The 64,308-nt window shown below is 37.4% G+C and overlaps 3 protein-coding genes across 5 annotated transcripts; 1 reads left to right on the forward strand and 2 right to left on the reverse strand.

Annotated features, from left to right (window-relative positions):
• Window positions 1-18,579: 18,579 nt before the first annotated feature.
• Window positions 18,580-19,323, reverse strand: LOC115222070 (store-operated calcium entry-associated regulatory factor-like). Its single transcript, XM_029792170.1, has one exon. It carries the CDS (start codon window positions 19,321-19,323, stop codon window positions 18,580-18,582), a length of 744 nt encoding a protein of 247 aa, XP_029648030.1.
• Window positions 19,324-22,683: 3,360 nt separating this feature from the next.
• Window positions 22,684-47,483, forward strand: LOC115222251 (parkin coregulated gene protein homolog). Of its 2 annotated transcripts, none has more exons than XM_029792409.2 (5): window positions 22,684-22,979; window positions 42,256-42,390; window positions 44,408-44,579; window positions 45,798-45,947; window positions 46,604-47,483. In XM_029792409.2, the coding sequence occupies exons 1-5, from the start codon at window positions 22,878-22,880 to the stop codon at window positions 46,762-46,764; spliced, it is 720 nt and encodes a 239-aa protein (XP_029648269.1). In that variant the 5' UTR covers window positions 22,684-22,877; the 3' UTR covers window positions 46,765-47,483. The 2 variants fall into 2 exon arrangements, with proteins under 2 accessions (XP_029648269.1, XP_036367360.1); XM_036511467.1 differs by lacking the exon at window positions 22,684-22,979 and adding an exon at window positions 25,507-25,591.
• On the reverse strand, window positions 47,046-60,325 carry LOC115222312 (U6 snRNA phosphodiesterase-like). 2 transcript variants are annotated; one of them, XM_029792493.2, is made up of 7 exons: window positions 60,146-60,323; window positions 57,795-57,940; window positions 56,225-56,405; window positions 54,627-54,680; window positions 50,773-50,878; window positions 49,362-49,445; window positions 47,046-47,648 (listed from the first exon to the last, which is right to left on the reverse strand). In XM_029792493.2, exons 1-7 carry the CDS (start codon window positions 60,289-60,291, stop codon window positions 47,526-47,528), a joined length of 840 nt encoding a protein of 279 aa, XP_029648353.1. In that variant the 5' UTR covers window positions 60,292-60,323; the 3' UTR covers window positions 47,046-47,525. The 2 variants fall into 2 exon arrangements, with proteins under 2 accessions (XP_029648353.1, XP_036367359.1); XM_036511466.1 differs by lacking the exon at window positions 54,627-54,680 and having other exon boundaries at window positions 60,146-60,325.
• Window positions 60,326-64,308: the final 3,983 nt, after the last annotated feature.

A 64,308-nucleotide genomic window follows, 5' to 3' on the forward strand; every position in this document is an offset into this window, starting at 1 on the left:
CATGAAAATACCTTAAGCTAAGCCAGAAAGCAATGAAGTCATAAAAGAATCATTCATAACTTGCAGTAAGCAACTTTATTAAACGTTATTACTGTTATTTCTTTATTTTCTGCAAACAAAATGCACAAAAAAGCTACACATTTGCATTATGTTATTACAATAATAATAAAGGACATTACCGTATACATTTTTACAAACCAAGGACGTTATATAGACCTCCTTGACTGAAGTTAGAGAAGGGGTGAATATTATACACAAGGTTTAGGATTTTCAGAGGTACAGCCCCCTAAAAATCCCCTGCATATTATACTCAAGGGCAGACTATACTCGAGGATTTACGGTAAATAAAAATAGGACAATTTTCAACAATCCATCATTAATAACCTCCTATTAAAAACACACACACACACACACACACAGATGCTTCATGTCTATCATAAACCAAAATGTTATGGATCTTATAAAAAGCTCAGCTGATGTATTACTTAAAATAAATCACTATGAGATTCTTTATAGTGTTCTCTATGAAAATGTCTAAAATGCATTATCTTTTAGAAAAATTATTTTTATGTCAGAGATCCACAAACAGCCAGAGACCCAAAGGTTTCCTCAGGGGATGCAATGTGTGTCTAAAGAGCTTATTAAAAAAATAGTTCATTGAAAGAACACACATTTAACAGAAAATGATGTTTTAAAGCTTCTCATTTTTAGATACACCATATTACAATGTTTGATTGTATATGATTTATCAAATAAATACTGGTGATTCTATTCATATATCACCATTCATACTGCTTGACAATATAAAATATTGGTGAATATTTAGGAATATTTAAGTATCATTAAGATAGTTTAGCATTCATGAGTGTCGGAGTTTTAGTTACTAAAAGTTCTGTGAAATTTACGCAAAATAATTTTGAAAAGTGGGAGAATCCACAACAATAGCAAAACGGTGTTCCCTTCCAAGACCTTGCAGAACACCAATGTATGTAATCTACTATAGGGACGATCTACATGTTGTAGTGTGGATTTTCATGTATTTTACAAATAAAAGATATATAGTCTTCCTTTTTAGAAGTATTTCATAAATCAACACTTATAACAAGGAACTATAGAAATATAATTTATTTGATTTTTGCCTGTCCTGTGAAGCTCATATAAAACAAAGAAACATGTCCCTGTATATCACATGAGATACAAAGAAACATGTTTCTTTAGTGTCCATACATCATAAATGATATGCATTCCTGATTTTTTTTTTTTTTTTTTTTTTTATCAATTATGAGAGTATCTTGAGACTTATGAAAGGAAAGCTTTATTATTACTCAGAACATATGAAACGAGGGCTAATTATAAGTCTAAAAAACAAATGTGGACGTTTAGGACAAACTTATGAAAATGCTTTGGGACTGGCAAAGGTTTTAAATAGGTTAACTGGAACTAAAGGCAAATAATTCAACAAATTTTCTCTTGATATTGTAAGGTTGCCTGGGGGCAGCAAGCTGGCAGAATCCTCAGTGTGCCAGGAAAAATGCTTAGCAGCATTTCGTCCATCTGTACATTCTGTGTTCAAATTCTGCCAGTGTTGGCTTTGCCTCTCATCCTTTTGGTGGGGTCAATAAAATAAGTACCAGTTGAGCACTGGGGTCAATATAATCGACTAGTCCCCACCCCAACAAAAAAAAAATTCAGGCTTTGTGCCTATAGTAGAAAGGATATTATATGATTGTCTAAGGCGGTGAACTGGCAGAATCATTAGCACACTGGGCAAAATGCTTAACAGCATATTATCTGTCTTAACGTTCTGAGTTCAAATTCTGCCAACGTCGACTTTGCCTTTCATCCTTTTCGGAGTTGATAAAACAAATACAACATGAAAACCGGGGTCGATGTAATCGTCTTAGCCCCTTCCCTGAAATTACTGACCTTTTACTAAAATATGAACCTGATTTTACAAGATTGTCTTACAGAGATTCTAAGCTAAAAGTAAAAAAAAACGGAAACTGAAAGAAGCCCGTCGTATATATGTATATATATGCGTGTGTGCGTTTGTGTGTCTGTGTTTGTCCCCCTAGCATTGCTTGACAACCGATGCTGGTGTGTTCATGACCCCGTTACTTAGCGGTTCGGCAAAAGAGACCGATAGATTAAGTACTAGGCTTACAAAAAAGAATAAGTCCCGGGGTCGAGTTGCTCGATTAAAGGCGGTGCTCCAGCATGGCCACAGTCAAATGACTGAAACAAGTAAAAGAGTAAAGAGTTATAGCTTATATGTTAGTGATACGTAAGAATAAAAGCAACTTGAGTTTAAATACTTGCCATTATCATAAAACAAAATTAAAAGCAATTGCCGTGATTTTTACTTTGCTCATTAGATTTTATGTTTTAATGAATTGTTTATTTTTTTTTTTCCTTCTCCTAATTGAAGTCAAAGCACAAATGGTATTTTGGTCAAAAATTATAAACAGAAAAAAAAAAAAAAACCCCACACAAAACATACAAAATATCATTATTTATGATAAATATTGTCTGTGTATATATCCCATAATGTATACCATCATCATACAAAAGAGTGTATCATATATGTATTCATATTATATATATATATAAAAACTATATAGATTAGCCACAAACATATATATATACACAGAAATATAAATACATACATACATATATATATGTGTGTATGTGCGCGTGTGTATGTGTGTATTAAATATAAAATTTACACACATACACACACACATATATATATATATATTATATAAATATATATATATATTATCTATATATATATATATCTATATATATGTATATATATTAATATATATATATATATATTATATTATTATATTATATATTATATAATATTATATATTATATATAATATAATATATATATATAATATTATATATATATATATAGATATTTATATTATATATATATATTATATATATATTATATATATATATATATATATATTATATATATATATATATATATATATTTAATATATATATAATATATATATATATTATATAATGTATATATTATATATATATATACATATATACATATAACAATATATATATATACATATATATATATATATATAATATATATATATATTATATATATATATATATATATATATTATATATATATATATATATATAATATATATAAAATATTATATATATAGATATATATTATATAATGTATTATATATATATATTATATATATATATATATAATACATATATATATAATATATACATATAATATATATATATATATACATATATATATAGATATATCTATATATTATTATATATATATATATATATATATATATATATATATATATATTATATATATATATATATAGTCTCTGTATATAATTCCCTGCATACCACTATATATTGTATTTGTAAATAAGAGTTATCAAAAGAACTAAAACTTTACAGATTTATCTCCCTTTCCCTTTGCACTGTGGTCTGATCATTGATAGTGTTCTTTTTGTTTTATTTATTGATTTTTTTTTTTAAACTTGACATAAACATTCTCCCTTGAATTTCAGACAGGACCAAATAAAATGCTTAACTCTGAAGCCAATACAAATACTGCTAGAGGGAATGAGAGAGAGAGAGAGAGAGAGAGAGAGAGAGAGAGGAGAGAGAGAGAGAGAGAGAGAGAGAGAGAGGGAGTGAGTGAGAGACAGACAGACAGACAGACAGAAAGACAGATGGACAGAGAGAAAATATCATATATGTATATACGTATAGGTGGATGTATATGTTAGTTTGTACATGAGCGTGCATGCAAATCTGGATAATTATGTATGGATAGGTAGGTGGGTGGATGGTTTGATGGATCGGTGGTTGGATGGATGGATGAATGGGTGGGTAGATGGATGGATGGATGGATCGGTGAGTGAATTGATGGATCGATGGTTGGACGGATGGATGAATGGGTGGGTGGATGGATGGATGGGTGGCTGGATGGGTGAATGGATGGATGGATAGACGAATGAGTGGGTGAATGGATTGGTGGATGGATAGATCGGTGGGTGTATGAATGGATCAGTGGGTGGATGGATGATGGGTGGATGGGTGGATGATTGGTTGGATGGATGGATGTGTTTGTATCTATGCATGACTGTATAAATGCATGTCGGTATGTGTGAATGTATGTGTGTGTATGTATGTGTGCATGTGTGTCTGTGTCTGTATGTATATATGTGTGTGTGTATATATACAATATATATATATTGTATATGCTTGTATGAAAGAATCTACATGTATATGTGTGTGTGTGTGTGTGTGTGTGTGTGGTGTGTGTGTGCGTGTATAACAAGTCTTTCTGTTAAGACAACCTTTTCCCTGCAAATTCCACACTTCTGTAACGCACAATTAATTCAGTCATTATTGATTCAAAGATTTTGAATTTCAATACCTGCCCCACCTCTTGAACCCACATTATTTACGGTTGAAGCCAAAAGCAGTTCCTTTCACAACAACAACAACAACAACAACAACAACAAAAAAACCTTGGCTGTAGACAGACGCGTTTGAATTATGTACTTTATATAGGACAGAACAAATATTTTCAAACTGGTATATATACATATATGCATGTGTATGTAACTCTGTGTGTGTGTGTGTGTGTGTGTGTGTGTAACACATACAGGAAAACAGAGGAGTCAATGATTGATACTGAATGTAAGGTGGCAAGCTGGCAGAAACGTTAGCACGCTGGGTGAAATGCTTTGTGGCATTTCGTCTGTCTTTATGTCCTGAGTTCAAATTCTGCCGAGGTCAACTTTGCCTTTCATCCTTTCAGGGTTGATAAATTAAGTTCCAGTTGCATACTGGTGTCGATCTAATCGACTGGTCCCACCTCACCAAAAATTTCGGGCCTTGTGCCTAGAGTAAAAAAGAATATTCTTTTAAAGGGCCGCAAACTGGCAGAAATGTTGGCACGCCAGGTGAAATGCTTAGTGGTATTTCATATGTCTTTACATTCTGAGTTCAAATTCTGCCGAGGTCAACTTTGCCTTTCATCCTTTCGGGGGTTGATAAATTAAGTACCAGTTGTGTGCTGGAGTCGATCTAATCGACTGGCCTCCCCTCCCGAAAAACTTTGGGCCTTGTGTGTAGAGTAGAAAAGAATAATTTATACTGAGTGTTTATTGAAGAAAACAAAGAACGCATGCATATAGACATCACACACATGATTATATGTGTGTGTGTGTGTGTGTGTGTGTGTGTGTGTGTTTTTGTATCTCTTTTACCATCTGTCATTAAATATATGCATATACATACATGCATATAAATATTTACACACACACACACATACATATACATGTGTTATATACATAATACACATGTATATACATATATATATATATATATATGTAAGTAAAAGAGAGATATAAAGAAGAGAGTGGTGTGTAGGTATCTAAGTCTATATATTTGTTTATATACATGTATGCAAATGCATACATACATATATATACATATACGTATGTATATACATATATATATATGTACATATACATATATATATATATATATGTGTGTGTGTGTACATATACATATATATATGTGTGTGTGTATATACATATATATATATATATACACACACACACATATGTATGTATGCAAATGCATATACCTGCCTTCAACATATACATGAACAAACACCAAGATAAGAATCTATTAACATATATATATTATATATAAATAGATCCATAGATATAGATTATTATATATATATATATATATATATATATAATATATATATATATATATATATATATATAATATATATATATATACATAATATATATATATACACATACATATATATATATATCTTAATACATCCTATGTGTATAACCATTATATTTCAAAATATATTGCAGGACCTATTAATTTGTGAAGGAAGAATAAAAAGGAATTGCTCTTTGGTACAGTTTAATTAATTAATTAACAAACTAATTGATTTGATTAAATTACCGATGATGTAACTATAATGAAGAGGAAAACCGGGCATAAAATATTTTTAAAAAATGGAGAAAAAAAAAATTGAAAAATATAAAAAAAAATTTCAAAAAACAAGCAAACAAACAAACAAATATTTCAAGATGACACGTTATGCTAAGCACCTATATAACATGAATGATGGTGGTTCTGTGGTAAAAGTGCTATAAATCTGGTATGAAAATGGTTTTGAGCTGAATTTTCAGCCAATGCACGAGACTCCCTTGGATGGCTTCTACCTTCATCCTTTCTCATGCAAAACTATTTACTATGAAAAAAAAAAAATAATAATAATAATAATAATAATAAAAAAATTTAAAAAAAACAAAAACAAAACTATGTTCAGAAATCCCAGAATTAAAAAAGATATTATAATTAACTTTTAAGCAAAACCAAAGAAAGATTGGGAAAAAAAAAAAAAAAAAAAAAAACGCCAACAAAAATTCTGAAATATAAAAAAAAAGAACAAATAAACAAGTAAAAGAAATACAATGCAACAATAACAACAACAACAACAATTGCTTGAATATTGATTATATTTCTTTGTATTTGCTCATTTAAAAACAAACAAAAAAAAATATTCTTCAACCTGCAAATTGTGATGCAGTGAGATAAAAGATGGGTCTGTTTTTTTGTTGTTCTGGTTGTTGTCTTTTTGTCTTTTATCCATTTTTTTTCTTCTTCCTCTATTCTTTTTTAAAAACTTATTTATTTGTCTATTTATTTATTTATTTATTTATTTCCTCATGTTGCATTTATTAATTGAATAAAGATGTACAGCCTGAAATGAGGAAGAAAGGAAAACAGAAGAAAAGAAAAGATCTACTGTCATTCACGTCACACAACGTGAAAGGAAGCAACAACAATAATTCCTTTATTATTTTTCCTACAAGAACTATAAAAAGGCAAGAATATAATACAATAGGCGCAGGAGTGGCTGTGTGGTAAGTAGCTTGTTTACCAACCACATGGTTCCGGGTTCAGTCCCACTGCGTGGCACCTTGGGCAAGTGTCTTCTACTATAGCCTCGGGCCGACCAAAGCCTTGTGAGTGGATTTGGTAGACGGAAACTGAAAGAAGCCAGTTGTATATATGTATATATATGCGTGTGTGTGTTTGTGTGTCTGTGTTTGTCCCCCTAGCATTGCTTGACAACCGATGCTGGTGTGTTTATGTCCCCCGTTACTTAGCGGTTCGGCAAAAGAGACCGATAGAATAAGTACTGGGCTTACAAAAAAGAATAAGTCCCGGGGTCGAGTTGCTCAATTAAAGGCGGTGCTCCAGCATGGCCACAGTCAAATGACTGAAACAAGTAAAAGAGTAAAAGAGTAATATAATTCAGAGCAATACAAAAGCATTTAATAATAACAACAGAGATCATTCATCATATATTGGAATGTACCATAAATCCTCGAGTATAATCCACATTTTTTCCCAAAATTTAAAGGTCAAAATCTCTAGTGTGTTCTATACACGAGATTAAAAATGAAAATTATTTTCTAAGCAATGTCCGAGTCTCTATTTGCTGTCCAGCAATGTTTATTCAGACGCATTTTGTGATGTCGGGCACAAAAATACCTTAAGCTAAGCCTGAAAGCAATGAAGTCATAAAATAATCATCCATAACTTGCAGTTAGCAACATTTATTAAACATTATTACTGTTATTTCTTTATTTTCTGCAAACAAAATGCACAAAAAAGCTACATGTTTGCATTATGTTATATATACAATAATAATAAAGGACGTTACAGTATACATTTTTACAAACCAAGGATGTTATATAGACCTCCTTGACTCAAGTTAGAGAAGGGGTGCGTATTATACACAAGGTTTAGGTTTTTCAGAGGTACAGCCACCTAAAAATCCCCTGCTTATCATATTCAAGGGCAGACTATACTCAAGGATTTACGGTACTCATCTAAGTAGAATTATAGTTTAGAGGGAATACATACGCAGGGGTTGGACAAAATAATGGAAACACCTAAAATTTCAAACAAATTTATTTCAATATGGGGTAGGACCACCTTTGGCAGTAATTACAGTTTCATCTTTTCGGGTTCGGTAAAAATAAGCACCAGTGGAGCACTGAGGTCGTTGTAATCGATTTACCCAGCCCCTAAAATGACTGGCTTTGCGCTAAAATTTGAAACCGATGTTTAAGTCCTACCGAGTTATCTTCCTTGCTCAAAAGGCTCCCTCGCATTTTTTTTTTAACTGGTATATAATTTTCGCAACATAAATACAAATAATCAATGATGCGATATAATAGACTATATATATATATATATGGAAGCACTCCGTCGGTTACGACGATGAGGGTTCCGGTTGATCCGAATCAACGGAACAGCCTGCTCGTGAAATTAACGTGTAAGTGGCTGAGCACTCCACAGACACGTGCACCCTTAACGTAGTTCTCGGGGATATTCAGCGTGACACAGAGAGTGACAAGGCCGGCCCCTTGAAATGCAGGTACAACAGAAACAGGAAGTAAGAGTGAGAGAAAGTTGTGGTGAAAGAGTACAGCAGGGATCACCACCATCCCCTGCCGGAGCCTCGTGGAGCTTTAGGTGTTTTCGCTCAATAAACACTCACAACGCCCGGTCTGGGAATCGAAACCGCGATCTTATGACCGCGAGTCCGCTGCCCTAACCACTGGGCCATTGCGCCTCCACATAATAGACTAAAACTAGTATAAACAGAGCCCCAACATGCCCAGAGTCAGAGGATAGGAATTGAAATAATAGTCTAAAAGAATACAATGTTGTCTCCCTTTATCTCTATTACCCAATGATTTTTCTTAAAGAATTGTTTTCTGCGTTACCGTAAAAAAAAATATTCCATGGCAGACTTTCTTATAAGCTATCCTTACTTCATAGGGAACGAAACTAGCAAAGAATAAGATGATTCCCACCCCCCTCACTTGGAGTATTCCTCTGTTTCATACAACTAGAATTATCGTTCTGAAAGAATTTTTTTCCTTTATTTATTTGAAAATATTTCAATCTTTTTAAAACAATTTTTTCCAGCTATCTTCTGACACTTTCCCTTGCCAGTGGGTCAGTGATAGCTACTCCGAAATGTGGCTGATTCTCCAAGAATCAATATTTCCTTAGTCATTGCACGGTGACCGCCATAAGCTTTAAGCTTATATAAATATACCATTATTATCATTTAGAGGATTGTAAAAACGGCACCATATAAAAAGCCATTCGCACCGAAGCAAACATACATATATATATATATATATATATATATATATATATAGAGAGAGAGAGAGAGAGAGAGAGAGAGAGAGAGATGTACTTGCATAAGATGTATTTGCATAGCGAGTGACTTGATCTGAGATCATGATCTGGAACGAAAACAATTGCAGCGTGGAAGGTGTTTATAAGCCATTTAAGAAACACACAAAACCGTTAGATTCACTTCATTTATATTTGATTTGTCAAAATATTTTCGTCGCTTTGAGACCGCGATCTGTTCACTGACAAAGCTTTGTGCTGCGTATGTATGTGTGTGTGTGTGTGTGTGTGTGTGTGTGTGTGTGTGTGTGTGTGTGTGTGTGTGCATGCATGTAATGTATGTATGTATACATATATACAGAAGATAAGAAAATAGATAATTGATAAATAATTATTTATTAATTAAAAACATTGACAACATCTCTGATAGCTGTTTCAATTCCAGACTTTTAGAAATTAACAAAACTGAAACCATTTAAAAGTCGAAGCTCATCAGAGTTAGCTAAATATATACAAATTAGGTGTTCAATTCCTGTATGTTGTGTATACAGCTACAAACTGTTAACTCTTGGTTTCAATTTGGTAAATCAATTTCTAAAAGCCTGGAATTGAAACAGCTGTCAGAGATGTTGTAAAATTTTTTAATTAATAAATAATAATTTATTAATTATCTCTCTATTTTTTTGTCTTCTTTAAATATATATAAGCCACGGTTTATCTAGTTACCTTGCAGTTGAATATTAATTATAATATTCAACACATTTTGAATAAGTACTAAACAGTATTTCCATTGGATTTTATTTTCCCTTAATGAGGTTTGTGACTTTTATTTGAACTTTTATTTGAGCAGACGTTTTAAGCTTTGTTTGGTAGCGAGGACAAGGATCCTAAAAAGAACCTCGCTTGAACCTTTTTAAACTCAAGGAAAGAAGTTTTTAGCCAGTGTCCTCCTAGAAGCTTGGAACATACCAGGTGTTGAATAAAACAACTACATCATCTTCTTAGAACACCACCACAGACGGAACCAGAATGTTGAAGAAATCAACAATAGTAGCATTTTAGAACATCACCACAGCCGAAGCCGTTCCTGCAAGCTTCGAACTCCACAGATGTCGAATAAAGCAGCAACAACAGCATCTTAGAACACCACCGCAGTCGGATCCGAGATGTTGGGTTTTTAAGATATAACACACGTAGCTTAGAATATAATCACAAGCGAAGGTGATGTAGGGGAGATAACCCCGTACCTCCTATGGCAACCAAGCTCGAACATATTGTTTATATGTACTTAGTAACCTTGGCGTTTTCTACATTTAAAGAAAGACGTTATGTGTCATCGGCCATTTTGAGTCTGTAGAGTTGCCTATACAGCTTAGCGCTTTATAGGTGCGAAACGAATGGCTACTCTTTGACCATCCATAATAAACTTAATATATACTCTCTCTCCTCTCCCTTCTTTTTCTCTCTTCCTCTCTCCCTCTTCTGAAAGGAATCGGTTGTGTTCACAACTGGAGAAGAACGGGTTCCGTCTGGCCTTAAAATGCCTACGGCTCGCAGTATGTCGTAACGGCGTCCCTACGACTAGGCAAGGCAAAATATAAAGTACCAAGTGCTTCAGTCGAATAATAATTCTTATAACGTATCCTAGATGATGCGAATCGAATCATAACTGAAGACAATACGATTAGAAAATGTTACACCCCTTTTTGGATCTTTTCCATTTGAACGGCAGTTTTTAACATAATTTCTAGGTAACTAAAAAATTTTTAACTTCGTATACTGGTAGAATGTGTTTATAAAACATCTTTTCCTCTTGGCTTATTGAGCAAATTCTATAGTTTGTAAGATATTTGTTGTTGTTTTTTCTTCAATCTCTGCAATTTCAACCAATCACTGACGTCTATTGAGTTAAAAAGCATTCTGTGCCGTATGAATATGTCCCTCGTTTAAGAAACAAATTGGGTTTATTTACATTTGTGAAGAAAAAAAATACCCTTCCCCCACCCCTAACCCTAACCCTAAAACAGATTGAAATGCAATAGATCGATTCTAGGGTCATAATTATGGGTGACAATTTCATATGACACCGCTAGAAAAAAACTGCCGTTCAAACCGAAAAGATCCCCCTCCTTTTCCTCAACCAGCAACATTTATATAATTCAAATCCAGAAAGATAGCGAACCACTTTTAATACAAGATGTAATAATGTATTCCTTACATATTCGTTACATAAACTTATTAATGGATTTCACTTAAATTTTAACGCTATTAATAATATTATGAAGTGAAATCATAGCCGACTTTCACATATTCATGCCACTGACAGGAAACAATTACACAACCCAACGGCTATCGTGTTGTCAGGAAGTTTTTATCGGATTTGAAGTGGGGGGGGGTTGATTTGCAGAATCCAGAAATAGAATCTTTTGTTTACCATCACGTCTAGAATTCAAGATAACCCCAGCACCAATCATTAGTAGGCAACCTCATCTCCGGTCTCAGGTCGGTGAGATATTTTATCTTCCACCTTAGAAGGAAGGTGAGGCTGGAGAGAAGATGCCTGTCAAAGAAAATGTTCAAAGAAAGATGGTTGCATGTTGCGAGGGTGCTGGGAATGAAAGATTCCTCGTGAACATGTCATAAGTCTGAATACAAAAGTTTCGGTAGGAGAATGGGGCTCGTGGGGTCGGAGCGTAAGCCATCTCTCTGCTTCATCTCATGTTTGTATTTCGTCCTTGTATCTCATTCGATTTCATTATATTTTGTAAAATTTTAAAAGTCATACAATCTGTTTCTTTATTGCCCACAAGGGGCTAAACATAGAGGGGACAAACAAGGACAGACAAACGGATTAAGTCGATCACATCGACCCCAGTGCGTAACTGGTACTTAATTTATCGACCCCGAAAGGATAAAAGGCAAAGTAGACCTCGGCGGAATTTGAACTCAGAACGTGACGGCAGACGAAATACGGCTACGCATTTCGCCCGGCGTGCTAACGCTTCTGCCAGCTCGCCGCCTTAAAAGTCAGGCTGTATTGTCCCCCTCTATGTTTGGGCCTTGTGGCTAATAAAGAAATTGGATGATATGCGTGGACTTTAAGATGGGCAATTTTCTCCCGAGGCAACAAAGTGGATACACCAAATATCCATGCTTTTTATGTATGTGGGGACAGCAGAGCCAAGGGAAAACATTGGGTGGTCAAAGAATGGTCGTAGCAAATATTGGTTCCAGGTCTTTTTATGTGGTTGAAGAACCTTTAGTTCAACCAGGAAAAAATCATCCTACCTTTTTGATTGGTTGAAATTGCCGAAATGCAAGAAATTAAAGACCAAATATCTTACAAACTATAGAATTTTCTCAATAAAGCCAAGAGAAAAAGATGTTTTATAAACACATTCTACCAGTATACGAAGTTTTAAATGTTTTAGTTACCTAGAAATTATGTTAAAAACTGCCGTTCAAACCGAAAAGATCCCCCATCTCTCATCAATTTTCTGATTTGAGGCCCATCAAATACTCTAACTTTTATGATTTCACTGCTAAGACCTGGAAATGTCTTGATCCAGAACTTTAACAAACTGCTTCATAATGCCAAGTTTTGTATGAAGAAAAGGTAGGATGATTTTTTCCTGGTTGAACTAAAGGTTCTTCAACCACATAAAAAGACCTGGAACCAATGTTTGCTACGACCATTCTTGAGGTGAAAACATTCTGTGCCGTATGAATATATCCCTCGTTTAAGAAACAGATTGGGTTTATTTACATTTCTGAAGAAAAAAAGATACCCTTCCCCCCACCCCTAACCCTAAAATAGATTGAAATGCAATAGATCGATACTAGGGTCATAATTATGGGTGACAATTTCATATGACACCGCTAGAAAAAACTGCCGTTCAAACCGAAAAGATCCGAGATGAGAACTTTGTAAATTCAATGAATTGCATTGAAATATAGAATTCATTTGTTATAATTATAAATTACTTGCTACACAACAAGAACGCAGCCAGCTATCCCCAAAGGTTGGGATCAAATATGAGCATAATGCTGCACTATTTTCGAAGTGTCTACCGTGTTAAATTCCTTGGAAATCTCGGTGACACAAGTGTCAAGCAATAAGAACGTTTCCATCAGAACATGAAATTATATGAACATATGAAGGCAGATACGACTTGCAAATGATGGCGGATCACTGCAGGAACGTGGCTCGTGATCTTCCTGAGGTCCAGCACTCAAGAAAATCATCCACACGCAAATTCGTATTGCATAAACAATAATGTAATTTGTCTGCAGAAATTTTAAGAGTTTTACTAGTTTTTCAGTAGAATTTTAAGAAAACATTCTGGGTTTGAAGAAAAACCAATTTCTGTGTATGTTCGTATGTTATGCCTTGTTCCTCACAAGCTGTTTTATTTAAGAAAAATAAATAAAGAAAGAAAAAACAATGAAATTCTACGGATCCAGCATTATAAAACCCTGACGTGGTGGTAATAAACGGATATCATTTTCGGATTTGTGTGTCAAAATAGTTTTAGTTTAAGCTCAAATATTTTGACAACAGAAAACTTTTTCCTTTTTTTTTCTTTTTGTTGGCCTATGTTATTGATGAAATAAAAAACAATGAACTGCAACGGGTTGCAAGATTAATATTTATTCTTCTCAGTGACTTAAAAAAAGTACATCTGATTCCTTTCGGTGTAAGTAGAATATGCGACGTATATGGCAATAAACAAAAACAGCCATATAACTGCATAATCAAAACAGACCAAGAAGTTTTTGAAATGCAACTGCCGATTATTACTATATTTAATGGCGTAAACTTTGTTCATATTGTTGTCAGCGCGTTCTGAATTATCGGGAGTCTCTTTGTTATTCTGATTTTCATCTGATATAGCATTTACAACCATATGTTGCTGGTTCTTGTTTTGTTCATGTTGATGTTGCTTAATAAACTTAGGTGTCTGAGTAACGAAAGCGTTACTGCCAGCCGAATCTGGGAAACGATTTGCGCATGTATTTCTCGACGATTTATTTACAACAGCCTCATGTTTATAATTCAACGAACTATCTACCTCCGAAAAAATTCTCTCCCCATCATTTTTATGTAGAGGAGCCAAAACTAGGAAACAAATGAAATAGATAGTACTCATTGGAGACATTTCAAGTCCCCTAAACGTAAACTTCGAAAATTAGTGTATTGATTTAGCGTTGCTAACGTTATCAAGGGACATAACGTGAGAGGAACTGCTGACTATATAGTGATGTAATAAATCAGCGAAATGAGATCAAGTGAAGTGGCAGAAACGTCAGAGCGTCGGACAAATTGCAACGAGGTATTTATTTGTTCCCACTCCTTACGTTCCAAGTTCGAATACATCCGAAGTTAACTTTCTCTTTCACTCTCCTAGGATGCTGTGATCAAATTTAAGGCATAATTTGATAAATGACAAGAGAATGTTAACAAGTAAATTCTTTATCGACTTTCGAAACGGCAGTTTTTTCTAGCGGTGTCATATGAAATTGTCACCCATAATTATGACCCTAGTATCGATCTATTGCATTTCAATCTATTTTAGGGTTAGGGGTGGGGGGTAGGGTATCTTTTTTTTCTTCAGAAATTTAAATAAACCCAATCTGTTTCTTAAACGAGGGATATATTCATACGGCACAGAATGTTTTCACCTCAATAGACGGTCATTGATTGGTTGAAATTGCCGAAATGCAAGAAATTAAAGACCTAATATCTTACAAACTATAGAATTTTCTCAATAAAGCCAAGAGAAAAAGATGTTTTATAAACACATTCTACCAGTATACGAAGTTTTAAATTTTTTAGCTACCTAGAAATTATGTTAAAAACTGCCGTTCAAACCGAAAAGATTCGAGGATTGTTTTGGTTGAGGCTAAGTCGATAAAGTGAAAAAGAAAGAGTCGTTGGAATAGTCAGGACCCTCGCGAGCCTATATATTGGTTTGAGTGAAGTGCAAAGTATTATCTACCTTTCACGAATATATATATATATATATATATATATATATATATATATATATATATATAGACACACACACATATATTAGGGAGTATAACTCCAAACTTACAGGGAAAAATTCAATTTAGTATTAAATCAAATTTCACAATATATATATATATATAGAATATCAATTAGAGAAAAAAAACAACTATTATGCAATTCAAGCAATATACTTATATATTGATTATTCATTTTTATACTTTTTGTGATCAAGTTATATGTTTTACAAAAATATATTTATTTTTTATTTATGATTTGGTTTATGTCTATCATTGTTTGAATTGCATAATAATGGGTTTTTTTCTCTAATTTATATCATATATATATATATATATATATATATGGAAAAAAGTCAAGGTAGAAAATGCTAAAATAATTTTATAAAAAACATTTCAGTACCGGTTTCAGTCATTGAGACTTTTTTAACTGTAAGTATGGAAAACAATTAAATTTTGGAAAAATTTGCAATTATTTGAAGAATATTTGCATAGTATTTAAATACAGGGGGGTATTTCCCTAGTTTCTGCCTGTCTCTATCTCTCGTTTACTCTTGTGGGTTCGAGGACGTTGTGAATTCTTGGCAGAGAAGAAGAAGAAGAAGAAGAAGAAGAAGAATGCGGGAGTGCCATGATAGTAGTAGTAGTAGTAGTAGTAGTAGTAGTAGTAGTAGTAGTAATAGTAGTAGTAGTAGTAGTAGTAGCTATCACTGCCTCATAGACAGAAAAGGACCCAGATTAAGAGAGGAAATGTTTAAAAATTGAAATTGCTTTGGAAAAATAATTCATTCAGAATCATAATTTTCATTGTATGATATACAGAAAAACTAACAGAAATGAAGGGGGCAAAAACTATAATCCATTGCCATTTTTCTTTCCCATGAAGTGGTAAAAGCTATTCCAGAATTCCGCCCCAGTGCTTGACTGGCGCTTTGTTTATCGACCCATAATGCATCATAGGTAAAGTTGACCGTAGCACGATTTGAACTCGCGAGTGGCTAAATGAATGCCGCAAAACATTCTAGTCGACGCTCTTACCGACTGTCGACTTCCTACGTCTAAGATTCCTAAAGACACGCGTGATATATCATGACGGCGCCCCTACGACCCTGCTAAGAGTTGAGGACCCTCAACTCTTAGCAGGGTCGTAGGGGCGCCGTCATGATATATCACGCGTGTCTTTAGGAATCTTAGCTTGCTTGGTGAGGAGGTTGTTTATTGGACACCCTGCGGGATGAAAAACAAAACCCGTCAAAGGGCGGAGGAACTCTTGAGAGTCAACGGCCGTCCAATAAATGTCTTAAGGCTGTATCATGCGCGGGGACATAGAAATAATCGGACTGAATACCTGATCGCGCGGTTAAACCATTGGAGTGAAGGACTCCTAACCTTTTGTTAGGGCATCTTTCTAGGAGAAGGTAACTCAGGTAACTGGGATAACTCCGACATAAAAGCTGCGGCTCAGTGGTTACCGATGATGTTGACTTGTTCTTCTTTTCGGATTATGGCTGCTGTTGCTTAGAATTGACTCAGTGCACAGCCTATCCTCACTTAAAAAAAATCTTCTTGCACAGGCATTGCACGATAACAACATTGATTAAGCTTCGCGCAATGGCCATACTTGATAACGAGGGGGCAGCCACCATGTATGTATGTATGTATGTATGTATCTATGTATGTATCATGGGTAACATGTATGTATGTATGTATGTATGTATGTATGTATCATGGGTAACATGCGGCCCGCCTCGCGAAGAACCATATCTCATGCGGGTCGCTTCTCGAAAAAAGTTGCGCGCGCGTAATTATACCCGTCGCTAGCAATCCAGGATAATTTGGAAACAGAAACTACCATTGTTTCCTTTTATCCTATTATATGTACAAAGTTCGAAAGATTCATCCCTTAAATTTATCCACTTTCAACAAGATTTATATTCATAGTCGTTCATCCAAAGTTACAAACAATGACCTGCCCTTCTGCACGAAATAAACCAGCGTATCTATTAATTAATCCATAATAGGCGAATGAGTGGCTGTGTGGTAAGTAGCTTGCTTACCAACCACATGGTTCCGGGTTCAGTCCCACTGCATAGCACCTTGGGCAAGTGTCTTCTAATATAGCCTCGGGTCGACCAAAGCCTTGTGAGTGAATTTGGTAGACGGAAACCGAAAGAAGCCCATCGTATATATGTGTGTGTGTCTGTTTGTCCCCCCGATGCTGGTGTGTTTACGTCCCCGTAACCTAGCGGTTCGGCAATAAGTACTAGGCTTACAAAGAATAAGTCCGGGGTCGATTTGCTCGACTAAAGGCGGTGCTCCAGCAAGGTCACAGTCAAATGACTGAAACAGGTAAAAGAGTAAAAGTATAATACAATAAAGGGCAATCCTTCGGTATTGGTACACGACATTATTCACCCACACAACTTTCTAGGCTGAAAAGAGAGAGTGAATGACGTCGTCCCGTCCCCTCATACTGACCCTCTGTAGGCCAATATTGAAGGATCGCCCAATAAGGGCTTACCAATAGGGGTTTGTTCTGTCACATCATCGCTGAACTTTCGATTGAAATTAAAATGAACGAGGCGTCCATATCAAAATAATAAGCAAACTAAAGTTATTTTTCAATGAATAAAGACTATATTACATCGGAATAAAAGAAAATAACTAAACTATTTGGATCTTTTCGGTTTGAACGGCAGTTTTTTCTAGCGATGTCATATGAAATTGTCACCCATAATTATGACCCTAGTATCGATCTATTGCATTTCAATCTGTTTTAGGGTTAGTTAGGTTTAGGGTTAGGGTTAGGGGTGGGGGGAAGGGTATCTTTTTTCTTCAGAAATGTAAATAAACCCAATCTGTTTATTAAACGAGGGGACATATTCATACGGCACAGAATGTTTTCACCTCAATAGACGTCATTGATTGGTTAAAATTGCAGAAATTGAAGAAAAAAAACAACAAATATCATACAAACTGTAGAATTTTCTCAATAAAGCCAAGAGAAAAAGATGTTTTATAAACACATTATACCAGTATACGAAGTTTGAAAGTGTTTAGTTACGTGGAAATTATTTTAAAAAACTGCCGTTCAAAAGGAAAAGATGCCAGAAAATAACAAAACTATTTTGTTCGAAAATTCGATACGAGATAAACGAGAAAATAGAGCAAAAAATAAATAAATCTATTGGAAAAACAGTAAAGTTTCATAGTTAAACGAAAGCATTTTTTATTTTCTCGCAGTTCGATTGTTTATCTATTGTTTTGGTTACGCATCAGGTCTGGGATTTCGATTCATGCCGTGTTTGGCGGGTCTGATCACACACGATAAAATTTGATGGGGGCGAATTCTAAAATTACGAAAATGTTGCAGAGGTGGTTGAACTTTATTCGTTGCTGAAGCTGTTGCGATGAGCGGTGGTTTTGGAGTATTTGTATGTTTATCTAAATTCGAACTATTCTTATTATTTTTGGACGTGGAAAAGATATTCGGATACCAACTGTAAACCATTTTAGCTAATAACACAAACAAAACGATACATAAAAAATCGAATGCCGGATCTGATCGGGAATCTTCATATTCCCGATTATTATTCTCAACGCTGTTATTTATAGTGTATTCCAGACCACAAGAGTTGGCCAATACATAAGGATCATCAGAATAATCGAAGCCTTCGCAGGATATAGCGAGGTGTCCGAAACGGTATTTTTTATCCATGTTTGTTTTACAATCCCATAGGACATTGTTGCCATCCAAGCCTTTGTTGTAGCAATGGACTTGTTTTGGCACAAAAGCATAACAGCCAGCCGACCCTCCAATACATTTCAATTGAGGAACTGGTGTCAATCTTCTGGCAGTAGTCATTTGGTTTTGATACAAAGAAATAACCGTCACATCCTTCAGTAATATTCTTTCTCCTTCAGTTTTATGTAGAGATGTTAGTGATACGAAAGCAAACGCGAAAAAATATATAAATTCTGATCTTCTGGATGTTGAGAAGGATGTCATCATTTTGACTACAATATTTTCTGAAAGTCGCGTCGAAGACCAGGAGCAGATAACTACGTTGCTTAACAGTAGTAAAACTTCTTACAACTCAAATAATTCAATAATTGACGAGAGAAAGGAACTTCTATATGGTCGCTTCATCTGCTAGAAATAGAAGCTAAATCTCCTCCAAAATACACCCCACGTTTTCATTCTGTTTTTAAAGAAATATAACATTGAATAATGAAATGGGATCTTTTCGCTTTGACCGGCAGATTTTTAAAATAATTTCTTTGTAACTAAACACTTTTTAAACTTCGTATACTGGTAGAATGTGTTTATAAAACATCTTTTTCATAAAAGTTTAATAACGATAATCTTTTATTCATACGAACGTAACTGATATGAAATATGTCATAAATAACAGTGGCAAATTCATATAACACCGCAAATAATTGTTGTTGACACACTACGGCAGAAATTGAATTCACCTCAATAGACGTCATTGATTGGTTGAAATTGCCGAAATGCAAGAAATTAAACAACAAATAGCTTACAAACTACGGAATTTTCTCAAGAAAGCCAAGAGAAAAAGATGTTTTATAAACACATTCTACCAGTATACGAAGTTTAAAAGTGTTTAGTTACAAAGAAATTATTTTTAAAATCTGCCGGTCAAAGTGAAAAGATCCATGAAACGCTTAGATGTATGGGGGAAAAAACGGGACAGTCACCGCTGGAATGTCTGTGATCATAGGTATAATCAATCAGAGCTGATCTGAGGCTAAGACTAAACACCAGTTGATGGCGCATGATTAAATTTTTTAAAATTCGCCTTGTAATCACAAGAGCACGGGTTTGGGATCTTGAGCAAGTGTTTTCTACCCAACAACTTCAGGATAGTGGCTGAAATTGAATAGATTGAAACGGCGGAAGGTCTGAATTATAGGTGAAAATGAGTTCACAATGATAGTATCATTCAATAAGTAGGTACAGTGATTTTCTTGATCGAATTACTGAAGTACTTATCGAAGAAAGCGACCGTTGATCTGTTTCTATTTTAGGCACAAGGATTGGTTCTTTGAACATTTAAATCTTGAGAGATCAATGTGTCAAATAAGACGGAGCTTTCTTTTTTTGTTTACCGATTTCTTATCTAAGAAAGAAAAGATATGCATGTGTTAATCATCTACTCAAGTGTAGTACTGGCAGAATCCGTACAGCGCTTCGCATTCTAATCCCCTTGCTGGTGAATTTACCATGCATCCTTCTGGGGCCGTGATTTCCGGTATGACTCCGGAGGAATGCAAGTAACCCGTTGATATATATATAAAGAATACAAAATGGGACAAGAACGCAAAACATCCGAACAGTTAGGTGATACAAAAATGGGACAACAAAACATCCAGATAGACGATACAAAGAAAACAAGAACGGGTCATTCGAAGTTTTCTTTCTTCAGTCAAGTACCAGATTATCTTCGCAATTTCGGCTGATTATACTTGAAATTGCTCCAATATGGCCAGCCCCAAGGAAAATCTAAGCTAAGAGTATTAGATTCCTTGGAAGAAAGCAGCGAATGTATACAAAAACAAGGACGGGAAAAAAACGGACAATGTTACACAAATACAATAAAAATAATAACAGAACACACTAATATCACCATGTCGCGCACATATGGTTGTGATGCATGTGCCTGGTGTACCCTTATCAGACGGGTAGTCATGATGGGTATACTGGGCTTCGTATATTTTACCCCAGTGTCACTTTGATGGTATGCACTGCTTTCTCACTCAATGATAATAATAAATTCGTTTATTGGCCACAAGAGTTTACAAAAAATTACATTAAAACACATACAACATAAAGGGCTTCGGCAAAAGAGACCGATAGAATAAGTACGAGGCTTACAAAGAGTAAGTCCTGGGATTGATTTGCTCGACTAAAGGCGGTGCTCCAACATGGCCGCAGTCAATTGACTGAAACAAGTAAAAGAGTATTATTATTATTATTATTATTATTATTATTATTACACGTTGTAAAACCCATTGTACCGACTTATTCTATCGGTCTGTTTTGCCGAACCGCTAAGTTACGGGGACATAAACACACCAGCATCGGTTGGCAAGCGATGTTGGGGGAACAAACACAGACATAAACATACACACACACACACACACACCAACACACACACACACACACACACACACACACACATATATATATATATATATACGATAGGCTTCTTTCAGTTTCCATCTACCAAATCCACTCACAAGGCTTTGGTCGGCCCAGGCTATAGTAGAAGACACTTGCCCAAGGTGCCACGCAGTGGGATTGAACCAGGAACCATGTAAGCTACTTACTCCTGCGCCTATAATAATAATAATAATAATAATAATAACTAATCGTTTCTAATGTGTAGGTTCAAGGCCAGGTATTTAGCGGGGGGTGGGGTTAGTCGTTTAAATCCATTCCAGTTCTTCACTGGAACTTTATTGTGTCAACCCCAGTGGGGGCGAAAACTAAGTCGGATCCTTTTGGATTCGAACTCACAAAGTAAAAGATCGCAACTAAATACCACGAAGTTTATTCTCTGACACTTTAACATTTCCCTCACCCACCACACCAGAGTAAGTAATAACAATAATCAATGTAAACAAACCAAAGTGAAAACAAATAAAACGAAAATATAAAAAAACAACAATAATAATAAACAGCATCCGGGTCTTTGGTCGCTATGACGACACTTCGCTTTGTTTCTCGGATTCCCTCCCTCTCTCTCTCTCTCTCTCTCTCTTTTCAACTCTATCATTTATTTAATCCCTCTTCGTTGTTCTATTTCTCTCCCACCACTACTCTTTATCTATCTATCTATCTATCTATCTATCTATCTATCTATCTATCTATCTATCTCTCTGTCTGTCTATATCTCTTTTTCTTATTGTATCTCTTTCTATCTTCTTTTCTAGTCTTGTTACCTTCAATCACATTGTCAGCCTCATTCATTCACACTTGGCAACCTTTCCTCTCTCTCTTTTTGTTTTCAGTTCACTCTATCATCTCTTCTCTCTCTCTCTCTCTCTCTCTCTCTCTCTCTCCTTTTCCTCGCTATCTTTCTACTAAAGACAAAGGACGAGAAAGTAAAGAAGAGAATAAGTGGCACAATGAAAGTAAGAGAGAGAAAGTAAGCTTATAAAAACGTAACTAAGAAAGAAAGAAATCGAAAAGAGAAAGGGAAGAGGGGAAAAATAGTTATAAAAATAGAGACAGGTGAATAGTAAGAGAGAGAGAGAAAGAGAGGGGTCGATAGTGTGGGAGAGGAGAGAAAGAAAGAACAGAATAAGAGAGAAAGGAGAGAAAGAGTATACGTCTAGTGAAAAGTGAGAGAGAAGAGCGAGAGAAGGAGAGAATAGAAAGAATAAGAGAGAAAAAGAGAGTGTGTGTGCGTGTCTGCATTCGAATTTGATCTGACGATAAATCGAGTACGTGGATATTTTCTCCTGACATTCCACAGAAGACCAACAAAGTGGTGTTGCTTGGACCAAAGTACATCGTGTCAACTGAAACAAAAACGGATGACGATGAAAAAAAAAGCATTCGTAAGTGAATCTGGTCTCTCAAAGAAATTATTAGTTGAAGGAGCATTTACCAACCAAGCACTACAGAATCGCTTCAAGGTAAAGAGAAAAAAAGTTCGTTTGTGGTTTAATCCCAGGTCAGTCCTGACCGAACTGGTCCTATGTATTATCAAAGGCGTCCCAGCTGTGACCATTACGTTTTTTTCTTTTTTTCTCACCCATCTCATCTCTTTCAAGCACAGTATATCTTCCGTAAGACGCAGTTTTTCCCCAAAATAATTTCTCCAAAAAATCACCCTGGGTCTCCTATAAGTTGTTTCAAATATTTAGGACACTAAAACTTTTCTCCCTGGATATGCACTGCTGAAATTCGGGTGCCTCCTTGCACGCTCGTATATCTTCTATACCATCAAATACAATAGTTATTAGCAGTGGTCCTCAGGCTGGGAAATAACAACCACCCCATCACAGAGATACACGATACCCTTTTCAAAAATATTAGATATCTGTCTCCATTAATTTTGGACGGAAGGAACATTGCCAATGGCAAATTACATTGACCTTAACTTGTACTTTACCTTAAGTACTTGTTGACCTCGGCGGAATTTGAACCCAGAACGTAAAGAACTGAATTCTGTCAATCTCCTATCAATGAGAAAACGGAATATCATTTTCGTTTTGTCGCCATAATGTTGGATAAATTCAAAAGCTTTAAAAGCATCTTAATTCTTTTTATCAACGCAATTTTCCGCTCCTTATTCAATGCTCAGAGGATAAACTCCTGGTGAGTGGAGAGCATGGCCATGGCCCGCTCCTATGAGAAACTCTGGTCTGACCCCCAGGTTCCAGATTCGATCCAGGAGACTTATATTTGATCAACGGTGTCCCAGCCGTAACCATTTATTTCTTGCTTTCCTTTTTTCTTTTAGAGACCAAATATATATCGGGCTACACATCCAGTATAACATTTTATTTATATATCTATCTATCTATCTGAGATGGTAGGCTTGTTGTCTAGTGACAGATTACCTCCTGTTCGAGCACGCCTTATGAATCGAGGACACCCCAGTCATGACCGTCCCGTTATTTTAGGGATGTGCAGAACTACGCTATCTATCCTTATTTAAGACAATATAGTGGGACTACAGGTAGATTTACCTGTTATTTCTAGCAGGATCAGTGACCACTTAAAGGCTTTGTGATAAACTTAGACGCTCAAGGTTTGACATATTTTAGAATCTCAATTGTTTTCGTTGTAATATTTTCAACGATATTTTTGTTTTATTTTATTTTATTTTATTTTATTCCCCCCATATTAAGTTGAGTATCGATTGTAGTTTAACCCTTGTATAAACCCTATGATCAAGGACATTCCAGCTATGACCGTCCTGCTATTTTTTTCTGGACATAATATATATTTCTTTATTGCCCACAAGGGGCTAAACATAGAGAGGACAAACAAGGACAGACAAAGGGATTAAGTCGATTACATCGACCCCAGTGCGAAACTGGTACTTTTATTTATCGACCCCCGAAAGGATGAAAGGCAAAGTCGACCTCGGCGGAATTTGAACTCAGAACGTAACGTGGACATAATATAATATGCCCAACTACATTGTCAAACAAGATGTATCTTTCCTTCTTTTAAAAACCGTAGAATGTAATATGAAGGTAGTATCATTGGCTGTTGTTTCTAGCGGGGTTAACTTGTTATAGGGGCACCCTCGTTGGCTTGAATAGTTGTTGACGGTTCTGACGATCAAGACAACGACCATGACCAACACGTCGACGACGATGATGATAACGATTATTGGTAAAGGTGTTTATAATAGCGATGGTGTCGACGATGTTGATGGGGAAACTTAAGTTGCTAATGGTGATAGTGATGATGATGATAATGATGATGGTGACGGAAGTTGTGTTTATAATGATGTAAGCTGTGATGATAAGTGTTGATGTTTGTTTTTGTTGTTCTTTTTTTATTTTGAATATAACTTTATACGCATATTGCGTCTGTGTGTATGTGTAAGATTAATCACTTATGTATGTGTACGCATATACACAAATATTGCCGGCGAATATATGGCTATTGTGATTTCATTATTGTTTGCGCCACTATCTAATCAATCTATGTGTGTTTCTTTCTCTCTCTTCCTCTCTGTCTCTCTAGATGTATATATATATATATATATATATATAATATATATATATATATATATTATATAATATATATATATATATATATATATATATGACAGACATATAGATAGGTAGACAGATAGATAGATAGACAGACAGACAGATTGACAGGCAGATAGATAGATAGATAGATAGATAGATAGATAGATAGATAGATAGATAGATAGATAGATAGATAGATAGATAGATGGACATATATAGATAGATAGACAGACAAACAGACAGACAGATAGATAGATAAACAGATAGATAAATAGATAGACAGATAGATAAATAGATATATAGACAGATAAATAGATAGATAGATAGACAGATAGATAAATAGACAGACAGACAGACAGACAGACAGATAGACAGATAGATAGATAGATAGATAGATAGATAGATAGATAAACAGACAGACAGATAGATAGATTTGGGACGTTTTGTTGAAGTTTCTATGACTCCATCTATACCTGTTTTCAAGAGTTAGTAACGAAATATCAGAGCTGAGCCACGACTTTGACAAAATGGTAACTAAGATAATAACAACAAACTCTTAAACGTAAACACACACACATATACATAGATTCGTAGACAAAGATAAAACAAATGGCTGTTCACAATAGCATGAAAGGCAAGCTTTATCACACATACACAAAAAAAAGCCACTTATAGGTCCCTCCTGTGTTTAAAGTTATATATGTGTATGTGTGCGTATGTATATATGTATGTTATGTATGTATATATGTTTATGTATGTATATGTATATGAGTATACGAATATATATGAGTACAAGGAAATGTATGTCTGTGTGTATATTTGTGAGTGTGTGTGTATAAATATGTATATGTATTATGTATATATATCATTCATAAACATTTATATACCGTAGTTCTAGCCCCAGGAGGACACCTCCTCCAGCTTGCTATAGACACACTTTCTGTGCCCTATCAGTATTTGCAAAGGGAAGCCAGAAATACTGATAGGGCACAGAAAGTGTGTCTATAGCCAGCTGGAGGAGGTGTCCTCCTGGGGCTACAAACTACAGTAGCATCCACCCTTAGGGGTTTAGCCATATTTAAATGGCAAATATACGTCGCGATGTGTTGTAGCTACTGTTTATAACTCTCTCTGAGATTTATTATTGCTCATTTATATACCAATATACATCAAAGTTTTCGATTTTCACTGAACACTGGTAAATACCGGAGAACTAGGATGCAAACATCCCTTAAAGGGTTAGGGTTAGGGTTGGCATGATTATATATGCGTGTGTGTGTGTGTGTGTGTACATGTCTATGTATGTATATATAAATATATATATATATATACATCATGACGTATATTTGCCATTTGAATATGGCTAAACCCCTAAAGGTGGATGCTACTGTGGTTTGTAGCCCCAGGAGGACACCTCCCCCAGCTGGCTTTAGACACACTTTCTGTACTCTACCAGTGTTTGCAAAGGGAAGCCATCCTTCCCGTCGCTCTAAGATTTATTATATATATAATAAGAGATATACACATATATATCTAGATGCGTATATATTCATATACAAATGTGTGTGCCTGTGTGTGTTTTACTAATATTCAGTAGAAGTAACAGAGTGACTCAAGATCTGAGAGTTTCGCTTTATTCATTTCTTTTAATCATGAGTTACAAACGCATTTCAAGGACTGAGAATTTCACTTGTGAAACATATTATCCTTCATCATCCTCATTTTCAACATCCTCTTTTCTATGCTACAGACGGGGTCTGATTAGGCAGATTTTTATGCAGCCGGACGCCCTTCATGTTCCTAACCCATTCTTGTTTCCAAGCAAAGTATTATTTCCTCATGACCGAACATGATTTTGCGGTATACCGAAAATGAATGCAGCAAGAGGGAAATTAACTCATGTCTCGCTACATGAAAGACTTTGCTTGGAGACACACACGTATACATCTATTTATTATTTCTTTACTACCCACAAGGGGCTAAACATAGAGAGGACAAACAAGGACAGACAAACGGATTAAGTCGATTACTTCGACATCAGTGCGTAACTGGTACTAAATTTATCGACCCCGAAAGGATGAAAGGCAAAGTCGACCTCGGCGGAATTTGAACTCAGAACGTAGCGGCAGACGAAATAGTGCTAAGCATTTCGCCCAGCGTGCTAACATTTCTGCCAGCTCGCCGTTATAACCATCTCGCGCATATATAACAGGCTTCCGTCTACCAAATTCATTTACAAGACTTTGGTTGGTCCAGGGCTATTGTAGAAGACACTTACTTGTCCAAGATGCCAGGCAGTGGGACTGAACTCGGAACTATGTGCAGATATGAGTTAAACACTCATATCTGCATCTATGTATATGCCTATATATCTATTTCTTTACTACCCACAAGAGGCTAAACAAAGAGAGGACAAACAAGGACAGACAAACGGATTAAGTCGATACTTATTTAATCGACCCCGAAAGGATGAAAGGCAAAGTCCACCTCGACGGAATTTGAACTCACAACGTAACGGCAGACGAAATACGGCTACTCATTTCGCCCGGCGTGCTAACGTTTCTGCCACCTCGCCGCCCTATATATATGCCTATATATCCTTATATGTATGTGCCTGTGCGTGCGTTTCAACTGAAACGTAAATATGTATATATAAATCGATATGTATATATCGTCACCGAAAGATATGCACATAAAAAAACCCAGAGAAGTAGAGAAAACAGCAGAGTAAATTAGATAATGATAGTTATGGCCATAACTATCTTTATCGCATACATATATATATATATAGGTTTCCCGTCCAAAAAGGTTTTAGCTTTATGGCGTATCGTCAGATTCCCAAAACCTGTTGGCCCACGACCTCTTGTCATGGGTCAACAGGTTTTGGGAATCTGACGATACGCCATAAAGCTAAACCCTTTCTGGACGGGAAACCTAAGGTAATCCCATAAACCGGCCCTCGCCATTTTTGATATATACTGCTCTACATCTTACAGTGTGCTTCTTTCGGATTTATGTTTTTTTACAAACGAAGTGTGAGTGTGTGTGTGGTGTGTGCACGCGTGTGCGTATGTATGTATGTATATATGTATGTATGTATAGTATATTGTCAATGTATCATATATCTGAATAAGGAAATATGATACATTAAGGCTCTTAATCATCCGTGCCCTCTTATTTGATTAAACTTTGTGTATTTCTTGAAAGTTCTTAGATTTTTGGAGTGATACACAAATAGGGGCTTTAATTTCATTTTACCAGCAGCATTTTCTCCCATAAGAAGTGTCAGGCGATTTTTGGAAGCTTTAAATCCTGGTGTTAACTTCTCAAGAAATAAAAGTTCTAGCAGGCAGGTGTTTCCAGAAAAGTGCAGTTTCATCAACATAGTATGCTTGCTCTGGCCCCCTTTAGTAATCATTTTCTTCAACTGCTCAGGGTAATTGGTAGCAGCCTCTGTATCATAGCACACAGTTTCACTAGTATTGTGCAAATTCATGCATTTCTTAAACCTTTCATCCCAGCCTTTTCTAACCAGACAGGATTTTTGGATATTTCGGTTTGAACGGCAGTTTTTTAACATATTATCTAGGTAACTAAACACTTTTAAACTTCGTATACTGGTAGAATGTGTTTATAAAACATCTTTTTTCTCTTGGCTTTATTGAGAAAATTCTATAGTTTGTAAGATATTTGTTGTTTTTTTTTCTTCAATTTCTGCAATTTCAACCAATCAGTGATGTCTACTGAGTTACAAAACATTCTGTGCCGTATGAATATGTCCCTCGTTTAAGAAACATTCGGTTTATTTACATTTGTGAAGAAAAAAAAGATACCCTTCCCCCACCCCTAACCCTAACTAACCCTAACCCTAAAAGAGATTGACATGCAATAGATCGATTCTAAAGTCATAATTATGGGTGACAATTTCATATGACACCGCTAGAAAAAACTGCCATTCAAACCAAAAAGATCTGGATTTTTTATTAAATGTTTCACCTTCCATTTTTGGCAAATTGTCATATAAACTTTTGGCTTGGATTTTGAATTACCATGTTATGCCAATTCTGATCCTCAATCCATACACTCAAGAGGCATTCCATTTTGAGCATTACATTAGATCTATGAAAAAAATAAGGTCAGGTCAATTAACAGAGTGGCTTCTTAAGCACTCAGCATAATTTTCTCTCTGTATTCATGTATTGGTCCCACTGTAGATGCTGCAAGATTTAATGTTTTGGCAAACTTTTGGCAAAATTTCTGCAGTCAGTATTTTTAAAACATCAAATTTAATACCCTGTGTAATCCCTTTATAATTCCTTTCCACATTAGTTCCTTCAGGTTTACTTGACAGCTTCTTTCTAGACGCCTTAAGCTGAAGGTAAATCCAACAGCAAAATAAAATCGGCCCAAGAAATATTTGCTTTGTGAGAACAGAAGATTTTCTTATTTCTATGCAATAATGAAAATGAGATGAAAAGGTAAAGGACTGAGAAAGAGAAAGTAATATATGATTTCTGTTGGCTGAAGGGTCACCAGATTTTAAAGACAATTTTCCCTTGCACTTTTGACTTAAGCCATAAACACACACGTGCACACACACACACACACTGTGTCAGCTTTTCATCAGCATCTGTTTGTTTTCATTCCTTCTTCCTTCTTGGTCGTCATAATCCTCAGCCCACAGACGGTCTTATTCCAGTCCCATCTTCATTCATTGATTTTCCTTTCTTCAGGAAAGTCTTCTTTGCCATCTCTTGGAATATCATTCCAAGCTTTCTTTTTTATTCCCCATGTCACAAGAGGACATGCTCAGCTTCTAGATGTCTATTTTTTATCTTCTACTCATTTCATTTCAGTCATTAGATTGTGGCCATGCTGGGGCACTGCATCAAAGAATTTTTAGTCAAATGAATTGTTGTTTTTTTTAAGCCTGGTACTTATTCTATCAGTCTCTTTTGCAGAACTACTAGGTTACGTAAACTCATCAACACTGGTTGTCAAACAGTGGTAAGGAACAAACACAGACACAAAGGCACCAACTCACACAGATACAAAAGCACACACACACACACATATACACAACAGGCTTCTTTCAGTTTCCATCTACCAAATCCATTCACAAGGCTCTTGTCAGCCTGAGGCCATGTAGAAGACACTTGCCCAAGGTGCTATGCAGTGGGACTGAACCTAGAACCATGTGGTTGGGAAGCAAACTTCTTACCTGAAGACATCCAGTTATTCCAGATCTGATATGTGGGCCTTTTAGCACAGCTGTCTTGGCGCCGCTTATTTGGCATCGCTGATTCGATGCTGACTTATTTGACATCAGACATTTCGCTCTCTCTCTCTCTCTCTCTCTCTCTCTCTCTCTCTCTCTCTCTCTCTCTCTCTCTCTCTCCTCTCTCTCTCTCTCTCTCTCTCTCTCCCTCGCTCCCTCTCTATCTCCCTCCTCTCTCTCCCTCCCTCTCCCCCTTTCTCTCTCTTTGTATGTATGTGTGTCTGTGTTTACCTCCAGCACCAAAATGTGCCGTTTGCCAAAGCAGGTTGCATTTCCAGTCAGTCATGCCAAACTGTCAGCATCCAAACAGATGCACACTGTCATCTCATTCTGCTAACACATCATATCTTTTGATGTCTTATTGAACACCACATCTATTGTGCATTGGATAAAAAACAAATGTCTTGCAGTATTTGTTCTGGCTTTCTCTATGTTCTGAGTTCAAATCCTGCTAAGGTCAGCTTTGCCTTTCTTTCTTTCAAGGCTGATTAAGTTAAAACACCACTTCCTGGAGTAGATTGGTACAATCATTAGTGTTACAGACATGATGTCTTGGTTCAGCTCTTTGAATTCATTGTCATCGCTTTTGTTGTCATCATCATCATCATCATCATTGTCATTATCTTCATCATCATCATAATCATCATTATCTTCATCATCATCATCATCATCATTATCTTGTTCATCATTATCTTCATCATTACCATCATCATCATCATCATCATCTTCATCATTACCATTATCATCATCATTATCATCATCACCATCATCATCATCTTTATCATTATCATCATCATCATCATCATCATTATCATTAATTTCACGGCCACTTTTCCATGCTTGCATGAGTTAGATGGAATTCATTGAAGCAGATTTTCTATGGTCGAATGCCCTTCCTCTCACCAGCCCTCTCACCTATTTCTAAGAAAGGTATTTTTTTTTCAAAGCTAAAGACATTTCCGCAGAAGATTAGAAATGAACAAGACCACTTGTATGACCATGATGCTCATTCACAACTATTGTATTGTACAACTATTGTATTACAGTTCTATATTTAATATATTCTATATTAACTATTGTACTGTACAACTAAAACACACAATGGGCTTCTTTCAGCTTCTGTCTATCAAATCCATTCACATTACTTTGGTTGGCTTAGAGCCATACAGTAGAAGACATTTGCCCAAGGTGCTAAGCAGTGAAACTAAACCCAAAGTCATGTGCTTGGAAAGTAAACTTGTTAACTATACAGCCATGCCTACATTTGAATTCTAAGTTCAATTTTCATGAAGGGGCTCAAATCCCACCAATGGCCCCAGTTAGTTACCCAACCATGAGATTACAACTGATTATGAAAGCTGAAGTGGGTGGAAGAGAATTGGAGCCATCCACTACAACAGTTGTACGGTGATGATTATGATAAAAGTGCCATAATTTAACAGCACAAAGCATTTTATCTGATATTCTATTGCTGTATTTCCCAAATGTTGGGGGAATTCTTAGAATGTATCCCTTGTCTCTGAGAACCCCTACATAAAAATTATTATACATCATCATCATCATTTGACATCTGTTGTCCATGCTGTTTGGACAGTTTGACCCAAGCTAGCAAACTAGGGAGCTGTACCAGACTCCAGTCTGATTTGGCATGGTTTCTACAGCTGGATGCCCTTCCTAATGCCAACCACTTTACAGAGTGTGCTGGGTGCTTTTACATAGCACCATACGAGTACTTTTATGTGACACCATATCAGCGCTTCTATGTGGTGCCGCACAATGTATCTTCTATTCATCTTTTTCCCTTCTCATTTCATAATGTTAAATTTCAGAGATTAAACAAACAATGAAACAGTCTTTTAAAGGTTTTGATACTTCTAAGATCATCAGATGCTACAGAGAGGGTTTAACCCTTTAATCTTCAGATTACTCTGTCAAATGTAATGTACTTGTACTTGTACTTGTGGTGACATTCACCCTGGATGGGTTGAGTCAGCTTCTTCTACCACCCTCGAGGCATCTCGAACCATGGCAGTGGAAGAAGTTTCGTGGGAATATGAATTTCACGAGCGGTCCTCAACAATCCCACATGTAGAGACATCCTGTTTGCCGCATATTGTCCGCAGACGCAGGGACAGAACGACCGAGGAGTCGCCGGTTGCCGAAACAGACACTCCGAGGATTTTCACCAGAGCCCCGTTTGCCGGGTTGTGGTCCTAATACCACTCGGTGTCAGACCAATCCGCCTTGGGTGGCCCTACCAGGAACCGAAACAGACACTCCGAGGATTTTCACCAGAGCCCCATCTGCCGGGTTGTGGCCCTAATACCACTCGGTGTCAGACCAATCTGCCTTGGGTGGCTCTACCAGGAACCGAAGTTCCTGACGGCATAGATCTGACACTACCCATTGCGAGCGTCCCCACCATGGTGAGAAGGGGATGGACTTTGGGGACACAATGTAATACTTATTTATTCATATTGTTTTGAATTAACCAGTGGAGACCTCCAGCATTCTTGATCCTTGGACTACATCTCTGCTCACTGCTATCAGAGCAGAGATGGCTATCTGTAAATGCCAGTCCCTTGAATCAGAGTGGCTGTTCCAGCATGTCTACATTGCCATCCTCTGGGACAGTGACTTTTCCATTTTATCTGCTGGGACCATGAGGTGGATTGCCTAGTCATTTTAGTTTTAGCTGTTGTACTTCACTGGTACATACACCATTCTTAATTGTAAAATCAAGATGGCTTAACATTTTTTTTTAAAATTGCCTATCTTCTATTCAGTCAAATTGATGAAATAAGTGGTGCTAAAGACTTAGAATAAACATGACAGTATTGTGACAAGGCTGGGCCTTTGAATTACAAGTACACTCCATCCAGTAGGCTTCTATACAGTCACAGTCTACCCAAATGCACTCACAAGGGTTTTGATCAACCCGGTGCTATGACAGATCCATGTGCTCAAGATTCCACACAATGGAAGTGAAACTTGAACCTCATAGTTTCAAGGCAAACTTCTTAATCGCTCATCCATGCTTGCTTGCAACACACACACACACACCACACACACACACACACACACACACACCCACATTCACACACACACACACACACACATGCTGACATATCTTGGTAGTAATTGCTTTTCTTCAGTACGCAGAAGAATTAAGATAGCTGGCTTTATGTCTGATGAACAAGTTTATCATTAAGCCTACCTAAAGCTGAAACCCTTCCCAAGTCTTAGTGGCAAATCATAGATGAAAATTACAATAACCACATCATATTACAAGTGTCTTGCACTCATTACCAGAGTCTATTCAGAAATTGTGGTGCACCTGAGCACTGTATACAATAATTTCATTATTATTATTATTATTATCATAACAAAAGTAATTAGCTGCTGTTTGTTAGCTGAAAGCTGTAATTGTCTTTGTGAGCGTGTAATTGTGTATGTGTGTGCATGTCACAATGTCATAATGTTTTTAGATAAGCTAATATGATGAGATATCTGAAGCCTAATGAATTAAATGAATATGTTACTGATAGCAACTTGTCTAAACACATGCGATATACATACAAAGGCCTTGTAGATATAAATAAGCACCATGAAGAAATGGAGAAGTAACAATTCACTGCTGTATGAGCTACACATAGAATTCATTTCATGCACTGTGTTATAAGTGGCTCAGTCCATTTAGCTGTAAGTAGGCACCACGTGGAGATCACTTGTCTAGTGATTGAGACCTTTGAAATCAATGTCAGTGTCATAAAACTGGTACCCATGCCAGTGGCACATAAAAAGGGCCCTTCAAATATTGGGCCCCACAGAGGCAGTGACAAGTTACTGAGTGAGACTTTTGGCAATATACTGTGCTTGAAGACCTGTCAAGCTAAGTGAGATTTTAGTTATGACCGATGCTAGTGTTTCATAACTAGCACCTGTACCAGTGGGATGTAAAAAGCACCCGCTACACTCCTGTAGTGGTTGGCATTAGGAAGGGCATCTGGCCATAGAAACCATACCAATTTGGACTGGAACCTGGTGCAGTTCCCCAGCTTACCAGTTTTCAATTGAACCATCCAACCCATGCCAGAATGGAAAACGTATGTTAAATGATGAATGATGATGATGGAGATACAGTTCACTGCTGAGCTGTCTTCATAAAGTGGCTCAGTCCATGTAGCTACAAATGTGCAGGGCCGGCTGAATGTACTGAAGGCAGCTTGGACCATCGCCCTGGATGCCACCTACTAGAGAGCAGAGAACACCATGTCATGTTTGAGATCTTCCAAATACAAAGACAGATTAGATTCTTCATCAGTTTTATTATTAGAAACTGTTTTAGTTGAGTTATTGTGTGTTTTTCAGAGTGTTCGTTTCATTGACATTCTTTAATTCATTTGGAGAAAATTCCTTACATCTATGGCATCCTTTGGACTTTCTCTCATCAACCATCCATACCATTCTCCTCTCAGTGTTTGTAACGCATATTTATCTAGATCATTGCCAATAATGTAGTAATGGCTCTGTCTTTATACAATCTTGCTCTGTCTTTATACAATCTATTAGTACTCCATATGTGTGTGTGTGTGTGTGTGTATATATATATATATAAGAAATGAGATACTCAGAAATTCGGATGGTTTTATATTTACAGATATTTATTTGTATATTACATGTTTTTATACATCATATAACTTATATCATATATCATATATTAGCGCTTTCGTCTATTCTGGTGGATTTTTCAAATGGAACTAAGTTCCTGTGGAAAAATTTTGACCATTTTATAGTGTTATTGAGTGGGTAGTGGTGGTGAGGGATATAAGACAGTACAAGAGGGTGATGGATGGGGAGAAAGTGAGAGAGAGAGAGCATGTGTGTGTGTGTGTATGTGTGCTTTTGTATCTGAAAGTAGTGTTAGAGAAAAAGAAGGGATGGAAAAAAAGGGAGAGAGGGAAGAAGAAAAAATTGTTTTGATGGTTTCTTTTGTGAGTGTGTCCATGTATTAATGGATTCTTTCATTGTGTTTTTGTTTCCAACAGCTTCTTAGGTGGCAGTGTCATTTCAAATCCTCCCCTGGGCTGGCAGAAAGCAATGGGAAACAGAATCGTCTCTGTAAAACTTCACTTCATGAGACACAAAAAAAAAGTAACACACTCTGCTTTCAGAAGTATTGAGTACTTCATTTCATATTTGTTAAGTCTTGTTCTAATGAACAAACACACAGGTACACGTAAATGCGAGAATGAAATTTGCTTAGGGGGATACAAACCCAGTTTTCAGGAGGATGTTCAAAGTGTTTTCACTTCCCGCAAAAAATGTTTGGGAGTGGACCACTTGCACCCCCGATGGCCCTGTTCTCAAGCTCATGCAGGAATATACACACATATGATGACATTTGCATAGAGAAAGGTCTGAGCACTCAAAGGGAACGGACCCTATGGAAGAGGGAAACTGAGAAAGACCTCACTCCTAGAGTGTAGCTGGGGTGTGTACCACCCAGGATAACACAGGACCATATTGATTGGTGATATATTTAGTAATGCATGTTGTGCTGCAGAAGACCTGATCAGGTCTTGCATAACGAGGGATTACTTTGAACCTGTTGATTACTGGAACACCCGTTCTCTTTTTTTGTTTGTTTGTTTTTTCACATACTCTTTACTCTTTTACTTGTTTCAGTCATTTGACTGCAGCCATGCTGGAGCACCACCTTTAGTCAAGCAAATCGACCCCGGGACTTATTCTTTGTAAGCCCAGTACTTATTCTATCGGTCTCTTCTGCCGAACTGCTAAGTGACGGGGACGTAAACACACCAGCATCGGTTGTCAAGCAATACTAGGGGGACAAACACAGACACACAAACACATACACTCACATACGTATATATATATATATATATATACGACAGGCTTCTTTCAGTTTCTGTCTACCAAATCTACTCACAAGGCACTGGTCGGCCCAAGGCTATAGTAGAAGATACTTGCCCAAGATGCCACGCAGTGGGACTGAACCCGGAACCATGTGATTGGTTAGCAAGCTACTTGCCACACAGCCACTCCTGCGCCTGTACATGTGTACTGCCAACCGATACTCCTCTTTTCTCAGGTTACTCATGCATTGACGTCTGTCACTCTGTTTACCACTTAGTATTTCCTATCACTACTGCTGTCATTGACAACCATCTCCCCCCACACACACTCTCTCTTTCTCTCTCTCTCTCTCTCTCTCTCTCTCTCACTCACATACACACAACAACAACAACCACACCACCCCTCGTTCATCTCTGTCTCACTCTCTCTGTCCCTCTCACTCCCTCTCTTCATTTCTCTGTCTTTCTCCCTGTCTCCCCAGCATTCTGTATACCTCTGTTGATTCTCACTTCTCTCTTTTTCCCTCCTTCTCACTCTGTCTGTCTCTCTCACTTCTCTCTTTCTCCCTCCTTCTCACTCTGTCTGTCTCTCTCCTCTCTCTCTCCCTTTCTCTCTCCACCCTCCTCTCAGCAGTGTCCCTGATTAATGAATAATTACATTAGAACTGTAATAATATCTAGTATGCACACACCTCCACCTCCACTGCTTTCTCTCCTACAAGCAAATATACCCAAAGTGGTGCTGAAAACTTCCTGGCTTTAAGAGTATCACAAAAGGCCTGGTTGAAGGCCCAAACTTCCAAGTTCTTTAACAGAGCTTAGAAAAATTGGAAGACCACTGCATTGAGTGTATGAGAGGGGAAGACCGTGAGCTCCAAAATCGTTTTTTATTCTCTCTCTGTTTATTTCCTCATGTTCCTCTCTGTTGAAAAGTGTAGGCTTGAAGCGTAAAAGACTTTCTCACCTTCCCAAACATTAAACTAATACACCTGTTTAATAGATCGTTAGCTCGTACACACATTTTTTTTCTCTCCTTGTTTTTTTCTGTGTCCCTTTCTGTCAAAGAGCGTAGGCTCGAAACGTAAAAGACTTTTTCTATTCCTGAGCACTATACTAATACATTTGTTTGTTTGTACTCCACCTGCCTTCGTCTTTTGTTTATTTTCGTAAACCTTCTCATTATATATATATATATGACTTAACTATCCTCTCACACCATCTCTGATGAAGGGATATAATTAATAAATATCCTAGAAACAGCTGTAAGACCTTCCATCTATAAATGCTCTAATATCTGCACAGCCTTGGTTTTTTATCTTATTACGCAAACAATTCTTATATATATATATATTTATATATGTGTATGTATATACATATACATACATTCGGCGAATATGGTGGGTGGAGCATTCTTTCCCATTCAAACTGCTCCAGCCTTTGGAATATCATCCTCACTGCTTGTGGCCAAGTATTATCCTGATGGAAAAACACCTTTTATCTTGAAAAATGGCCATTTTTCTTCTAGCGCTGATTTAAGCTGCTCGAGCTGCTTGCAGTAGATCTCCTTTATCATTTGGTTTGGGTCTGAAAGTTCAAATTGGACTAAACCTTTCATATCCCACCAAAACGATAACACCTTACATGGGTGAAGACCTTCTTTAGCCTGGGGTGCCGGTGTTTCTCCTTTCACTACCCACGGTCTTCGGTGCTTGACATTTTTATAGAAAACCCATATCGGTCCAAAATTGGTTCATTCATGAAACGTGACAGCAAAGAAGAGCATGCATTATTAACTCTCTACACGCGATTAGACTCGGAAAGTTTGTGAGGAACCCACTGACCCAATTTGCTGACTTTGGTAGTTGTAGTAGTAGTAGTAGTAGTAGTAGTAGTAGTAGTAGTAGTAGTGAAAGCGCATGGCTCAGTGGTTAGAACTTTGATCTTACGACCATGAGGTTGTGGTTTCAATTCCTGGACTAGGTGATGCATTGTGTTCTTGAGCAAGACACTTTATTTCATGTTGCTTCAGTTCACTCAGCTGTAGAAATGAGTTGCGATGTCACTGGTGCCAAGCTGTATCGGCCTTTGCCTTTCCCTTGGATAACATCAGTGGTGTGGAGAGGGGAGGCCGGTATGCATGGGCGACTGCTGGTCTTCCATAAACAACCTTGCCTGGACTTGTGACTAGGAGGGTAACTTTCTAGGTGCAAGCCCATGGTCATTCGTGACCGAAGGGGTCTCCAAGTAGTAGTAGTAGTAAGGTGGTGAGCTGGCAGAAATGTTAGCACGCTGGGCAAAATGCTTAGTGAGATTTCATCTGTCTTCATGTTCTAAGTTCAAATTCTGCCAAGGTCGACTTTGCTTTTCATCCTTACAGGGACAATAAAATATGTACCAACTGAGTACTATAGTCAATGTAATCAACTGTTTCCTTCCTCCAAGTTCCAGTAGAAAGGATTAAGGTGGGGTTATTTGATTATCCCTAAATGCCCTCCTGTATCACCAGAACCCCACCACTATAATTTTTTTGTTTTTTTTCTTCCTAGTGCCATATTCTATGTACACTTCCCTTCTTTTAATATATACCATGTACACTTTTTTTTTTAATCATTCTATTATATGTAAACCCCCCGCACACACTCTATCCTTCGCCCCGGTGCTAAATAAAAGGAATCATTATTGTTACTCTCTTTCTCTCTTTTACTTGTTTCAGTCATTTGACTGTGACCATGCTGGAGCACTGCCTTTAGTCGAGCAAATCGACGCCAGGGCTTATTATTTGCAAGCCTAGTACTTATTCTATCGGTCTCTTTTGCTGAACTGCTAAGTTACGGGGGACGTAAACACACCAGCATCAGTTGTCAAGCGATATTGGGTGGGACAAACACAGACACACAACCATATACACGCACTCATACATACACACACACACACAGACACACACATACATACATACATACATACACACACACACACATACACACACACACACACACACACATATATATATACATATATACGACAGGCTTCTTTCAGTTTCCGTCTACCAAATCCACTCACAAGGCTTTGGTCAGCCTGAGGCTATAGCAGAAGACACTTGCCTAAGGTGCCATGCAGTGAGAATTAACCCGGAACCATGTGTTTGGTAAGCAAGCTACTTACCACACTGCCACTCCTGGACCTAAAAAAAACAAAAAAATTATATTATTATTATCATTATTATTATTATTATTATTATTATTATTTATGGTTTCCTTTTATTTTAACTTTATTTCGGTTGCCTTCGTACCGGGCATCCTCCGAAGGCCAAGAGTAGCAAAGGCACTTTTGTTTTGCTAAGCATGCTAAAATTATCACCACATTTATTTCATTTTAAATGGAGAGTGCTTTCTGTAGTATATGGGTTGTACCCAATCAAGGTTATCCTCTGTAGTTCATGGAGATACTTCTCATCCCCCTTTTTTTATCATTCCCTAGTACTATCCTAGTATTATCCTAGTACTATGCTTCCACGTTTTTATGATTTCAATTTGCAGATCTTTATAGTGAGAAAGCTTTCTGTATTGCTTTCTTGGACATTTTGATCTTGTGAGACAGACATATCTATTAACAGACTAGTTCCTCTGTTGTTGTCCTTGATCACAATGTCTGGTCAATTGGTGTCAATTTTTCTGTCTGTTTTTATTGGGAAGTTCCAATGGATAGCCCATGCCATTTACTACATCCTCTGGATGGTGCCTGTACCACTTATAATTGGATTTAATTTTGTAGTATTTACAAGCATTCCAGTGGATGTACTGCCGTAGTCTGTCATGTCTTATGAGGTACTCCTTTTCAGCATGGACTGGGCGACCAGAAACAAAATGATCAAGTGTCACTGTGAATTTTCCATTATTATTATTATTATTATGTTTTTTCCTTCTTTCTTCAAATTTTCTTCCGTTTCTCGACGAGTGTTTTCCATACACCTAGGGCAGAGAAGGGCATTGTATGCATTCCCAGATTACATGCGCAAATTCACAGATAGAATATGCATTTAAAAATTAATAAATAAATAAATTCATGGATGGATGTTGTTTTTACAGCGATAATGCTCTTCTCAGTACATAAGTCGTTCCAGTTAACACGATTTTTTGCACTTCCTGTAGGGATGGTAAGCCTGGAATCATTTTCAAATAGGTTTCAGTACCTTTTTTTATCATTCCTAGAGATCCTAAAGTCACTGGTACTGTAGTCGCCTTGAGATGCCACATTTTTTCAATTTCTATCAGCATTATTATTATTATTATTATTATTATTATTATTATTATTATTATTATTATTGAGTGAGAGAGCAGCATATGCCATCAAAATGATGCTGGGTTACAAATATATGAAGCTCAATATAACCATCATGACTACTCTCCTGAAAGGACCACTGATGAGGTCACAGAAGTGTGAAAGAACTCTGGCCGAAATATTATAGCCTCAGCTTGACCAAAGCCTTGTGAGTGAATTTGATAGACAGAAACTGAAAGAAGCCCATTGTATATGTATATATGTATTTATGTGTGTGTGTCTGTGTCTGTTTCCCTGCCATAGCTTGACAAGCGATGCTGGTGTGTTTATGTCCCTGTAACTTAGCGGTTCGGCAAAAGAAACTAATAGAATATGTACTAAGCTTACAACAAATAAGTCCTGATGTTGATTTCTTCAACTGAAACCCTTTAAGGCAGTGCTCCATTATGGCCACAATCACGCAGCTGAAACAAGTAAAAGAGTAAATGTACTTGGAACACCCAATGTGAGGTTCCAAGCAACCACAAGGTTGAAACATATGTAGGAATTATTAATGGTTTCAAGTATCAGCACAAGGCCAGCAATTTGGTGGAGGGGATAGATAAGTTGATTACATCGATCCCAGTGCTCAGCAGGTACTAATGGTATCGGCCCTGATAGGATAAAAGGCAAAGTTGACCTCAGTGGAATTTGAACTCGGAAAGTAAAGATAGATGAAATGCCACTAAGCAATTTGCCTGGCAATCTAACGGTTCTGCCAGCCCGCTGCCTTAACCCTTTTGATACCAACCCGGCTGAAACTGGTTCTTGCTTTGTAGTACAAATGTCTTGCTTTCAAAAGTTCTGAATTAAAATCTCCCACCAAACCATAGTCACAATTTATGTTCCTAACACTGGCTTAACCCTTTAGTATTTAAACTGGCCATATCCGGCCAAAATATTTAATTTGTTTTATGTTCAAACTGACCAGATCCAGGCTCTCACACCTACCCTACAATATTATTCTACATTAAGTAATTACACCATCAAGATCTTGAAGATATGAGATAATGCATGATTAATTCAAATCAATGGGAATCAATAAGCATTATGTTTGATAGAATAATCTGAACACTAAAGGGTTTATGATAACTCTGTTATTTTACTAAATTCTTTGTTATATTTAAAATTAATTGAAAGAAACACAGAGCATCTCAAAATAAATACGGTAACAAAAGGGTTAATGTAGGAACTAATAACATAAGCTTGTATCTATCTTAATTTCTCATGTGTCTGTGTGTGTGTGTGTGTGTACCCTAGTGCAGACATCACATAATGGTTGCAAATGAGCATCATCACCATACAAGTGATGTTATTGATGGAATTTTATTAAAGCAAGGATTTGTTTTTGCATATCCTATTTCAAATTTTCAAATTAGTATTGTTGCAATTAACCCTTGGTCAGCCCTGCATAAAGACTGACCAATGATAGGAAGGCATCCTACCTATTTCCATCCCAACATTTAATAAGACATCATACCTCCATGACATTACAGGACATTAATGAATACTTCCGTCTTTTTGTAAAACAGTAGAATGTGATTTGAGAGTGAATTAACTGCTGCTATTTCTAGCAAGTTGATCAACCATATAGAGGCTCTGTTGTTCGGTTGCTTACTTAGGCCAGTTAGTCATATGTGTTTCAGGTAAAATAAACCATTGGCAGGTTTGTAAATATGTGATTAAACCAATCAAAACATCTATGATTTTTTTTAAACAGGTTCAACCACCACCAGATGCTGGAGCATTCAAACCAAGAATCCTAAAAACAACTGCCTTCCGTCGATTTTATGAGAGGGGAGACTTCCCTATAGCTCTAGAATTTGATACGAAAGGAAACAAGATTGCATGGAAGGTAACATTTTAAATATATATCTTTGTGTGTGTGTGTGTATTGTGTCAGATCACTTGTAAGATAAGTGCCACTGATAATATGGAATCCAGTACAACCTGTTGGATATTATTTAAATACATAACATCTTTGTTTGTGTGTGTGTACATGTGTATATATATCATCATCATCATCATTTAATGTCCGTTCTCCATGCTAGCATGGGTTGGACGGTTCGACCAGGGATCTGGGAAGCCAGAAGGCTGCACCAGGCTCCAGTCTGATCTGGCAGTGTTTCTACAGCTGGATGCCCTTCCTAACGCCAACCACTCCGTGAGTGTAGTGGGTGCTTTTTACGTGCCACCGGCACAGGAGCCAGGCGAGGCTGGCAACAGCCATGATCGGATTGGTGCTTTTTATGTGCCACCGACACAGGAATCACAACTACAATTTCCATTGATTTTTTTATGTTGAGATACTTGACTCAATAGGTCTCCTCAAGCACAGGGTCGAAACAATGTTTCTTTACTTGCCACTTGCACAGGAGTCAGTCCAGTGGCACTGGCAACTGCTGGGTGCCAGTCATAGGATTGGTTCAATTTCGATTCTGATTACATATATATATATATCATTGCTATTATGTAAAAGTGTTGTAAGTCCAAAACGTTGCTTTTTCAGAAAATGAAAAAATAGTTTCCCCATTCCATTTCTTTTTACATTAGCAACAGTTTCAGCTTAACAATAGTACTTTGTTCGGTGCATAAGATCTTAACTTCATGCATGTATGAGATTTTCAGTCAAAAATATTTTTGCAAAACTGTCGCATGTGGGACTTACTGCACTACTGAAAAATGCTAAACTGATGTACTACACCTTATAGCAGAAGAATCCCCCAAATCTTACTATACTCAACTAATTAGCCCAAAGTTGCTAACGAACACACTTCAGTCCTTGGCTCACAGATCTTTTTTTCTTCACTCTACTTTCTCTAACAATATCGCAATAACCTCTGAAGGTGGCAAGCTGGAAGAATCGTTAGCACACCAGGCAAAATAGGGGAGTAATTAGGTGTAGCTGTTTGGATTATAATGGTTTGACATGGCTGACTGGACTCAAGCTGTTTTGGCACTGGGGGCCTTAACATTCACACCCGTAAATGGTTATGATGCGCATGTACGTGGGGTACGCTTATCATATGAGTAGTCATGATGGGTATATTGGGCTTTGTATATTTGTACCTCTGCGTCACTTTGATGGTGTGTGCTGCTCTGACACATACATATATTCTACACACCAGGCAAAATGCTTAGCGGCATTTCATCCATTTGGATGAAGGCAGCGAGCTGGCAGAATCGTTAGCACGCCGGGCAAAATGCTTAGCGGTATTTCGGCTGCCGTTACGTTGTGAGTTCACATTCCACTGAGGTCGACTTTGCCTTTCATCCTTTCGGGGTCGATAAATTAAGTACCAGTTATGCACTGGGGGCGATGTAATCGACTTAATCTGTTTGTCTGTCCATGTTTGTCCCTTCTATGTTTAGCCTCTTGTGGGTAATAAAGAAATAGGCATTTCATCCATTTTTACATTCTGAGTTCAAATTCCACCGAGGTCAACTTTGCCTTTTATCCTTTTAAGGATTATTTATCAATTATCATCCGTCTTCCATTCTGATATGAGTTGGACAGTTTGACAGAATTATCATCATCATCATCATTTAACATCCGTCTTCCATGCTGGCATGGGTCGGACAGCTTGACAGAAGCTGGTAAGCCAGAGGACTGCACCAAGCTCCACTGTCTCTTTTACCATTGTTTTTACAGCTGAACACGCTTCCTAATGCCAACCATTTTACAGAGTGGACTTTAGCACCAGCAACCAGATAGGTGGCACCAAAGTGGCTGTACCAAAATGCCTCATACCCAATTTACACTGATATTGATACTTTTAGTTGTTGGTAATCAATATATTTTTAGCAGTCAATTTCTCTTTTCTTTTTTTAGAGTAGAGGTTATTTTAAAATTTTATTTTCCTTTCTTGCAGATTGAAATTGAAAAAATGGATTATCATCACTTTTTACCACTGTTCTTTGAAGGATTACGAGAAAACCAGCACCCATATGAATTCTTTGCTCGCCAGGGTATACATGACATGTTAGAACATGGAGGAAATAAAATTTTGCCTTGCATTCCTCAACTTATTATTCCAATTAAAGGTGAATTCTTAAACTTACCTATGTTCTTTGCATTCAGTTAAATGCTACTAGGGTTGACTTTGTCTTCCATCCTTTTTGGGTTGATAAAATAAGTACCAGTCAACTACTGGGGTTGATGTAATCAATTTATCTCCTCCCTGAAATTGCTGGCCTTGTGCCAAAATTTGAAAGCATTGGCAACACATAAAAGCGCCCGTGCAGTGCCACATAAAAGTGCCCATACAGTGCCACATAAAAGTGCCCATTCAGTGCCACATAAAAGTGCCTATATAGTGTCACATAAAAGTACCTGTGCAGCACGAAGTAAAATGTGTATAGTTTTTTAGCCTGTGTTACTGAATTCTATATATTCATTCAACTGAAAACTCTTCAGGGGAGTGCTCCAGCATGGCTACAGTCTAATGACAGAGACAAATAGAAGGGAAAACAAGATATCATCAACACCATGTCTATGTATTAATATACGTATATACACACACCTGCAAACACAAACACAAGCAAGTATACTAAAATCCCAACACTTAGAATATTTGTAAAAAAAAAAATGGAAGGGTGTGATTTTGGAGTAAATTTGGATGCTATTTCTAGCGGATCGTATGATCATGTCGAGCAGTGGTTCTCAACCAGACTCTATATGACTTTTGTGGGTGGGGATTCCAGGTAAGATTTTGTTGTTAAAATCTATGTATAATAATAAATTGATATTACTTCTACAATACACAAAACATTTTATATAATTCCTCTTTTACTCTTTACTTGTTTCAGTCATTTGACTGTGGCCATGTTGGAGCACCGCCTTTAGTCAAGCAAATTAACCCCAGGATTTGTACTTTGTAAGCCTAGTACTTATTCTATCAATCTCTTTTGCCGAACCGCTAAGTTACGGGGATGTAAACACACCACCATCGGTCATCAAGCGATGTTGGGGGGACAAACACAGACATAAACATATACACACATACATATATATATATATATATATATATATACGACGGGCTTCCTTCAGTTTCCACCTACCAAATCCACTCACAAGGCTTTGGTCAGCCTGAGGCTACAGTAGAAGACACTTGCCCAAGGTGCCACACAGTGGGAATGAACCTGGAATCATGTGGTTGGTAAGCAAGCTACTTACCACACAGCCACTCCTGTGCCTATAATATTAATATTCAATTATATAAATACGATATTTAATTGCTACTATCTTCTTTTTTCTTGTAGAGGCTCTGAATACAAGAAGTTTGCCTATAGTATGTACAACGTTGAAGGTCCTGCAGCATTTGGTTGTATCAGCTGAATTAGTTGGTGAAGCGCTTGTACCGTATTATAGACAGATTCTACCAATATTCAACATCTTCAAAAACAAGAACTGTAAGCTTCTTATATGTTTCTTCCCATAGCTGCCTGCAGGCAACTTTTTTCTGTCTTATAAGGCTAAATACTCAATCTTTCTGCTGTTTCACAACTTCACTGTATTTAAAGTTTACTCTCTTGTCTGTAAAATACCAAACACATTCGACACTTCCAAAGTTTATTCTTTTACTTGTTTCAGTCATTTGACTGCGGCCATGCTGGAGCACCACCTTTAATCGAGCAACTCGACCCCGGCACTTATTCTTTTGTAAGCCCAGTACCTATTCTATCGGTCTCTTTTGCCGAACCGCTAAGTAACGGGGACATAAACACACCAGCATCGGTTGTCAAGCAATGCTAGGGGGACAAACACATACACACATATATATATATACAATATATACTACGGGCTTCTTTCAGTTTCCTTCTACCAAATCCATTCACAAGGCTTTGGTCAGCCTGAGGCTATAGTTGAAGACACTTGCGCAAGGTGCCACGCAGTGGGACTGAACCCTGAACCATGTGGTTGGTAAACAAGCTACTTACCACACAGCCACTCCTGCGCCTATAAAAAAAAAAATGTCTAAATATTGCTTTAAATAGTCATGTGCCTTCATTACAAACAATTTATCATTTTTTAACCAAATGTTGTTTCGTCCTTTGTTATTTTTTAGTAAACATCGGTGATGAAATAGATTACAGCCAACAGAAACGAATGAATGTTGGAGACTTGATTCAGGAAACTTTAGAGCTCTTTGAACGCCATGGTGGAGAAGACGCTTTCATCAACATCAAGTACATGATACCAACATATGAATCCTGTCTTATGAACTAATTCTTGTTTCAGTCTTTAACCTTGGTGGATGGAGAGTTTTCTCAAATCAGGATTCATAACATAATTTGCTCATTTGGATGATATAAAAGATGTCTAATTTTCCTGATATATATATATATTCATATATATTCTTTATCTCTTCATTACTCAATGCTCTGTGGAATCTTCTACTACTACCACTATTCTACTATTACAATTGTTATGATTAATGATTATATTATTTACAAGATTATTTTAACAAAAATTAAAGATTTTAAACCTAGTTTCTTTTTTTTTTATTTCTTTCCTTTGTATTTTTCATCTGTTTTTCCTTCATTTATTTTTCCGATTAACTTTGCTTCGAACAATTACATCACGGAAGAAAACCATTTTAACCAACAAGCGCATACACCTCCCATACACGTGCACACATACATATACATGATGAGCTTCTTTCAGTTTCCATCTTCCAAATCCACTTACAAGAGCAATTAGAAAATACCCAAAGTGCTACACAGTGGGACTGAACCTGAAACTATTTGGCTGGGACACAAGCTTCTTAACCACACAACCAAGCCCTACACTTACATACCTCAAAAACTAAATAAAAAAAGTAAAAGAATGTCTAAAGCAACACAAAAATACCAAAACTCCTAAAATCCAAAATGTATTCTCCAAGAAGAAGACATGAGAATTATTATGAAAATAATTTATTATATCAATGAAAATAAAGATATATATATATATAAAAAAGACATTATTTTCATATCAATGAAATTATTTCAGTATCTGTTCCTTGATTTTAGAGGAAATTTGAAATGTTTGTTCCCAATTTGGCAATGTATTTCTGTAATGGAGATGACAAAACTGTTGATATGTTCAGAAAGGTAATCGTCCAGGTGATTCTTGAAAAAAGAAAGAGAAAGAAAAAGGAAAATTAATTTTGATTGTTTATTAATATAAGTTTATTAGGGATGACCTATAAGGGGGCAAGCTGGCAAAATCGTTACCCACGCTGGAGAGAATGCTTAGCTATACTTCATCCAACTTTACGTTCTGAGTTCAAATGCTGCTAGGGTTGACATTGTCTTTCATCCTTTTGGGGTTGATAAAATAAGTACCAGTCAACTGGGGTTGATGTAATCAACTTATCCCCCCGCCCTGAAATTGCTGGCCTTGTGCCAAAATTTGAAAGCATTGGCAACACATAAAAGTGACCACGCAGTGTCACATAAAAGTGCCCATGTAGTTCCACATAAAAGTGCCTGTGCAGTGCCACATAAAAGCGTCCACGCAGTGTCACATAAAAGTTCCCATACAGTGCCGCATAAAAGTGCCTGAGCAGTGCAAAATAAAAGTGCCCATGCAGTGCCACATAAAAGTGTCCATGCAGTGCCACATAAACGTGCCCATGCAGTGCCACATAAAAGTTCCCATATAGTGCCACATAAAAGTACCTGTGTAACGCCATGTAAAAGCACCCAGCACACTCTGTAAAGTGGTTGGCATTATGAAGGGCATCCAGCTGTAGAAACCATGCCAAATCAGACTGGAGTCTGGTGCAGCACCCCAGATTGCCAGCTCTGATCAAACCATCCAACCCATGCCAGCATGGATAATGGACGTTAAATGATGATGATGACCCACCCTTCCCAATTCTTTGGATTCTTTCCTATATTCTTCACCTTGTATCTTAAGAGTATGCTCTGACCCCTCATCACTACCATCATTGTCTTCTTTCCAATTACTCTCATCCACCCTCATAATATGGGGGAGCCATGAATCTCCTCTTATAGCAAGACCTATGAGCTCTATCATATTTAACCTCTCAACACCTAGCATGATGTCACTGCTCTCTTCACTAAAAAAACCTATTAAATGGTGGGTCTTTTCTCTGTCTCACAAGTTACTTGGTAACTGTACTAGTGCCAGCAACACAAACAGAGTACCGAGTGTTAAGAAGAGCAGCTAGCTATAGAAAGTATGCCAGTACAGACATTGGAGCTCAGTGCAGTCCTCTAGCTTGTTAGAACCTGTCAAACCATCCAACCCCATGCCAGCATGAAAGACAATCATTAAATTATGATGATGATGATGAAGTCATATAAAGTTATGTAAGACAATCACTTTAACTCTCAAAGCAAAAATGCTGCTATATTTTGTAGTGTAAACATAAACCTTATTACATAAATAAGTACTGGCATGACAGTGTTGGTTGATGATTGCATTTTGCAACAAAATAATTTTGGGTTCAAATCTCACTGATTGTGCAGCACTTTGGAGAAGTGTTGCCTACCATGGTTTTGAATCAACCAAAGCCTTGTGGATGAAATTTGGAGACAGTGAGGAAAATTGTCAGAGAGAGAGAGTGCTTTAAAGGAGATTTATTTGGCTGCTAGGAATAGTAACCAAATCTCCCTCAAATCAGATACTATCAAGATGCATTAGATAAAGTAGTCCTACACAGCCTAAAACAATGGAATGATCACAGCTAGAATGTCTTTGATCATAGATTTGTTTAACTAAGGCTGACTTTGAGTAAAACACGAAATCAAAAATCTATGGCAAGAATAAAACTCTATAACAATAGCATAGTAATATTCTGATATGAAAATTACCTGTAAATTCTGCATGGTTTCTTCTGGTATGGCATTTATAACATCCCCTAAAGACCAGGCAATACTCACATGGAAGGATGGGTCCTAAAAATACAAGATATTTGAATTTATTTATTCATAAAAATCTATAACTGAGACTTTTGAACATTTCTAACAATGGAATAAACTTCAATAATAAGCTTTACAGCTCCGAAGCTGCAAAATAAACCTTATCAGACTATTAAATATTACCACACTCAACATTATCAGATCATTAAACATTGGCATACTAAACATTATTAGGCTATTAAAACATTCTCATACTAAACATTATCAGCCCATTAAAGCATTCCCATACTAAACATAATTAGACGATTAAACATTATGAGCCCATTAAAACATTCCCATACTAAACATAATCAGACCATTAAACATTACCAGCCCATTAAAATATGCCCATACTTTTAAACAGTTCCAGCAAAAAGAAAAATGCAGAGGTTTAATCACATCTGTAAAATGACTGGATCATTTGCAAAAAGAATCATATTTGGGAAAACAGAAGAGGAGAGGCCAACCAAAGAGAGACTGGTTCAATGATAGAGTGATGCAGATGAGAATGAAAACATCAGAAGGCATAAAGAAAACTGAAGACTGAGGGGAGTAGAAAATATTAATAACAAAAATTGAAGCACCCTCGATGACAGAAATGATATGGGATTGATTTGACTTGAATTGAAACATTAGCAGAACTATATCCTTCAGGATATGTATCAGATATATGCGTATATCGCTTTATCTTGACATTGCGTGTTAAATGTAAAGCAAGTGTCACCATTACAGAAGCAATGAACTCCATTTCCAATCTTTTATGAAAGCGTGTCCAGCCACAGAGAAATATTACCTTGCTTGGACAACAGGAAGGGCATCCCAAGCATGGAAAGTAGACGTTGAGAAGGCGGTGGTGGCAGCAGAGATGGTGGTGATGTACTTTAATACAAGACTAACTTAATTTTAAATTGTGGCAGCTTAGATAACTTGTTTCTTTTAGCCACATAACAATGAATAATAGATATTTATTTTTATAAATGAAAAAGAACATTCGAGCAAGGTCATTGCCAGTGCTGCTGGACTGGCTCCTGAACAAGTGGCACATAAAAAGCACCATTTGAGCGTGGCCGTTCCCAGTACTGCCTGACTGGCCCTCGTGCCAGTGACACATAAAAGCACCAACTACACTCTCGTGGATGGTGTTAGGAAGGGCATCCAGCTGTAGAAACTCTGCCAGATTAGATTGGAGTCTGGTGCAGCCATCTGGTTCGCCAGACCTCAGTCAAATCGTCCAACCCATGCTAGCATGGAAAGCGGACGTTAAACGATGATGATGATGAAGTTTATTTCACTTTTCTTAAAAGATGAAAACAATTTGACTTACTGAATAAAATGGAGGTAGATTAAAATCTTTAAATGCTTTGTCCACATAGGTTGTGTAGTCAAATAACGTATCTGTTGAACTGGTCACTTGCAAAGAAAGAAAGGTTCTGTAAAAGAATAATAGTAGCAATAGTAAAAAAACAGAACCAATCAATCATATCAGTTTCTAGACCCACAAACACACCAAAAATATCTAACCACAGTCAATAAAGGAGTCTTTATGTGGTTACCCGAGCTTCTAGAGATAGCTGTCAAATCTCTCCCAAATCACATCCTACGAGCTTAAAAGAGAAAGGAGGTAATTAATCGCATTGTCCCCAATATACATTGTCTTAATAATAAAAAAAAAAAAAGGGGGAAAAAAATCTTCTGACTGCTGTCACGGACTGAAGGTTTTCGATTCTGGTTCACTGCATAAAGGATAACCTGAGATCCAACAAAAACAATAACAGCTGGTCATAACACCGATAATAGCTTTTCTACGTTTAAATTGCATTGGATTACTTTGTATGCCACCAGGACAGAACTCAAATTTCGATCTGCTAGAAATAGCAGTAAGTTTTTTTTTCTCACATCACACTCTGCCGTTTTAAAAAGCGGGAAGATTGAATGATATAGTCCTGGATATAAATAAATTTGGAAAATTATAGAATGGTCGCGGCTGGAACGTCTTAGATCTGCTCAAGGAAGATAATAAAGGGCGAACCAACAGCCAAGTCCCATCAAAATCAGGAAATACAAGGGAGACAACTCCATCAAACATAACGCCTATATAATTAAATTTGTTTTGCAAGATCCTTAATGCGAAATCGTATGTTGATACAGATATAGTATCTAGTGTGTGGTGTGGAGAGGTATCATTTTGTCAATAAGAAAGATTCTATTTCACTTCATTTTCCATCCAGTGAGAGATAAGGATTTCACTTCATTTATTTGTCAACCAGTTAACCAAATAACTAATCGGGTTTTTTTTTTTATTTAATCGTTCGATTAATACATCAATCAGCTGGCTTGTAAGAGTCTTTTCGTCACTATTCACGATCTCACCAAATAACATGCCATCATTACTCCAGACATATCTCCTTACATATTCACTTTAAGCATTCTTTTGGGTTTAAATTCTCCAAAGTCATCCATTTGAGAAAATTCGAAATATTCATAGTTGTCTCCCTTGAAAATTTTTTCTTTTTAACTTTTCTCCTTGCTGTGATTTAGTAGTAGTAGTAGTAGTAGTAGTAGTAGTAGTAGTAGTAGTAGTAGTAGTAGTAGTAGCAGTAGTAGTAGTAGTAGTCATCGTCGTCATCATCATCATCATCATCATCATCATCATCATCATCGTTTAACGTCCGCTTTCCATGCTAGCATGGGTTGGACGATTTTGACTGAGGGTTGGCGAACCAGATGGCTGCACCAGGCTCCAATCTTGATCTGGCAATGTTTCTACAGCTGGATGCCCTTCCTAACGCCAACCACTCCGAGAGTGTAGTGGGTGCTTTTACGTGCCACCGGCACGGGGCCAGTCAGGCGGCACTATCAACGACCTCGCTCGAATCTTTTACACATCCCACCGGCACAGGTGCCAGTAAGGCGATGCTGGTAACGATCACGCTTGAATGGTGTCTTTTACATGTCACCGGCACAGAGGCCAGATAGTCGCTCTGGCAACGATCACGCTCAGATGGTGCTCTTAATACCCTACTAGCACAGGGCTCGAGTGCCAGTAATGCGACGCTGGTAACAATCACACTCCAATGGTGCCTTTTAAGTGTCACTGGCATGGAAGCCGGTTAGTCGCTCTGTCAACGATCACACTCGTATGGTGCTCTTTGCACCCCGCTAGCATGGACGCCAGTCATCTAATATGATTTTGATTTTTGATTTTTGATTTCACTTGCGTCAACAGGTCTTCGCAAGCAGAGTTTTAGTGTCCAAAGAAGGAAAAGGTACGCAATAACAAAGGGCTGGTAATGCCCCTGGCATAGGCCATGTAAATAAAAAGATAGAACCATGAATTCTTGTAGAATTGTGGACATTCAACCACTAGAGATAGCAGGGATTCATCTCCTCACCAGCAATATATGAGAAAAAAAAACAGTACCAGAACAGGCACTTGTGCTGAAATTAGCCATTGAGCTTGTAAAAAAAAAAAGTTCTGCAGGAGTGGCTGTGTGGTAAGTAGCTTGCTAACCAACCACATGGTTCTGGGTTCAGTCCCACTGCGTGGCATCTTGGGCAAGTGTCTTCTGCTATAGCCCCGGCCGACCAATGCCTTGTGAGTGGATTTGGTAGACGGAAACTGAAAGAAGCCTGTCGTATATATGTATGTATATATATGTGTGTGTTTGTCCCCCCTAACATCGCTTGACAACCGATGCTGGTGTGTTTACGTCCCCGTCACTTAGCGGTTCGGCAAAAGAGACCTGTAGAATAAGTACTGGGATTACAAAGAATAAGTCCTGGGGTCGGTTTGCTCGACTAAAGGCGGTGCTCCAGCATGGCCGCAGTCAAATGACTGAAACAAGTAAAAGAGTAAAAGAGTATACAATAGATCTACATGCTGTAATTCCCTACGTAGTACAGATCTCTACCTACAACAGAATTCTATCTTTAATAGTATCTGTATACTATAGGTCTCTACATGCTATGGATCTTTACATACTATAGATTGCTACATACATATCCCTGCATACTGCAGCTTTCTACATTACAATAGAACCCAACACACTATAATTTTATATATCCTATACAATTTATACATCTGTAGAACTCTGTATACACTCAACAGAACAATGGAACAGCCTGTTTGTGAAATTAACATGCAAGTGACTGAGCACTCCACAAACACAAGAACCCCTTAATGTAGTTCTTGGGGAGAACAACATTAAGGGGTTCTTGTACTTGACACAGAATTTGACAAGACCGGCTTTTTGAATTGCAGGTACAACTCATTTTTGCCAGTGAGTGTACTGGAGCAGCATGAAATTAAGTGTCTTGCTCAAGGACACAATGCGCTAACAGGAACCGAACTCATGATCGTGAGTCAATTAGCTTAACCACTAAGCCACATGCCTTCACTTTGTATAAACTATAGATCTCTATATATTATATATATAATATGTTTAGTCTCAAGTCAGTCCTGATTGAGTAGAGATATGATCAAAGCATTGTTGCTGCCTACACCAAAGATTTGTTTTATCTTCATGCAGTGAACTGCAACTTAAGCCTGGCGGGTTTCTTCCTTCTTTAAGTTGTGGTTATTGAAACATTTCACCTTTGCACGGCAAGCCAAATAAATATATTATATATTATATATATTATATATATATTATATATATATTATATATTATATATATAATATGCACCAAATGGCAGTTGCTAAAAAGCTTTCGTGAAGTAAAACCATGTAGCAACACCAAATGGCGGTGCCCCAGCATGGCCACAGCTCATGAGCTGAAACTAGAATCAATCAATCAATCAATCAATCATACATCACTACTACTTCAGATAGTGGAGGCACATGGCCTAGTGGTTAGATCAGCGGACTCACAGTTGAGGGATCGCGGGATCGAATCTCAGACTGGGGGATGTGTGTGTTTATGAGCGAAACACCTAAGCCCCACGCGGCTCTGACAGAAAGTAATGGCAAACTTCTGCTGACTCCTTCGCCACAACTTTCTCTCACTCTTTCCTCCTGCATCTTGCAGTTCACCTGCAACGAACCAGTGTCCCATCCAGGTGGGGAACCTATAGACCAAGGAAACCGGTAAACCGGCCCTTATGAGCCAGGCGTGGCTCGAGAAGGAACAAACTATGTCTCCAAGGGTTCTCATTCAAATAAAACCAAAAGCAACTTACCGAGTATTTTCGTCATTGGTGTAAAGTTTTATGGCACAAAATCCACACGATGTACTAAAGGAAAAAGAAATAACAAAGATACATAGATATGTGTGGCATGGAAAATATGATGGGATTCTATCAGTTTCCATCAACTACAAACTCAGAAATCTTTTGTCAGCTTAGAGCTATAGTAGAAAAAACTTACTCAGGGTGAGCTGGCGGAAACGTTAGCATGCTGAGTGAAATGCTTATCGGCATTTCATCTGCCGCTATGTTCTGAGTTCAAATTCTGCCAAGGTCAACTTTGCCTTTCATCCTTTTGGGGTCGATTAAATAAGTACCAGTTATGCACTGGGGTTGATATAATTGACTTAATCCGTTTGTCCGTCCTTGTTTGTCCCCTCTGTGTGTAGCCCCTTGTGGGCAGTAAAGAAATAAGAAAAAACTTGCTCAGGGTGCTATGCAGTGAGACTAAACCCAAGACCACATGGTTGGGAAGCAAATTTCTTAACCACACAGCCACACCTGCACCGAAACAGTACTATAAAATAAACAAGTGCTTTATTTGGCTTGCAGTGCAAAGGTGAAATGTTTCAATGACCACAACTTAAAGAAGGAAGAAACCCACCAGGCTTAAGTTGCAGTTCACTGCATGAAGATAAAATAAGTCTTTGGTGTAGGCAGCAACAATGCTTTGATCATATCTCTACTCAATCAGGACTGACTTGAGACTAGACAACAACAGCAATAACAAATTCTAGGCAGCTGCTCTCTTACTTCACCACAAGACAGACTTTTAATAATGGTTTCAAATTCTCTTTCCATAAAACCCATGAACTCACCCACCCTCTCCAATCTCCAGTCCACTTCCCTGTAATTTGGGTCTACCTCCACCTCCAACATCACATCTTCCCCATCTTCTCTCTCTCTCTCTCTTCTTTCTCCCCACTTGGAGTAGCCATGAATAAGTAGTAGGCTTACAAAGAATAAGTCTTGGGGTCGATTTGCTTGACTAAAGGCAGTGCTCCAGCATGGCCGCAGTCAAATGACTGAAACAAAAGAGTAAAAGAGTAAATACTGAATAGCATTCTCTCTGACACTCTACAGTTTCTGCCAATTCCCAACCCCAAGGCATACATTCAATAACCCTCATGCACACATCACTGGGCTAAGAGAGCTATGTTGTTACATTCTGTCCGTTCTAAAACCAAACATCCAGGTAGATCAAACATATATATGCACATACATACATATACATACATAATAAAAAAATAAATGCGCCCTTTTAAAGCCTAGCCAGGCTCATGGGCCCGGTTTCCCGGTTTCAATGGCGTATGTGTTCCCCAGCTGGATGGGATGCCAGTCCATCGCAGCGTTACTCCTTTTTGCCAGCTGAGTGGACTGGAGCAATGTGAAATGAAGTGCTTTGCTCAAGAACACAACGCGTCACCCGGTCCAGGAATCGAAACCACAATCTTATGATCATGATGCTGACACCCTAACCACTAAGCCACGCACCTCCACATATACATACATAAGCTTTCTGTATTACACATGGTTAAGATTTTGATCTTCTCTACACGTTTCAGCACAGAAGTATAAAAAATTGTACAAACCTGACAGCATCCTGTAGACTTACTGACAGACTGTCAGTGAGAGGCTGAATCCAATGATGACGTATTGGCACTGTCTTTGACAAACTAAGATGAAGCTGAGAGAATGCTTTGAAATCTGCAAAAGGCTCCAGTTCCGAAAGTAGAAGTCTCTGTATTTCTGCAAAGTGTTCGTTTCTTTCCACTGGAGAAAGGAAGAACAGTAATAAAATTTAGCTGAAAAAAATCTTCCCCAAAATTACTTACTAATGTAACAGCATAAAAAAAAAAATCCTCCTCCTCCTCATCATCATTATTAACTTTTAGCATGCTGGAGACACATTATGTTGCAGTATGAGTTTTCTCCCCTCTCAATGTGACACAATACATCTGCTGCTACAGGGGACAAAACTCATAAAAATGTCATGGTGCACGTAAGTGTGCTAAAGGTTAAGATCCACTTTTTCATGCATGGCTCAGATAGAAATTTATTGAGACAAATTTTCTACAGCCAGATGTCTTTCCTTTCACCAACCCTGACCTGTTTCCAAGTAAGGTAATATTTCTCTATGACCAGACATATTTTTATGGAAAACGACACAGCTTATATAACAATGGCATACAACTTGTACATTGTTGTTGTTGTTCTTGCAGTAGAATTTTATGCTTTTGTATACCATAAAATTCGCACGAAAAACTTTTGTGATTTTTATAACTCCTTGTGAGTTTGTTAATTCCTCGTCACCACTGTTATAATCCAATGTTGAACTGTTGTAACATCCACTCCAGTATAGCAGTATAGTTAGTTAGACAAGTAAGACATGACTATCTATGACTGACTACACCCAACTGCTCCTACATCACAGTATTTGTAACGACTAGCACATACCACTTGTCACATGGGAAGAGTGTTCCATTATTATTATTATTCTCATAACATAAAGGATAATGATGATGATGGGAAACAGGAATTTAGGTTTGAGTCAAATATAACAAACCACTCCAAATCCTTGTTAGAACATCCATGTTTGAAATGTTTTAACTGATAAAGAGCTTATGTAATGGATGCATTTCCTATTGTATATGACACAGACCTGAAATTTACATATTAAATGATTTCAAAATATCATTATTTGGTTCAATTTCATTATTACAACTTGTATGTGTGTATGCATTCATGCATGTATATATGTATGTATGAGTATATATGTATATGAGTGTGCCTGGATGGATGGATGGATGGATGAATGGATGGTTGAATGGATATGCACGTTTATGTGTAGCCTTGTCTTGACATTATGTCTACAATGTCTTCCACAGCTCAACAACATCTTATCAATCTAGCATGTCTGCAACAAATCCAATATCCACCACAAATCTAAAACATCTACCACCATCCTACAATGTCTACAACCACTACTTTACAATGGTTACCAAAACACTACCAGACTTATCGGCACTCTGCAATGCCTATGACCACCAGTCTACAGTGCTTATTGCCACAATACAGAATCTTTCTTACCACCTTACTACAATAATCATACACTTTATCATTTATGATAGATTAAAGAAGCAACTAAGTAAATATCCTTACCTTCAATGTACACATGGGTAGCCCAGTTACCGGCAAGATGTGGGAAACTTCGAATACGTCCTTCATGAAAATCAGGATTGTCAACGATAGAGATTTCTTTTTCTTTAAACATGTTTTTAATGTCATCTGGCAATGGAAGTGGGTCTCTGAAATAATTTACCGCAATCATAATTGAAGAGGACAAAAAAAAAGTGACTTGGATTGAAGTATATTTTTCTAACATAGGCTAAGGCATGACTGAGTTGTAAGAAGTCTGCTTTCCAACCACATGGTTCCAGGTTCAGATCCACTGCATGGCACTTTGGGCAAAAGTGTCTCCTATAATAATCCCAGGCCAATCAAAATCTTGTGAGTAGATCTGTTAGACGGAAATTGAAAGAAGCCTGTTGTGTGTGTGTGTGTATCTTTGTGCATGTGTTGGTTCCCCATACCACTGCTTCACAACTGATGTTGGTTTGTTTACATCCCCATAACTTAGTGGTCCAGCAAAAGAGACCAAAAGAATAAGTACCAAGCCTAAAACAATGTCATTCTAAAAATTAAACAATCACATCATTGAAATCTTGAAGCTACAAGATAACACATGATGAATTTAACCCTTTCATTACCAACCCGGCTGAAACCGGCTCTGGCTCTGTAATACAAATGTCTTGTTTTCATAAGTTTTGAATTAAAATCTTCCACCAAACCTTAATCACAATTAATGTTTCTAACACTTGCTTAATGATAACTAAGTTATTTTACTAATTTCTTTGTTATATTTAAAATAATTCTGAACGCCTTACTTCCCTATGCATGGATACATTGAAACTCCGACGTCTGGCAGCTGACTTGGTAGACACCCATAAAATTATCAACCATCTTACAAACAATAACTCTGAGCACCTTTTCAAACTCCATCTGTCTAACACCCGTGGACATGTTTACAAAGTCAGAAAACAGCACAGCTCCCATGACTTTCGGAAACATTTTTTCACACTAAGAGTTGCTGAAGCATGGAACAAACTGCCTGCATCAGTTGTTAGTTGTCGGAGCACTGCATCCTTCAAAACTTCCATGCTTCCTGAGATTCGCCAACACTACACCTGATTACACATGCACTGTTCACTTTCCAGACATTTGTACATTACTGCATATGCTTTATGCACACTTTTGACAAGTTGTGGTGCACCTGAACACTGTATACAATAATTTCATTATTATTAAAAACAGAGCATCTCAAAAGAAATATAGTAACGAAAGGATTAAAACAAGGTGAACAAATAAGCCTTACATTTGATAGAGTAATCTGAATGCTAATGGGTGAATCTATTTTCAGAATGGTGCCTTGGCAGAAGTATTAAAGCATCAAACAAAATACATTGTAGCATCTGTGCCAGCTTTTAGCATTCTGAGTTGAAAACCCATCAAAGACAACTTTGTTTTTCATTCCTCACGTGCTGATAAAATAAAGTGCCAGTCGATTACTGGAACTGATTTCATTAACTAAACTGTTCTCTACAAATTTCTGGCGTTTTGTCTTTGTTAAATACATTTTAATTTTAAATTTGTTGTAAGCATATAGAACTCAACGGAAAGCTTTTAGATATTTACTTGTCTAGTAAAGTGATTTGATCTGATACCATGTGCTGAAACTGGAGCAGTTACATTGTGCGACAATAAGCAAAGTTAGCTCCGGCGGAATTTGAACTCAAGAGCGTAAAAAAGCCGGAACAAATGCTGCAAGGTAGTCTATTGCCTCTAACGATCGATTCGCCTCCTTATGAACCAATAACAAGCAATAATTTCTAACATAGGCAGAAGGCCAGAAATTCAGAGAAAGAACTATTTGAAACTATTTCTTGACTTATGCTTATTTTATTGACCCCGGAAAGATGAACGGTAAAGTTGATCTCGCAAGGCATTTGAACTCAGTATTTAAGGCACCGTCCACGTACAAATGATTTTGCCAGACAAATATATTTCTTTACTACCCACAAGGGGCTAAACACAGAAGGGACAAAGACAGATAAACGGATTAAGTCGATTACATCGACTCCAGTGCGTAACTGGTATTTAATTTATCGACCCCCGAAAGGATGAAAGGCAAAGTCGACCTCGGCGTAATTTGAACTCAGAACGTAACGGCAAGCGAAATACGGCTACGCATTTCGCCCGCCGTGCTAACGTTTCTGCCAGTTCGCGGGACGATTCACAGAGACTGATTTCCCAACGTTACTCGACATTCGGTCAGGAATAGTTTGCATCTTAACACCGATATCACTCAAACAGGGGAAACATTATCATTGACACCGTTTTACTACAACTCGTGTATTGTCGAGGGACAATTTATAAACATACGAAGTTCTCACCTGTGTCGCCTTTTATTATTTATTTCTTTTTCAGGTGTTGCACTACAAGGTGATTTTCGTTTTAAACAACTCTCCTTGCTGTCTTCCTCATCACCGAGATCAGAATCTGAACTTCCCGAATAATCAACAATTCTTCCACTTGCCATTAAGATTGAGCCTACCGGTGTTTCACAAAATTTACTTCCTTATCAATTTTTTTCCATGTGCTTCACTTGTCAAGTGGGTTTCACTGGTGTGCTTGATGTTTGATAAAAGAAAGTTGGGATCTTTTCGGTTTGAACGGCAGTTTTTTCTAGCGGTGTCATATGAAATTGTCACCCACAATTATGACCCTAGAATCGATCTATTGCATTTCAATCTGTTTTAGGGTTAGGGTTAGGGGGGAAGGGTATCTTTTTTTCTTCACAAATGTAAATAAACCCAATCTGTTTCTTAAACGAGGGACATATTCATACGGCACAGGATGTTTTTAAACTCAATAGACGTCACTGATTGGTTGAAATTGAAGAAAAAAAACAACAAATATGTTACAAACTATAGAATTTTCTCAATAAAGCCAAGAGAAAAAGATGTTTTATAAACACATTCTACCAGTATACGAAGTTTAAAAGTGTATAGTTACGTGGAAATTATTTTTAAAAACTACCGTTCACACCGAAAAGATCCGAAAGTTGTCCCACAGCTAAATATATTTTTTACTATTTCTGATTATCAGCATTCTTATGGCAGTATCAGTGGTGAAGAAATGCCGCACAACATTTAATTTCGTTCTCTTATAGACTGAGTTAAAATCCACCGGGTTCGACATTGCCTTTCACCCGTTATTTGGGAATTGGTGCCCAACTACGTTGTTCCTGGTTCGATCCCACTACGTGCTGTCTTGAACATTGTTTTCTTGTGAAAATTGTGGCGTTGCTATATTCAGCATCATTTTATATCGTGTTTCTATGCTACAATGAATTAGTGGGTCGTCATGTTCTGTATTTTGTAGCATGCACAGCTACAGAAAAAACCAGCTGACTTTGGTACTGTGAACTGAATGTATTTTGATGAGTCAACGAGAGATGTTGTCCCCATCTAGGAGGGCTGAAGAAGCTTCTTTATCCAGGAGAAGTTTATATTCACATTTACTGTGTCTCCTAAGCTAGGGAGCCTATAATGTAACTCACTGAATCCAGATTCCATTTTTACATGGTTTCTACTGCTGGATACCCTTCCTATCACCAATCACTTTACAAAGTGTTCTAGTTCACAAGAGAAGTGATATTTGAGTTGGACTAAAGAGTGCAATTCATCCTTGAATCAGTTCTTGTGTGTATGCACATCTTTTATCCAAAGGCTATAAACATAATTGAAAAAAGAGGTGCTTAACAAACAAAGTCGCTTGTCATATTTGTTCTTTAGCTAGTTCCAGACATTTCCTTGACAGTTTCACTGTCAGAAATGCAGTGAAGCTGTAATTGACCCCCATATAACCAATGACATTACACCAATTGTGATATAAAATATAATAAACAGGATTGAGAAGACCCAGCAAGCTAAATTAGACCATAACCTCGTGGCCTATGCCAGGGGTGTAACCAACCCACTTATGCGTACTTTTCCTTCATTGGACACTAAACTCTATTTGCAAAGACCTGTTGAGACAAGTGAAATCAAAATCAAATTTGATAACTGGCATCCGTGCTAGTGGAGCGCTAAGAGCACCATCCAAGCATGATAGTTGCCAGAGCGGCAAACTGGCTTCTGTGCCGGTGGCACATAAAAAGCACCATTCAACTGTGATCGTTACCAGCGACGCCTTACTGGTACTTGTGCCGGTGGCACGTGAAATAACAATCAAGTATGGTCGTTGCCAATGCCGCTGGACTAGATCCTGTGCAGGTAGCACGTAAAAAACATCATTTGTGTGTGGCCGTTGTCAGTACTGCCTGACTGGCCCTCGTGCTGGTGGCACATAAAAAGGACCCACTACACTCTCAGAGTTGAGGCAAGTGAAAATCGAAATCGATCAACATCAATGGAAATTGTAGTTGTGATACCAGTTGTGTAAGAGAACCATCCAAACATGGCTGTTGCCAGCGCCACCCCGACTGGCCTCAATGCCGGTGGCACGTAAAAAGCACCCACTACAATCATGGAGTGGTTGGCGTTAGGAAGGGCATCAAGCTGTAGAAACACCGCCAGATCAGACTGGGCCTGGTGCAGCCTTCTGGTTTCCCAGACCCCAGTTGAACCGTCCAACCCATACTAGCATGGAAAGCGGACGCTAAACAATGATGATGATTACTAAGAATGAAGGCTTTCCAACTGTGGCTGTCCTTCAAAATAATGCCTTCAAAATCATGTGGGACAACAGGTCCCTTGTCAGGAAGAGCATCCAGCTGTAGAACAATACCTTACCAATAAATTCCTCTAACCCATGATAACATGGAAAGGCAGACATAAAGATCAAATGAATATATGTAGAGACATATATATGTCCTTTTGCTTGTTTCAGTCTTTGAACTGTGGCCATGCTGAAGCACTGCCTTGAATAGTTTAGTCAAACTAATTGATTACTGTACTTACTTTATTGGTTTCTTTTACCCAACTGCTAAGTTATGGGGCATAAATAAACCAACAATGGTTTTCAAGCAGTGGTGGAGGTACAAACACAAACACACATGCATATGTGTGTGTGTGTGTATGTTGTTATGGTTGAGAATGGTCATATTTTGTCAATTAAACACACTCACTATATACTTGATCATTTCAGCTTTATTACCTCTGCCTTAGCAAAGGCGGAGGTATTGTTTTCAGATGTGCTTGTTTGTCCATGGACAAGATATCTCAAGTTTTGTTTCATTAAACTGAAATGTGTTTTGTAAGAAATTTCGTTACGATAAAACTTATCCTTTTAGCTTTTCACATTATTCTGTCAAAAGTGATGCTTTCTGGATGGATTTGGATGAAACTTTCAGTGATGTTTAGCCACATGACTGGCACGAACTGATTAGATTTTGGGATCAATCCGGTACCGGACAAGGATTCTGGATTATTTTTCCAGTTTTTTTACTTCATTTTTGAGAGTAGTTGGGTCCATATTTAGTATTCTTGTTTGTGGTAGCAGTCAAGTTTATTTCAGATATTCCTATTTTAAAAATCATTTCAGGCTAATCATTGAGAGGACAGTGTTGCCTTGGCGGAGGTTTGCGCTGAGTGCTCTTGTAATTATTATTTTAGTTTCTTTGTCAAAGTTCTTTTGTCACACACCTGTGACCTCTTCACCAACTCTCTATCCCAAGTGTCTCTTATTGTTCTGCTTATTCCATTTTGTCTTTCTATGGCATCTGTCTCTATTTGCACATGCAATTGCATCTGTATCTTTGTGCGTGTGCATGTGTTTGCTTACTACACTGTTTGCACTTGTCTTTTACTTTTTTTTTCTCATTCTGTCTTCAGTATGTGTATGCGTTTCCTCAAACAGGGATTACTTGGAGCTAAAACTAATAGTTTTCACACAGATAAAACACCAGAAACCTCCACCAAAAAATGTGCACATGCGTGTGTGTGTGTATCGCAGTGAAATTTTTTTTACCCCCATCAACATAGTCACTATCATCATCATCGTTTTAAGGCTCACTTTTCATGCTTCAATGGGTCAGGTGGAATTTGTTGAGGCAGATATTCTATGGTCAGATGCCCTTCATGTTGTCAACCCTCATCTGTTTCCACACAAGGTAATATTTCCCCACGGTTAGACATGCTTTCACAGAACATTGAATTGAAAACAAATGACACACCTTGCATGAAGATACTCATTTACAACTACTGCACAATGTCAAAACAAGGAGACATGCACCCCATGTGCGTATCTTCTTTCCATCTACCAAATCATTCCAGAGTCTTTGGTAGTCACTTTGTTAATGAGAAAACAAATAAAGTTTGGTTCCTTATAATTCTTTGCCATGATGTTAGAGAAGTCTTTATTTTGTCAGACATAGAAATTTCTCTGCCCCTTTTCCTTATCCTCACAGACTTACCCCTACTATGAAAAGCACTGGGCTAAATAACAAAGACAATGACAGGTCCCTTACCCCTTAGGGGTCATTGGGGCAATGCAGCTATGCAGTGTATCTTGGGCGAGAAAGCCTGGCAGAGTCCATACCTCTCCAGACTAA

This window comes from Octopus sinensis, linkage group LG19, assembly GCF_006345805.1.
Source record: "Octopus sinensis linkage group LG19, ASM634580v1, whole genome shotgun sequence".
Lineage (NCBI taxonomy): Eukaryota > Metazoa > Mollusca > Cephalopoda > Octopoda > Octopodidae > Octopus > Octopus sinensis.

Bases quoted from the DNA above. Each gene is read 5' to 3' on its own strand.
- LOC115222070 (XM_029792170.1), bottom strand. From the start codon at position 19,323: ATGATGACATCCTTCTCAACATCCAGAAGATCAGAATTTATATATTTT.
- LOC115222251 (XM_029792409.2), top strand. From the start codon at position 22,878: ATGACGATGAAAAAAAAAGCATTCGTAAGTGAATCTGGTCTCTCAAAG. The intron at 44,580-45,797 runs GTGAATTCTTAA...TTTTTCTTGTAG, and splicing joins ACTTATTATTCCAATTAAAG to AGGCTCTGAATACAAGAAGT. The intron at 45,948-46,603 runs GTAAGCTTCTTA...GTTATTTTTTAG, and splicing joins CATCTTCAAAAACAAGAACT to TAAACATCGGTGATGAAATA.
- LOC115222312 (XM_029792493.2), bottom strand. From the start codon at position 60,291: ATGGCAAGTGGAAGAATTGTTGATTATTCGGGAAGTTCAGATTCTGAT. The intron at 57,941-60,145 runs GTGAGAACTTCG...AAATTATTTCAG, and splicing joins AATAATAAAAGGCGACACAG to AGACCCACTTCCATTGCCAG. The intron at 50,879-54,626 runs GTAAGTTGCTTT...ATTCTTTTACAG, and splicing joins ACCAATGACGAAAATACTCG to AACCTTTCTTTCTTTGCAAG.